The 72,089-nt window shown below is 45.7% G+C and overlaps 1 protein-coding gene across 2 annotated transcripts; it reads right to left on the reverse strand.

Annotated features, from left to right (window-relative positions):
• Window positions 1-11,343: 11,343 nt before the first annotated feature.
• LOC311224126 (kelch domain-containing protein 1) lies at window positions 11,344-47,469 on the reverse strand. 2 transcript variants are annotated; one of them, XM_084308974.1, is made up of 14 exons: window positions 47,344-47,469; window positions 46,070-46,185; window positions 34,626-34,696; window positions 30,915-31,032; window positions 21,568-21,674; window positions 20,986-21,064; window positions 18,311-18,394; window positions 17,996-18,076; window positions 17,410-17,468; window positions 16,903-17,012; window positions 16,523-16,595; window positions 16,134-16,218; window positions 14,039-14,091; window positions 11,344-11,740 (listed from the first exon to the last, which is right to left on the reverse strand). In XM_084308974.1, the coding sequence occupies exons 2-14, from the start codon at window positions 46,175-46,177 to the stop codon at window positions 11,596-11,598; spliced, it is 1,173 nt and encodes a 390-aa protein (XP_084165100.1). In that variant the 5' UTR covers window positions 46,178-46,185; window positions 47,344-47,469; the 3' UTR covers window positions 11,344-11,595. The 2 variants fall into 2 exon arrangements, with proteins under 2 accessions (XP_084165100.1, XP_084165101.1); XM_084308975.1 differs by lacking the exon at window positions 16,523-16,595.
• Window positions 47,470-72,089: the final 24,620 nt, after the last annotated feature.

The following is a 72,089-nucleotide window of genomic DNA, read 5'->3' on the forward strand; positions in this document are numbered from 1 at the left end:
CGGCTCCGACAGTGGCTACCCGGTGGACGACATCCTCGCCACCGCCACTGTTCCAGCTCCCTGTTCCGACGCGCACACCAAGGTGTGGCGCGCACTCTGTTCCTCGGCTCCGACAGTGGCTACCCGGTGGACGACATCCTCGCCACCGCCACTGTTCCAGCTCCCTGTTCCGACGCGCACACCAAGGTGTGGCGCGCACTCTGTTCCTCGGCTCCGACAGTGGCTACCCGGTGGACGACATCCTCGCCACCGCCACTGTTCCAGCTCCCTGTTCCGACGCGCACACCAAGGTGTGGCGCGCACTCTGTTCCTCGGCTCCGACAGCGGCTACCCGGTGGACGATGCCCTCGTCACCGCCACTGTTCCAGCACTCTGTTCCTCGGCTCCGACAGCGGCTACCCGGTGGACGATGCCCTCGTCACCGCCACTGTTCCAGCACTCTCTTCCTCGGCTCGGACAGCCAGCCGCCCCGGTGGCGATGCCTTCGTTCCCGTTGCTGTCCCTGTACCATTACGCATGCGCCTGGGTGAGTTTTGATTGTGATGTCACTCACCCAGCGTAGTGCCCTTGCCCCCGTTCCCGCTGCTGTCCCTGTTACCTTTACGCATACGCCTGGGTGAGTTTTGATTGTGCTGTCACTCACTCAGCGTAGTGCCCTTGCCCCCTTTCCCGTTGCTGTCCCCTTACCATTACGCATACGCCGGGGTGAGTTTTGATTGTGATGTCACTCACCCAGCGTAGTGCCCTTGCCCCCGTTCCCGCTGCTGCCCCTGTACCTTTACGCATACGCCTGGGTGAGTTTTGATTGTGATGTCACTCACTCAGCGTAATGCCCCTTGCCCTCGTCCCGCTGCTGTTCCCCAGCGTATTGCCTCTGTTTTTGGTTCTCACTTTGAATAGTATTTTTGGACTTTACATCTCCCCCTGTGTGTTTGTCACACGAAGATATTATTACTTTGTTCACTTTGTTATTTGGACTGTTCTGCACCTGCTCTGCTTTTTCCCTTTTGTGCATTAACTATCTCCTCTGTCCTGCAGAGCGGCCCAGATGATTTCCACCAGTCCTCCCAGTTCCTCCCTGTTTCCCAGCCCGCCTCCGCGGGCCTCAGTCCCCTCTGTTCCCAAGTTCTCCCCTTCTAGTTCCACCTAGTTCCTGTTCCCTAGTTCTCCCCTTTTCTAGTTCCACCTAGTTCCTGTTCCCTAGTTCTCCCCTTCTAGTTCCACCTAGTTCCTGGTCCCAAGTTCTCCCCTTCTAGTTCCACCTAGTTCCTGTTCCCTAGTTCTCCCCTTCTAGTTCCACCTAGTTCCTGGTCCCAAGTTCTCCCCTTCTAGTTCCACCTAGTTCCTGTTCCCTAGTTCTCCCCTTTTCTAGTTCCACCTAGTTCCTAGTCCCTAGTCCTCTATCCCTAGCTCTCCTAGTCCCTAGTCCTCTCTCCCTAGTTCTCCTTGTCCCTGGTTTACCTAGTCTCTAGTTCCTCTGTCCCAAGGCGTTCCCTTAACCTTCCCTTAGGCGTTCCCTTACTTTCCCTTAGTGTTCCCTTTTCCTGCCCGCCTCTTAAAGGCACCTTTCCTTCCCCTCATATTATATTCCTGTATTTGTGATTCTCCCTTAAAGGGACAGTGCCCTTTTCCCTGTATTTCCCTGTTGTTCAATAAATATCTGTTTCTTGGCAAACCATCATACCTGTCTTGTGTTGTGCGATTGGGGTCGGTTACAAACCACAACACAAAGTGCTCCTGCCCGTCTTCCTCAAGGACGCCACAGCGTTAGCGATCTGTTGTTGTGCATGTTTTTCCATTGGGTTTATCTTATCGGGGGGGAAACCCTTGCGAGCACGGTGAGAACATGCAAACTCCACACAGAAAGGCCTGGGAGATACCCCACCTGGGTACCTGGCATCATGGAAACCTGGTCCCGCAAGCGGGAATCGAACCCTGGACCTTCTTGCTGTGAGGCGACAGTGTTAACCACTACACCACCACACACACCTCAAAACCGTACCCAAGGAAAATTGGCTCAATTGCAAGAAAAATAATACAGTTATGATATTGAATGAATGAAAAGTTTATTTTTGAACAAGTTATTCTCCATATTTCTCCAAACAACTCACAGTATCTTGTTCCGTCAAACCAAACAATCATAACAACATATAAAAAAAACATTAAAAAAAACATAAAGAAAATTAAAAAAAATAAATTATAAACTAAAGGTCAAGAGCAATGTGTTTGTTAGCAGACATGTCCAAAAAAGGAGTAGAGGGAAGCTAAGCTTATTGATCCCTACCCCCTTACATTTACATTTGTTCTTCCATTAATTTTACTAGATAACATAATTTAGTATATTACAGGTTTGAATACAGATGTATTGCAGAAAGGTGAAGAATTGTGATGATTCGCCTGTGATTATAATACAAATTAATGATGACAACAGCGACAACACTCCTGATGGTAAACAGCAAACAACACTCTTTGCATGGCAGAGGTAAGGTGCATGACCCCTCTTTTCCTGAAGTTGTAACTAGGGCGAGCTGGGAACAGGTTGCTAGGCGACCTGGCGCTGGGAGTCATAATATAGCATTCCTAAGATAAGGATGGAGGAGCAGGGGAGGGGAGGGGGGTGATTCATCTCCAGTCGAACGAGAGAGAGAGTGAATTAGGAGAAGCTGATCAATTGGACTTTCATTTAAACGGACTTTTATCAAATGGACTTTAAATCACTGGACCTTATTACAAACTGCTGAGTATGTCAAGGAAGACCACATCATTCCTGTGAAACTACCCTGTTTGGTTGAATAAATGTTCTCCTTGATAACTGTCAACTGAGTCGTGTGAGAAGGTGTTCATTCTGCCCGGGGATCATCAGATGTTTCCGTGAGCACACCAGAGGGATCATTAAAAAAGTACACAACGCAGGACACTATCATATAGCCATCACTCACTGGGATTATCGGAACATCTATCAAAGGGCAGTGGAAATGCTGGAAGCACGTGGTGCATGCAGCTCCGGCAAAGATTTCCCATTTTGAATTGTGATATGCATCTAGAAAAATAAAGGGCCTAATTGGTCAAATTGAACGTTCTTATATGATTCCACAGACATAACTTTGACCACAAGACCACCTGACATACCCACATATGTAGTGTCTTATGTAGTCTTATGCATAATTGCACATAGTTCATGTATAATATTGTAAAATAGCTTAGACATAGCCTACTTGCATAGAATAGTCATGTATAATATTGCTGGCTGCACAATACTGCTGTACAATACTGCTGTAGGCCTATAATACTGCTGGTCATATCCAGTATACACATATTTACATTAAACATAATATTCACCATTCCTTAATTACCATCATACCCACATCACATAGACTGTAGTGTATAGCATATAGCAAAAGTATACACTGTAAAAAATTTATGTTTTTTCACGGGAAATTCACTATTATTTTACAGATTACTTTTGTTTTTCTACTTTAAGTGTAATTGCCATAAAAATACAGTAAATGACCTTTTATCAAAATATTAACCATTAAATAAAGGTTGTAATCTGTAAATGTATTTGATTTTACTGTAATTTGACAGTAAGTATTTGGAAACCATTGATGCCAGACATTTACTGTTTTCTTGCAACTTTTTTTCTTACAGTGTACAGTTACCTGGCCCATGGGGACATATAACGTGTGTTGTCGGGCCTTACAAATAAATTTGATTTTGATTTGATTATCAATAAGGTAGGATATCTGGAACACACAAACACACTCTTTTTTAAATCACATGCCATGAAACTCTGGGACCTGGCTGAATTTAAGACTGCACAAATCATGTTTAAAGCACGAAACAATTCACTCCCGGGTAACATCCAAAAATTCTGTGAGAGGGGTTACAATTTAGAGGAGAGTCTAACTTCAAGAAACAGGCTGTTCATTCAACAATGTATGTATATTTCAGTTTGTGGAGTGAATATGAGTTGCATAAGATAATAGAGTGTGAAGGGGGTAGGAATACATACGTTTACACTTCATCCTACTCCTGCTTGTTTGTTTTTTAATCTGTTTATTACTTGTTTTTTATTATTATTTATTTTCAATTTATGTTCAAAATAAACATTCATTCAAGATATTGTGTGAGCAAAAGTATAGTTAATTTACTCATACAGTATGTACATCCTCTGGCCTCGCGGATCTCACAGCGCAGCCCGCACAGTGCAATACTCCAATTCAGCCATTGGGTGGGTGGCGCTGCTGAGTGGCCCTCACAGCGCGGCCGTCAGAGCACGGCCCTGAGACCGCCGCTGGCTCTGCGGCTGCATGCTTCTCGTTGTATCTCCTCCGTGAGATAAAGACTGGTAAAGCACTACGGCCGAAAGTGTGTATGGGGTAGAATTTCCAATGTATGTACTTCCCCTGGAAGCTGCCTCCGAACGGACCAAACTTTCCCCGGATCCCGTCGGCAAACAAGCTAGAACGTCCCGGTCATGTAGTAAATTATTCCGGCAAAGCCGTTGCAGTGGCTTAAACAAGGAAATATTGTGCACTTCACACGTTTCTATAATTGTTTTGTCGAAACCGGAAAGCCTGTAGCCGGTACTTTCTGTACTTCCGTTTTCACACTATAGGAGTCATAGCTTTACCAGCCTAGTCACTGGTTAATGTTTGGTCTTTCTTTGTCTGGACGTGAATGAGGTGGGCCAAAGGTCTCAGGAGAACATGTAGGAGAACTAGGGAGTATTTTTACAAAGCAGGATTATCAAATTATCCAGATACTGCAACTAAAAACGTTTTGCTTTAGATTTGAATCTGTCTGACGATGGACCCAGTGGCGTCGCGTGGGTAAAATAACAGGGGAAGCCAAAAAAAAGTATTAAAACAAATTATTAAATATTTTTATTAATATATATTTTTTTTTTTAAGTCAAGCAGTCACCATGTACACTACAGTATGGCTCGGCGGCCAGGCCAGTCAAACTTTCTTAACAGATTGCAGAATGGGTACAATACAGTACGGCTCAATACACACAATTGTATAAGGGGATGCAGACCAGAGAAAGACGTTTGTCTTGTTTACATCAGGGTCCCCCATTTTCAATTCATAGTGACATTTATGACATACAAGACATCATGACATCAAATATACAGTACTGTTACCCATAGATCCTGACAGAGTATATACATATGATGGGGAGGAGACTGTACATTAGGAGGGGGTGGGTGGGTGGGAGAGAAATATACATACGGCCGGGAGAGAATATGACTGTCTATTAGACAAACGTGACAAGACAAACGTATTTCTCTGGTCTGCATCCCCTTAACAATTGTGTGTATTGAGCCGTACTGTATTGTACCCATTCTGCAATCTGTTAAATAAAGTTTTCATTCATTCATTCATTCATTCATTCACGTGTCTGTTGCGCGGCGCACCCAGCCATCAGAGCGCTCCTACTGTAAAATGCGGAAGCAGCCATTTCAGCATCAGTTTTCCTCGTTTATAAAAATGATTTAAAATGTTTATTAGCAACGCTGAGCTTTCAAACCCTGCCGCATCTGTGTGTGAAACCCTAATGGAACGCTGGGTACCTTTGACATTTATATCCGATATATTTTGGACCCACCGCTAGCTTTTAAGCAGTGCTTGATGGTGCACATTAACCTGGCTACTACGGAGGAATAAGTGACTGCGTATTCCAGCCCCTGGCTTGCATTGCAGTCATGAAAGGGTATACAAGCTTGCCTGATAACCAGGCTTGCAGTGCTCGTATCACTCGGTATCACGCTGTGATACCTCACTCACTGAGGCTGAAGTACGCGCAATCGCGCACGGAAATGTTCGCGCGTGTACGCGCAGTCACTCACACAAAAATCCGCTGTTCCCATTCGTTGTAACTAAGTGCCGGCTCGGCGCGGCCACCGTTTTTACATAACAAAAGCACAGGTAGAGTAGGCTGACCAAACGTCCTCTTTTGCCCGGACATGTCCTCTTTTCACGCCCTGTCCGGGGCGTCCGGGGGGGGTTTATTAATTCATCGAAATGTCCGGGGTTTCACTGTTTTTCAGTTTCAGTTTCAGTTTCACGGCCCTTTGCGAGCATCTGAAGGCTCGGGGCTGCATTTTTCGCCGAACATATAAATTACCGAATAAAGCGCTATTCGTTGCCGTTCGAATGCCATCTGGATCGCCAAAATCCGTGCCTCGGTTCTCGAGTTACATGCCGATATGTCAGGCATGCGACTTTTTACATGGCATTATCCAACCGGACTCCCGGAGAAGCATGCAGCTGCAGAGCCGCAGAGCCAGCGGCGCTCTCTGGGCCGCGCGCTGACGGCCGCGCTGTGAGGCAATAGTATCCAGCTGCAGGACGAGAGCACCAACACACGCTCTCAGGACCGCAACACTTTAAGGCATAGATATATATAGAACACTAGATAGCTTGCCCGCGCTGCCGGCCAATGGAGAGCGACGTCACTGAACCGCCGCCATCTTGCTCCAGTTAGCCTTGAGTGAGAGTGAGTGAGCTGCACAGACAAAAATACTCATAACTCGCTGAAATATTGACGGATTTACAAACGGTTTGGTTTATTACAAGCATTATTAACGTGACTATGATTCAAGCGGTTTGTAAAAAAAAAAAAAAATTGTTAAAAAAATTTTTTTTATAAGTATGCAGCAAAAAAAAATAAAAAAAAATATCTGTGCCAAAAAAAACTGTGCATATGCGTGGAGCGTTTGACCTACTGTCAATTTGCCACTGCACCACTGCTGATAACGTTAGTTAGTCAGTCAGGCTGCTCAGTGCTTACCTGGTCAATAATGTGGTCCTCCTCTTGCCAGATAGATTTGTTAAATCATAATATCCACAGTGGTGTGCTCTGCTGGTCCTCAGTAAATGTCCCGCCGGCGAAAATAAGTTGCTATTAAAGTGCTAAATGTTAGATACACTAATAGAGGATTCGAACGTGCCCGCTCTGTTAATAACATTTTCAATCAATTCCGCGAGGGGATGATGTTCAGACATGTTTGTAGTAGACTACTAGACTGAGTGACGCCAGACAGTTTTATACTACTAATGGGATGTCACGTTAGGTAGTCAGGTGGAAACGTGAACTTCTGAGTGCCCCGCCTCCAGGGGGGAAAATATGCTGAGTGTTTTCCTCCCAGCTCCGTTTTAAACTTTTAGGGTGTGGCAGTCAGCTCGAATCTGATTGGCTAGGATCGGATTTGGACTCTATAATGCTGGAAGCCTGGAGAAAGAGACCTACCCACTGCCTCTCTCCTATACTAGCTGCAGTGAGCAGTGAGTCTGACAGTGTGTTAGAGGGAGTGAGAAGGAGAAGAGGGAGACATTAAAAAAAATATATATATATATAACACAGATGCACAGATGAAAAAGAATGTAAACTATATTTTTTTTTTTTTTTTTTTTCATATTTCATATTTGATATGAATTTATAGGGGGGCATGGCTTCCGTTGGCTTCCATAAGGATTCGCCACTGGATGGACCAGGAGTGGGACCTGGGGCTGGGGTCTCCTCAGTAGCGAGACCCGTCACAGAGCCCCGAACAGGAGGCTCCACGGCGCCGCCGCCGAACCCCGAACCGGAGGCTTCCCCACGGCAGGACCTGGGACAGGACCCGGTGCAGGACCCCCGACTGGGGTCCCTCCAGCAGTAGGGTCCGGCGTCGCTCTCCGGGCAGGCGACACTCCGGTGACGTGGCCCCGCAGATAGTCCCATAGAGAGGGATCGTCTTCCGGAACCTCCCAGGGAGGAGGAGACCCTGGCCAGGGCGGCGAGGGGGACCTGCGGTCCCGGGAACCCCGTCTCCCCCTGGGGCTGTGGCGCCGGGATCCGCGCCCCTTCCCGGACGTTCCCCTGCGGACCAGGCGGCTTCCCTCCCAAGGGTCCGGGAAAGGAGCGGCAGCTGCGATGGCACCCATCTCAGCAGCCCCCAGTGTCATCTGCGCCGCTGGGCCGGCCACTCCGTCCCACGGTGCCAGACCCCGAGCGGCCGCCCGGTCGGCATCCATGACAGAGAGGCACAGAGGCACTTCACTTAGCAAAAGCGAAAGGCCTCTCTGTCCTGATTCTCCTAGATCTATCTGCAGCCTTCGACACAGTCAACCACCAGATCCTCCTCGCGGCCCTCGCAGGAATGGGAGTGACTGGCTCTGCGCTGACATGGCTGTCATCATACCTCAATGACCGCTCCTACCAAGTGTCATGGAGAGGGACCCTGTCGGCCACCCGCCCCTTGCGGACGGGTGTCCCCCAGGGCTCGGTTTTAGGACCCCTTCTCTTCTCCCTCTACACTAAATCACTGGGTAACATTATCACGTCTCATGGCTTCTCCTACCATTGTTATGTCGACGATACTCAACTCTTCCTCTCCTTCCCTCCCTCAGATATCCACGTCTCTGATCGGATCTCGACCAACCACCTCAAACTGAACCTAAGCAAAACAGAATTGCTCCACCTGCCGGCCAAATCCTCCCCCCTGACCGACCTTTCCATCACAGTCGAGAATGCAGCTGTGACCGCGTCCCCGACCGCCAAGAACCTTTGGAGTTGTCCTCGACGACCAGTTAAACTTCTCTGCTCACATCGCAGCGACAACCAGAACCTGCCGATTCCTCCTGAGCAACGTCAGAAGGATCCGCCCCTTCCTGACAAAAGAAGCCACCCAACTCCTCGTCCAATCAACAGTCATCTCCCACCTCGACTACTGCAACGCACTGCTCGCTGGCCTCCCGGCCACTGCCACTAAGCCTCTTCAACTCATTCAGAACGCAACGGCCCGCCTGATCTCAAACCTACCGAAGTCGGCCCATGTCACCCCACTTCTTAGGGACCTGCACTGGCTCCCCATTGCTGCACGAATCCGCTTCAAGGCCCTCGACCTAGCATACCGTGCGGCAAAGGGAACCGCTCCCGCCTACCTCCGGTCAATGGTCTCTAACTACACACCCTCAAGACCCCTACGCTCTGCATCTTCTGGCCGCCTCAGACCTACTCCTATCCAAGCTCCGGGAGGGTGATTCTCAGTCCTTGCCCCACAATGGTGGAATGAACTACCCACCCCAGTTAGGACAGCCGAAACACGTCCAATCTTTCGCCGTCGACTAAAGACGCACTTCTTCAACCATTATCTGAATAAAAAATAAAAAAAATCGAACCCAAACTAACCGTACTGTCATGCACTTGTCCTAATAAACTAACCTACACTGTAGCACTCAACACTTTGATGAACATTGTTGCTCAGCTGATAGAGTTGTGCCCTTCCTGATGGCTTGTCGTACAGAACTTGTAAGTCGCTTTGGATAAAAGCGTCAGCTAAATGACTAAATGTAAATGTAAATGACCGTAGCGCCCAAAATGCAGAGCGCAAAGCTCGCCCCGTCTCCGTCCTTCACTGCTGGGTTCCGAAATGGCTGAATCATTCTGTTACGACGGTGCCGCTTTGATGGCATGATGAGATGTGGAACCCAGTTTGCAGTATATAATGGAGAGATACTTAACAGGATAGATAGGAGACGGAAGGCGTTGGTTGCTTCTTTCGATATAACGTGCACTTTATTGACACACGGACAACAATGATATAAACACAACACTAAGAGAGTCCTCACGACGGTGAGCAACAAACAAAAGGTAATGATCCAGCAACGGACAGCTGGATCGACAACACATATATACAAGGACTAATTAGAGACAAGAGGATGATTAGTGAGATGACACACAGCTGGGTAATGACTACACATGAAACGTAACAGGGGAAATATACAGAAACATGACAACACCAAACAGCACATAGATACAGACACAAGGAGACAAAACTAAATTAGACAATGGGGCACAGTAAGGACAACAGATGAACACACAACAGGTTGGTGATGACAGACAGGACATTAATAAATAAAAGACAACAAAGATGAATGCACTGAACTAGTCCCCCTAGTGGTTGAGAGACGTAGTTCAGGCGTGGGAATTGTCCACGGACAGATGAGGGATGTGGGAATTGTCCATGGACAGATGAGGGTTGTGACACAGGACCGGGGGAACCCTTACAGATATTAGGTTTAGGAATGTGATTTATTCAACAGATTTAACATTATCCTGGGTTGTCATTTAAACAGCTGGGCAAATATGAACTAGGTACATTTCCATATACCTAGTTCATATTTAACAACATGAAGTTATCTTGCACAAGAACATAAGCAACTCAAGTGTTACCAGGAAGAATCTTCTCACAAACAAACAGGAGTTCATTGACTGAATGTCTTCTTGGGGTTTCTATCCCTGCAGTGGTACGGTGTCCCTTTCACCCTCTGAGTCCTGCTACTATGTCACACAGAACAAATCCAGTGACCCATGACTCTTGTCTGTTAATGAGTAAAAGGAAATAACCTTTTTTAGTGTGACATTTCTCTGGATTCTCAAAACACAACAGAGGTTTCAGCAGGTCAGGTCCATCGTTTTAAAACAAATAATATAATAGTACTCTATCCCGCCACCCGTATTGTGCTCATGCCATGTGCAGTTTATTTTTTATTTTTAACATCTCCAGTCTGCAAAGGTATGGGCTGGGATTGTGTATTTAAAGTTAATTTCCAGACCACAGTTCCTGTACTTCCATCAAACGTCATTAGATGGAACCCACGTGGCAGGAGGGTTTGAGGGGCTCCGCTCAGCATGGCCCCTTCTTTGACACTGACTTTTCCACTGATGGAGACAAGGTTTAGCTGAGCATACACAGTATATGAGGGCTTACTGCCACCGAGTGATGGGTTACAAGAACTACATGCGCGCACACACACAAATCTAATTCTAACTAATTATTTCTATCAGCATATTACTTGTTTTCTGTGGAATTATGACACTTTATAACTTTTTTTGTATTTCAAATAAAAACGAGTTAAAGGCCTATTGCTTAACTTGTGTTCTATAGATTTTTTTCAAATGTAACAAGAACATGTTATATATAATATTATTTTGTCTTTGTTGTTCTTTGAGTGTACAAAATGAATGTGTCTGTGTGCATATGTCTGTGTGTGTATATAGATGTGCATGTTCAGTGTATCAAACATATTTATTTATGGCAGCCCACCATAATATCAGAGAATCTCACCACAAATAGCTTCCACAAACACAAAATAACATGAACAGTGCTTGCACACAGAGTGCTTGATAACATGAACAGTGCTTGCACACAGAGTGCTTGATGACATGAACAGTGCTTGCACACAGAGTGCTTGACACTACAGCACTTACCTGCCCCCGGCCCTATAAGCTATTACTGAAGACAGCCTGTAGATTGGTCTAATTATGGGCATTAGACAACACTTTGTTTTAATGTGTCTTTTATTCAACATAGTAACTTTAAGAGCGTTTCCCCCACAACAGGCGGAGTAGAGACACAGTATAAAATGAAATAAGAATTAAAATAATAAAATATTAGCATAATATATATATATAACATTTACACAATATAATAATTCAAAATAAAAATTCTCTCTTGAATTAAAATATTCAAGGTGCACAATACTTACTTATGATTATGTGTTGCATCATAATACATTGTGTTCTACTTCTCAGTATTGCATTGAACTAATGCAAATGTGTCTTTTCAGAAAGCCTATAGAAAGACATCCTCTTCTCTACGGCCTGCAGTAGTCTTGAAGGTAGAAGAGGAAGCTGCTTCTGTAGCGTCTCGCAGGTCTTCACATTTGCAGCAATGTAATCCTCGCAAATCCTGACAGAAAATAATCAGTGGCAGTGGTATTTGAATAAGGGGATTCCATGGTGACTAACTAAACATTACACCACTTTCACAGTAAACAAACCCACTATGATGGCTACTATCACACTGTTTCTGAATTTCATTACAAGCTTTAGGAAATGGACACACAATATGCTCACTGTTATCAACTGTGTGTCTGTTAAATATGTTACCTGGATGATTTCTTTAAGAAGAAAATAGCTCCATTTATGAATAATGACAACATTCTCAAATGCTATAGTAGTAACGTTGGGTTACTTAGTGTAGTCATTCATATACATTTCCCTGGTTTCTGGCAGCCCACCACAATCACTCCACAATGTGGACCCTAACCCTTTCCATAGCTCAACTCTGGTGTGAGGGTGACATGTCAGGTTGTTTAGTTATAATATGTGTGGGGGTGACATGTCAGGTTGTTTAGTTATAGTATGTGTGAGGGTGACATGTCAGGTTGTTTAGTTATAGTATGTGTGGGGGTGACATGTCAGGTTGTTTAGTTACAGTAGAATGGGCTATGGCCTGGCCTGTCACCCCCACACATACTGTAACTAAACAACCTGACCCGTCACCCCCACACATACTGTAACTAAACAACCTGACCCGTCACCCCCACACATACTGTAACTAAACAACCTGACCCGTCACCCCCACACATACTGTAACTAAACAACCTGACCCGTCACCCCCACACATACTGTAACTAAACAACCTGACCTGTCACCCCCACACATACTATAACTAAACAACCTGACCTGTCACCCCCACACATACTATAACTAAACAACCTGACCTGTCACCCCCACACATACTGTAACTAAACAACCTGACCTGTCACCCCCACACATACTGTAACTAAACAACCTGACCTGTCACCCTCACACATACTGTAACTAAACAACCTGACCTGTCACCCCCACACATACTGTAACTAAACAATCTGATCTGTCACCTCCACACAATCATACTGTAACTAGACAACCTGTGGGCCACAGTGTATTTCTATTGCAACTGCTACTGTGTGCATTGCAGATTTTTTTTTTTTTTTTAATCTACTTTTTCTCCTCCTTTTTCTGTGATTTTTCTCCCCATCCCAATTTACCTCTCGTGCCAATTCTCCCTCCCCTGTCCTGATCGTTGCACGCATATGCCCCCCACTGGACGGTTGTAGGGAGGATAGAAGCCTTGCATCACATGTCCCCTCCGATACATGTGGAGGCAGCCTGTCACATCTTTTCACTAGAGCCATATGAAATCCGCGATCACGGAATCGCGGACGGAATCGCGGAATTGAGCAATAAAAATGGAATCAACTGTAAATAAAAAAATAAATAAATTATATATTTTTTTTCTTTTCTTTTTTGTATGTTGTGGGACTTGTACAGCACTTTGTTCAACTTTGTCAGTGCTGTAAAGTTTAAACCTTTTTAAATCTTAGACAAACAAAACACTTTGCTTTCATGAAATATTGTAAGCCGTCATTTGAGGCTTTATAAAAGCAGCACAATGAACACAAATCTGTCAGTGCAGAGTCCGACCTCATCTTAAATAACAAACAGCATTGCTTGTTGTAATTAACAAAGAGAGGCAGAGTTGATTTAGCAAAAAAATATATATATATCATTTATATTTTTATATTTTTTAATAATCAAATTTTATTTTCATATTCGAATCCCATGCCCATCGAACGAAGCTTCGAAGTATTTAAGACAGCCCTATTAAATGGACTGTTATATCTTATTAAATTGTGGACATTTATTCATTCCCACTTATTAGACACTATTTCTGATGGTAAAATGAGCGTACAAAGCAAAATACAGAATTCTGAAATATTAAAATGGAAAAAACGGAATTTGGAAAAAAATATAATGGAATTTGGGAAATTTTTTTACGGATTTCATATGGCTCTACTTTTCACCTGCCAGCGTGGACTCTCATTTGGCGAGGAGTAACGTGTAGGAGGCTCACACTGCCCTCGCCATTTTCCTGACTTTGCTGTGCAGGCACCCCAACCGACCTGTAGGAGTCGACCAGACCAGACTACCACCCTTCGACTGCCCACCCGCTAACTCTACCAATTGTGTTAGTATGACGGCTGGCCCGAGCCGGAGGCAACGCCAACAGCCGGATTCGAACCCGGTGTCTCATGCGTTGGTGACGAGCGCAATGTCCGCTGCGTCACCCAGCCGCCCTCATTGCAGATTATCTTCTGTAAAAGGTGTAAAGTTTTAAAATGTAAATTTTTCCACAGTGAATGATGAGAAAACATGTCACCTGGACAGAGGATAAGGCTGCATCTGGAAAATAAGTGCATCGTTGCAATGACCCTGAAGAGAAAGGTGAATAAAATGTTCATTATTCAATGTACTATAATTCTTCACAAGCCCATGTGACATTTATTTTAGCTATTAAGATCCTACATAGTCTTTGCACAACCAGCCAACCTCTGCTCTTCATCTTAATATATTTTAAGTCAGTGTGGATTTAAAATGTATAATAAATAAAAATAGGAATACTTTATTTACTTTGCAATATGTGATGTTTTAACTTTTATAGCTGGTCTATGAAATTAAAACAAGGGTATGTTCTTTTTGTATTATCACTTCTGCGGTGTCTCTCTGTAATACCTCACCGTAATACTGTATACTGTATACTTGTATATCTTGTATGCAGGGCTTGACGTTGACACCTGCCCACCTGCCCAGGGCTAGTGAAAATGCTGAGTGGCTAGTGACTTTGGAAAACCACTAGCCACAGTGGCTATATTGAGCCAAAAAGTTAACGTCAAGCCCTGCATAGGTGTGTCAATGATAATGTTCACGGCGTTTGGAGCAATAATATAATTGCTAGGTTCAACACAACTCTTCCACATCTACACCCTCCATCTTGTCCCAGTCAGCCGTTGCCCCAACTGGAGCTCCTTTTGCGGCTGAGTCACTGGTCGCAGCCAGTAGTAAACAATGGAGTCAACAGTCAGAAGCACAGTTGTACAGTTGCCGTGTAGCAGTATGATTACAATGATACTGTCCCCAGCAGGGGTTAGTGAAGAAGAAATGACCTATATTTATAACTTTTTGGGTGGGGGCGCGAGTGCAGGGATTTTTGGCTAGTGAAAATGCTGAGTGGCTAGTGACTTTGGAAAACCACTAGCCACAGTGGCTAGTGAGCCAAAAAGTTAACGTCAAGCCCTGCTTGTATGTCATAAATGTCTGGATGTAACAGTACTGTATATCTGTATGTCGTCTATGTCATAAATGTTATCATGAATTGAAAATGGGAGACCCTGATGTAAACAAGACGAAAGTCTTTCTCTGGTCTGCATCCCCTTAACACTTTGGGCGCCAGCCGCTTTAGCCATCTTTGTACTCAGTGTGCCACCGTTGTAAAGGATAGGGATTTTCACTGTGCGTCGCGGTGTTTGCAAGGCTATATCTATATTCTAGCTATGGAGACAATACTATGGCTCATTTGACATTAACTATCCATCGTTTCACAACATGTGAAAAATAATACATTTTTTCATGTATACGTTCGCATGTTATATCGTGGTGAATTTTGTATAGTTTCAGAGTGATCCTGGCTAATTCCTGGTAACTGTGTTATGGAGCAATACGTGAATTTTGCTAAAAGCGTTTGCGTTGCTCGCCTGGACACGCTACTATTTCCAATTCAAAGGTATATAATAGGTATTATGTTTCATTATGAATGCATGAAAGGGGGGGGGGTCGTTTTTTGAGGCTTTGATCGTCAGCAACGGCATACGTTTTGGAGTATGTTACATTATGATCATTGCGATCGATGTGAAATCATTGTTGGATCAAAGTAGGATTGATGTCATATAGTCCTTACCTTTACTAGGAGGTATCCCAAAAAGAATATTCCAATTGTCTGATCGCGATTTCCAGTATTGATGTCCATCTGGTCCCGGACATAATTTGGCACAACTTATGAATAGAGTGTGCTAGATGCGTTTCAAGTTGCTTGGGTGAAGCGTTAGACTTGCCTGGACCAAAATTCTCTGCCCGGAGGAAATGAGATGTGACACACAGTGTGAAATAAGGTTTCAAAGGGTGGGCGATACTGCCACCTAGCAGGATGCATCCGGTATTGCACTCTCGGAATCTCACAATGATTTCCTATGGTAACACCAAGGTCCGTGAACCTGTAATGAATAAAAAAATCTAATAAAAGAAAAAAGGATCTAAAAACGAGTTTACTCGTCTTTGGCGCTCAACGCATGGCGGCCACAAACGAGTTAACTCGTCTTTGGCGCCCAATGTGTTAACAAGTGTGTATTGAGCCGTACTGTATTGTACCCATTCTGCAATCTGTTAATAAAATGTTCAATCAATCAATCAATCAAACCTACACTGTCCACAAGGAGGATGTCGTCGCAACTTCCTCCAAACACGACGACATCAGAGTCTCTGCCTCGACACGCCGAGTGCCACAACCTTGAGCACAAGAGAAGAAGACGCAGGCTTCAGGAAACAGGACACACGGTATGATATTGTGCTCTTCACGCGATATCAACTGTGTGTCTATTGAGTGGTCATGTTATCTGAATTATCTTTTCAAAGGAAATTATTGATTTATGAATGAGAACAATAACACCCTCTGATGTTATTTGACTAACTTGTGGGTTAGCTTACGTTGAGAGCGTGCAAATACATGTTGACACTTCATGGATAATAAACATCCTCAAACTCTGGGTTAACTTATAGTAAAAGTGTTTTTAAGTAATGTTTACTTCACTACCTTGGTTTGTTCTTATAAGGATGCTCAACCTCTCTCCAAGTCTTTTTTTCAACATCAAACAACCAACCATCACCTTGGAAAAAAAGAGAAAAGAAAACAATTACCTTTAAAAAATATATTTTTTAATTATTATTATTATTATTATTATTATTATTATTATTATTATTATTATTATTATTATTATTATTATTATTATTATTATTATTATTATTATTATTATTATTATTATTATTATTATTATTATTATTATTATTATTATTATTATTATTATTATTATTATTATTATTATTATTATTATTATATACTGTATTTTTTATTATTAAACTAAACATAAGGTTGGACACAAAATACACATCCATTTGAATAGGCACATGTCTTACTCATTGGATTGCCGTCTACGCTCAGTCCACCGAACAGGAACAAGGCACTATCTGATGCTGCTGTTATAGTGTGCCAGGACCTTCCCACTGGAACAGGGGAGACGGGAACTCTGGAGAAGACATGTAGTACAGTGGAAAACATCAGAGACATTCCTGCGCAAAATACTTCTTATTTACAATCAACTTATAATGCAATTAATTAAATATAACTTATAATTAATTTTAATGTTAATATGGTTACAATAAAAGTATAACTTGGGCTGTCCTGTACTAATGTACTGCATATATATCAATCATGGCAGATTCTATGATTAGATTCTATGATTAGATTAGATTCACTATGCAGTAGGTGCTCTCTCTCTCATTGCTTTTACAGTATGTCTCTATTTATGACATCCAAAGCTAATGAAACATTTGAGGATGGACCCTCTTAAAAAAAACGTTCTCATTTTACAATGTTTTAAATTTGATTGTTATTTTTGTTATTTTAGTTTATTGTTAACATACATTTCCGACCATGTCCACGACTCAAGGTCTAGACAGTGAACGTCACTCGTTCTGGCTTCCTACAAGAAGAAAAATAAAAACAAGTCATGTCTTTTTTTTTGTGTGTGATTTTTTCCATTTCCCGGTTTCAATCTAGAATGATAGGACTAAGGAAACTATAAAATAAGGAAGGGTCAGAATACCAGCACTGCTTGGTGTCAGACTTTGGTGCCAGTTCTATTGAAGCCTGTATTCAAATTCTAAATATACAAGCTATCTGAGGAAATATATATCAACCAATATATCAAACGTTAGCTAGTTAACAATGCAACAAATTGCCAATGATTCTGACATCCAAGGTAATAACCTGTTTAAATGACAGGTCACAAACGAGGAGATGGCTGATCCCATTCAACTCAATGTCGGCCAAACCGAAAGTTTCCACACTTGGCACCAATGTGATGACCCTTCCTTATTTTATAGTTTCCTTGGATAGGACGAGGATGCCTCAACGTTCTCACAGAAGAAGTTCAGCATTGCTACTTCCGACAGCTTCTAGTCTCCCAGTGGTGAAGGAGAAGATTAGAGATTGATATAAAGCTGTTACCATGATTCTGCCTCCACAAACATATCCTTTATGACCCAGCGTGGCGCTGGCATGGGCTGCGCGGGGAGCCGGGGCATGACCCTGACCAAGAGAGAAAATAACTTCATAAAACATGGTCCCATGCCAGGCTGAGGATGACAAGTCATATCTGTGTTAGTTCCATCTCTGCATCCGTTTTTTAAACAAAAACCTACGATGGCACTCGATGTACTTCTCATGAAACGTTCTTCAGGTTATCTATTACCGTTGACAATGTAATGCCAAATATGTGTCTTTGCGCTGTATGGGGAAACCATGAGTCTTTGTCTGACTTACGCCCGTTTTTGGTTCAGTCCAACTGGCGTCTGTTGTGTCAAATATATGGACCTCATTGTTCCATCCCCAGAAGATGTCCTCTACCTGCAGAGAACATGATGTTTTAAAGAGTACTGGGGTCACGAGGATGTGTCACACTGTGGTTACTAGGGGTGTAACGGTACACAGAAGCCACGGTTCGGTACGTACCTCGGTATTGGAGTCACGGTTCGGTACGAGTTCGGTACAACAGAAAAAAAATATTTATAATAATTATTATTAACACTATGATCGCCGTGAACGAGTTTTCACGTCATTCCGAGCCATGCTCATTCTGCCGAAGACGCCGTAACTCGTCTTTGATGTCAATATTTCAAAAATCTGTCATCGAAATCATATTTCCTTTCCGGAGCCCTGAGACACAGTGCAAAGCTCCACTCAACTCTCTAGCGGTTCAAGAGCGCCATCTGGTGGTCGATCGGCAGATCGCCAGCCGGAAATTAACCTTTGAACCGGTAGTGCTCATCCATATGTGGTCCGACCACTCGCTATAGCTCCCGCGACTCCATCTTGAAACACTGGATAATAGATCGCTCGCCCTAACTCAATAAACAACGTTATTTGGACGTATATACTATTATACAACCTGGAAATGGATCGGGCATTTCTACATCCCATAATAGAATAAAATCTGTTCCACGCTCATCTGCCAGCGGCGCGAGGAAGCCACGGTAAGATTCAGCGTTATTTTCTAACGTCTTCTATACTAACTGATCTGATGAACATTATGACCCACTCTGGATGAATCATCTAACGCTGCCCACGGAATTATAAACGATCCCCGCCCATCCGGTCATCATCAGATGATGCGTAGAAACTTCTAGAACCACGTCCAGTTGAAACTTTTTATCTCGCACAGATTCCTACCAAACTGTATTTGATCATCAATATAATGCATTTGGGGCTATAAATCACGTTCTGAAGAAAGCTGCAGAAAACGATAAAAACATACTTATACTTTAGACCATATTTTAGTATGAATATGTGAATGAAAAAGTTTAACGTTGCTACACCCTGAACAATACATATAGGACATTGAATGGGCCATAATAATGGCAATTTAGCAATAGGATTTAAAAAGTTATAGCCCTGCAAAGAAGGGGAACTTCTCCATAGACAAATAGAGCTGGCGAGGGATGGTAAATTATGAATTTAACCCATGGCGATTAAAGTGTTAACATACTTTTTTTTTTTTTTTTTTTTTAAATGTATATATTATATTTATGATAATTATTATTATTAAATAGAATCATTTTCTATAGGCTTGCCGTGGTAGTCAGTGATAATGGTGTCATTCTGTGTTCAGGCATCCACTTGCCTACTGCCCCTTTAACAACTTATCCTTGCTAAGTTTCGGTTTCACTTCTAAAGAGAATTTAACGAGACTGAATACTAGAGAACAGATGACATATTACAACAATGGCAGATGATTATTTGGATTTAAACACAGTGGAGCTCAGATGATCTGTCCGGAAAAGTATGTTTATTTTTCTTATTTGATGATGAGCTGTGCCTGTGAGTCCGGCGGGGGAGAATGTTGATGTGTTTGTTGGCGCGCGCGTTTCTTTCCATTGATTTCATTTGGTTAACGTTATTGGGCGTACAAGAAAACGAAAGAAAACTGTAAAACTGTAATAATGATCCTGCAGCTGTTCCAATGTATGTGCCTTTCTCCGTGCACTTTCGCCGCTCTGAAGTCTGACTCGGTGTGCCCGGCCATGCGCGCTGTTCTCGCACGGACCTCGCGAGTGCCTGCATGCATGACTTGTGTGTGTGCGCTGTGGGGCGTATTCGCCGTATGGCTGCGCATACCACACCGTGACGGCCGTACCGTAAATTCGCGGGATGAATACATGTACCGTTACACCCCTAGTGGTTACACATGAGCCTAAATCAGACGCTACAGACTAAGAAAGAAAGCCTAAACAATTCTATGGACTGATATATGACTCCTTGCAAATAATTAAGTCAGTAAAAAAGTTTTTAAATATGGCTTTGCTGGTTTGCTGGTTCCATACCCATTCACAAGAAAACCACCAATTTGCCGGCATAACAAACAGAAAGATAGATATATACATGGTACATTACAATACCATACCATACCATCCATCCATCCATCCATCCATCCGCACACTCACCCGCACCCGCACACTGTGGCAGATATCACCCCCCCTCTCATGGATATGTGAAGGACGGGAGATATTACTGCCACGTAAGGAGTGAAAACAATTAGGTAGCTGATTAGTACTGATAGAACACACCTGTGCATCATTAGTTCACCCACATCTCACATGCACACACCCCAGACACACACACTACAAATACACTAGGTTAGTGAGAAGTGAGTTGAGTGGAGGTGAGGTTGGAGTTGTTGCATCGAGAGAGGGACACACACACACACACACACACACACACACACACACACACACACACACACACACACACACACACACACACACACACACACACACACACACACACACACACACACACACACACACACACACACACACACACACACACACACACACACACACACACACACACACACACACACACACACACACACACACACACACACACACACACACACACACACACACACACACACACATGGATAGATAGATCGGAATTACCCGTGATGCCTCGTCCAGAATGAAGTTGCTGTTGAAATCTGTCAGTAGTTTGCAACCATATCCTCCGAAGTAGATGATCCTGCACAATGATCCAGAGAGATTATCCCCACTAGCAAGATCTCAGTACTACAATGTTTGGCTCCACAAGGGTTCTAGTGGACACTGGTACAAATGACCATTTACACAGAATGGACAAGAGGAGGAACCTCAGAAGGACAAATGAGAGATTCCAACCCAGCCGTGCAGTAGGTATTGAGGTCAGCCCCTATTGACTTGACTAGACCTGCCATTTCAATACAATTTATGTCAATAGGTTGTGTACATCCAAAAACAACTTTCCACAACCATTAATAGCACACTTTAAAAGGTCTTCCCCCAAAGGTCACTGTGTAATTTGAACTTTCCACACCTTGCTCATCAGTAACAGTACTACTGTAGAATCTGACCATAATGTACAATACTGTAGCTCACTGAACTAACCCTGCAGTACTACATCCTCTCTGGAAAGTATACGCTGTACTATAATTCCCTTTGGATGAAGTAAAGTAGTCAAATGTCATGTTAATAGTCTCTCTCACTCACCTGTCCTTGTATGTCCAGTAGGACAACTTGTCTCGAGGGGATGGAGGAGAGCTGGCCTTGACGTTCCTCCAAGTGTATTTACCATCCAGCAGGCTGACACGATAAAGCTGTTTGAAGTCAAACACTGATCATTTAATGAGGGCCAAACGAATTCCATTTACACACTAAGGAAAACCTTTCACCTTGCATCCGATTTTTTCACTAAACATCTGTATTTTTGTGTAACTGTATTAGCATTGTTATTACTAATTGATAATCAAACCTGCAACAATCAATTTAGTTGTAGTCAATTATTTGTATTTGTTACATGTGCTGAAGGGTCTGCAGTTAAGTAGAAATCGACCTAAGATTTCCCCCTCTAAGTTCATTAGACCTGTTTGATATGTGGGAGCTCAGTTATTATTTTCCACATACTGTTTACTTACACCGTCTGCCTGCTGATGGCATCTCATGTTGTGTGACAGTGCTGCCATCTACTGGGCCGAGGTGGAAGTGTTTAGTTATCATGCGTCACTTCCTGTGTCGTTGAACTTGTACAGACTTGTTCAGAGAAATAGAAATGCATCCAACGTGAAGGTCACGGACATTTTTACCAGGGATGTAAAGTTGCTTATTTCGCGGACATTATTCCACCAGAGAGTGTGAGTTTGAGTAGTTAGCTAATTAGATGTTTAGTAAACGTCAGTGATTAGCAGACTACAGCTAACTATCGTATTTCCAGTTATCGTTAGCAGTTAGCAGAAGCTAGCTAGCTCGGCGCTAATAGCTAACGTTGCACATGTGTGGCTAGCTGCTCTGCACTGGACATATCGGGCGATATAGCACAGACTGGAGGACATTTAGCTAGGGTCTGTGCCGAAGGGACTCTGTACAGAGGCACACAACCAGTAATCTGCTATCTCAGCAGCCGCTAGCACTAGCCTATTGTACAGAGGCGGACAGCGTGTCTTCAGTCTGGCTGTCTGCATGCTCACTACTGAGCGGAGGGAGACACTCGGATACCCAACAGCGGGGCATCTGGTCTGCAGGAGCAGACTGGTAGCGCCAATCGGACCGGGCAGCGTCTTCCCGCCTTCATCACCACGCAGCGGTCGACTACTCCTCGCCACAGAACCCCTCCGGATTCTCACCACCAGGATTACTAACTCTCTCTCCACCTCTCTCGTCCGGCAGAGGGAATTGTTCCTCTGCAGCAACGGTAACCGCGGCAACGTTGGCCAGAACACTTTAGTATAACAATTTGGGCGCCCATCTAAATTTAGCTATAGTATTTTAATTAGGAATTGTATAAAGTACTAAGAATATTGTATAAAGTACTAAGAATATTTGTATGTATGTTTTTTCCCTTTGTTTATATAAAATGGCATTATGATTAATCAGTTTCCTCGCTCTTTCTAGTCTAGGTGACTCCATTTAATTTAGTTTACTCAGTTGTGTAATTTGGTATCATTAGTTCGGCAGTTAAGGCATCCGACCAACCCCCTAAGGTCAAGTCAAGTCAAGTCAAGAGTTTTATTTGTCATGGCATACGAGTATACAATGAAATGCGGGTGGTCTTGCCCGCAACGATGTGCATAATACAATAGTAATAACATATAATAGAATCCAATAGAATGACATTGTGCAATAAACAAGTAAACAGAGTAGGGCATATCGGTATATGTACATAAGTTATTTACAGAGCATGGTAGGACATGCTAGGTCCTGTGGTAGTGCAATACACTGTTAGCTACGGATGAGGCACTGGGTCTTTATGTACATGCTATATTATACAATCTCAAGTTATACTATACTATTCTTAAGGTGAAATTTATATACAGTCCTTTAAGCTCCAGCACAATTTGGTCCTTCGAGCCGGATCTAACCAGATAGGATGTCCCGAAAGAGCGAGGCAGGTTCAATAGGTAGAACCCCCCCCCCCCCCTACCGGAAGGGAAGTCACGTGCTCCTAGAGAGCGTAGGAGACCCTCCCGACTAGATGACTGTGTCTTGGGTACACCCAGTAGCCCTAGTTCGGAGAGCAATCAGCATGTGCTAAACACATCAGCTGACCGGACAGTAGGGGACCTTACAACCCAGACGGCAGGCACACCCCAGCCAGTAGAGGGTGCTGCTGCCACACCGCAGTTAGATCAGACTATGAGAGCAGAGTCAGACCCAACTGACACCCCCCAGCTGCCTGAAGAGAAGAAGAGACAAGAGGTGGCAGTCCCGTGTAGTAACGACATAACTACTTTCCCGCCACTGAATACCGCCAACCAAGATGAGTCTGAGGAAAAGGAGGAGAGTGACGATCAAGAAGAGGAGCGTGACTCAGCTGAAACCGACTCGCAACCTGGCAAGGATATCATTCCCCCAGACAGCGTGGAGCCACGCGGCGGGCAGGACTTCAATCACTTCCAACCGGGAGAGTTCTTCCTAGACACTCACAGAAATGGTAGGCCCCCCAGCAGATCACGGAGCAGAGGGAGCATTACAGGCTCAGAACTCATGTTCCAATGCATGCAAGAACAACGCCAAGATGCACTCGCAAGAGAGGAGTGGCTCCACCAAGATGCGCTCGACAGAGAGAGAAGAGCCGCGGAAGCACTGGAGCGGGAGCGCGATAGAGCGGCAGCCCAGGCCTTGGAGTACACCCGGCTCGCTACCGCCCAACTGCAATCGGCCTCTGCCTCCTGGCAAATATCAAGAGCATCCACTAGGAATAACTCACCCCAGGGCCTCCAGCCTGAAAGGGAGGAGCACCCGGCTAGGTATCCCCGACCCCGAAGAGGGGACAAGGCCGACTCCGAAGACCTGGAAGGGCGACTGGCTCGTCTGCCGAAGGAATATATGGCACCAGGAGAGGTGCCACCCCCATCTCGACGTGAGCTGCTACCCGCCACACCCAGAGCAACCTCCAGATCCCATCAACATTGGCCGGAAACTACGCCGGCCCCTAGGTACGACCCGCTCCCACAGCGCCCACCAGGGAGCACCATCCCATTCTTCAAAGATGATTCTAGAAGCCAGTACCATGACATGAGGATGTGTTTGGAGTTCCCCCTGGGCGCCGCTAACCACAGCGAGCAACAGAAGTTCCTCGAGCTGTCTATGCACTGTAGGCTGCCTGCGGCCAAGTTCATATGCACTGCCAACGCATACTCCCCCACCCCCTATACTTCGTCTATCCAGGCCCTGGACGAGAGCTGGGGACGCCCGTGGGACCACATATTGGATGAGATCCACAAGCTGGGAGAAATGGCAGACATAAAGGACGACCAGGCCCTGGACATATACTCCTTGAAGGTACGGGCTCTGGTGAGCCTGCTGAAGTTTCAAGGAGCCGCCGGCCGCACAGAGCTCTATGCAGGCTCCAACGTAGAACGCTTTGTCAGGAAGCTTCCAAAGGAAAGGGAAGAGAGGTTCCGACGGGAACACGTGCATCTCCACCCCAAACAGCCACTGTCTACCCTGATGGAGCTCTGAAGTCGGAGATGAGGCACATCCGCCTCCCCAAGCGGGAAGAGCTGAGAGGCAGTGGACGCAGTGGACGAGACAAGTCCGACCGAACGGGGCGGCCCGTTAGGGTGCTGACAAACACATCAAAGGAGCACCAAGGGCCCCCGAAAGGCAAACAAGGCTTCTCCTCCCAGAAGAAAGGAGAGAAGAAAACTCCGCCGCCATGCCAGTGCTGCACCGAGGTCCACTGGCTAGACAACTGTCCCGTGTTCAAGGAGAAGACTACAGAAGAAAAGAAACAGTGGATAATCGAGAATAAGCGGTGCTGGAAGTGCGCCTGTGAGCACCGAGCAAAGGACTGCACCCTCAAGGGACCCTGCAGACAGAGTGGGTACGGGAAGATCCACCTCACGTCCCTCCACAACCTCAACAATAGAGAAGACAAGACTAAGCCTGACGTTGCGGAAGCCCGTGATGAGCCCACTAGAGAGATACGCAACTACTACGTGGGCCCCGTGAGGGGCAGCACTCCCCGCGTGCTGTTGAAGATTGTGCCGGTGGTCCTGCGGAACCGCGACAAGACTCTGGAGACCTATGTGGTTATTGACGATGGCTCGGAGCGCACGCTGCTGATGCGTGAGGCTGCCATCGCCCTTGGACTCCGGGGTGACGCAGAGGAGCTGGATCTCCTCGTCATCCAACCAGGGCGCACCACTATTCGTGGAGAGAGTGTAGCTCTCACCATCACACCGGCCGGACGGCCGAAGGAAGTCTTCAAGGTGAGCTGCGTGTTCACCGCTGCCGGGTTGTGCCTCTCCAGTTACGGCTACCCCATGGAGTCCCTCATGAAGAGGTACCCACATCTCTGTAACCTGGGGATAAACGCTGCAATGGAGGTGAAGCCCACCATCCTGCTCGGCTCCGATAACGTGCACCTCACTTTACCCAAGCACATCATCCAGGGTCCACTCGGATGTCCCGTCGCCTTGGAGACTCCGCTGGGTTGGACCCTGCAGGGCCCCATCAGTCTGAGAAATCTGAACGCCTGTCAGACCCACTGCCTCTTCATTGGAGCGGGGCACGAAGACAAGGAGCTGCTGGAGAATGTTCAGAGGTTGTGGCAGCTGGACGTTGCTCCATACAAGAACGAGCAGATACACACTCGCTCCAAGGAAGATAAGGCTGCGATGGATCTTCTCCAAGCCAAGACAAAACGTGTCTGCGTGTGCGGTGTCCTCAGATACGCCACACCGCTCTTGAGAAGAGAGCCCATGCCGACCTTCAAGGTTCTCCCAGGAGTAGCGAAGCCGTGCCTGCTTAGCACTGAAAGAAGACTCAGCAGAGACCCTGAGACGGCTGCCGCCTACGCCACAGAGATGAGCAAGCTCATAGAGTCTGAACTCGTCAGGAGGCTGAAGCCCGAGGAGGCGGAAAGGAGTACCGAGTCATGGTACTTTCCCCACCATAACGTTAAGCACAACGGAAAGAACAGAGTGGTGTTTAATTGCAGCTTTCAAGTGCGCCAGCAGAACCTCAACCGCTATCTCCTGCCCGGTCCGACTCTGACCCCTCCTCTCCTCGGAGTCATGGTGCGCTTCCGACGACAGAAGACCGCCATCAGTGGCAACATTAAACGCATGTTCCACCAGGTGTGTTTGCTCGACGAAGATAAGCCACTCAATGAGGTTCTTGTGGAGAGAAAACCCAGACGACCCGGAACCGTCCATCTATCAGTGGGAGGTGCTGCCCTTCGGGACGACCTGCAGCCCGTGTTGCGCCACCTACGCCTTGCAGCGTCATGTCGACGACGGCGCCGCACCCCTCGGAGTCTCCAATGCTGTCCACCACAGTTTTTATGTGGACAACTGCCTCCACAGCGTGGAGACCGCGGAAGAGGCCTACAAGCTGGTGCATGATATACCCACCTTCCTGGCCACTGCTGGCTTTGATGTCCGCCAGTGGGCCACCAACGACCCTGAGGTCGTCCGAGACCTCCCAGACAAAGCGAAGGCTGACAGCAGCGAGACCTGGCTCTCCCAGTCAAGTGAGGACGCCCAGGAAATGACTCTGGGTCTCCTCTGGCGCTTTATGTCTGACACCCTGTGTTACCGGCAAAAGAAGATCGAAACTCTCCATTATGTAACCAGGAGGTCGATCTACAGTACTCTGGCGAGTCAATATGACCCGTTGGGTTACATCAACCCCTACACGACTCGTGCCAAGGCTCTGGTCAGCGAGCTGTGGACTGAGGCGAAGGGATGGGATGACCCCCTACCAGAGACACTCGGGGCGAAGTGGAAGGAGTGGGAAGAAGAGCTCCCCACCCTCCAACAGATCAAGTTCCCCAGGAGCTACTTTCCCTCGAGCGTCTCCCTTCATGTATTCTGTGACGCGTCTGAGAAGGCATATGGTGCAGTAGCGTACCTGCGCGCGGTAGAGCTCGACGACACAGTCCACGTTTCCTTCATTCTTGCATGCTCAAGAGTTGCACCCAAGAAGCAGCAATCCATTCCCCGGCTGGAGCTCTGCGCGGCTCTAAGTGGAGCCCAGTTGGGACAGATGCTGAAGGAAGAGCTGCGCCTGCCCCTTTACGCAGTGTCGATGTGGTCCAACTCCACAACAGTCATCCAGTGGATCCAGTCGACTTCGTGCATATATAAAGTCTTCGTGGGAACAAGGGTGACAGAGATCCAAGAGCTCGTGGGGACCAGCTGCTGGCGATACGTTTCGACAGAGGTCAACCCGGTGGACGTGATCACCAGAGGTGCGACCCTCGAGGAATTGGCACGTCCCAACCTCTACCACAGAGGACCCGACTACCTACGCAAGCCAGAAGAAGAGTGGCCTTCTCCTCCGAACTTGGAGAACGCAGAGGTGGAGGTGGAACTTAAGAAGTCCATCTTCTGCGGCCTCACCGGACTCCAAGACCCTTCAACCACCGACGGTCCGAAGGTTGAGGATTGCCAGACCCTAGAAGAGCTCCAAGTACATACCTTCCACCACCGGAACCCCGGTCCCGGAGACCCGACCCCCCTCAGCGCCGACGCCTACGCCGCAGCTGAGATCATGTTGCTGCAGAGGGTGCAGCGGGAGGTCTTCCAGATCGAGATGGCGTGCTTGGGACGGAAGATGGAGCTACCAAGAGACAGCAATCATACTGGCCCCCAAACTGGACGAGAAAGACCTCATACACATCGGAGGCCGCCTACGACGGGCTCAGGGCCTCACAGAGGACAGCAAACACCCCATCCTACTCCCCTCGAAGCATCCGGTGACTAACTTGGTGATTTGTCACTATGACACCAACTTGTATCACCCTGGAGCGGAGCGGCTCTTTGCGGAGCTCAGGAGAAGGTTCTGGATACTTCGCGGCCGGGAGGCTGTGCGGCGATACCAACGGTCATACAGCCTGCCAGAAGCTCAGAGCCCAACCCATCATGCCACGAATGGCTGACCTCCCATCCTGCCGCCTCCGCCTCCAAGAAGCGCCCTTCCACAACACGGGCATGGACTGCTTCGGGCCCTTCACCATCAAGGCAGAGATCGGGAGAGCAACTGCTAAGAGATGGGGAATCATCTTCAAGTGCCTCACCACGAGAGCCGTCCATCAAGAGGTGCTGGCTGAAATGACAACAGAGAGGGACAGCTTCCTCCAGTCATTCCGTCGATTTACTGGAAGGAGAGGGCGACCCCATACCCTCTGGTCTGATCACGGGACGAACTTCCGGGGAGGAGAAGCTGAACTCATCAAGAGTTAACACCAGATGAGTGAGGAGTTGAGGGACGAGCTGGCCTCCCAACAGGTCACCTTCTCCTACAACCCTCCAAATGCACCCCACTTCGGTGGAACGTGGGAGAGAGAGGTCAAGTCAGTAAAGGCTGCTCTCGGCGCCGCGCTCGGAGGACAGGTTCCCATGGCAGAGGTCTTCAACACCGTGCTGGTGGAGATTGAAGCCATTCTGAATTCCAAGCCACTGGGGTACGTCAGTAGCGACGCGGCCGATCTCGACCCCATAACACCCAACAGCCTTCTGATGGGGCGGCGAGACGCGGCCCTTCCCTTTGCAGCCTACGCCTCCACCGAGATCACCGTCAGAAGACAATGGAGGTATAGTCAGGCTTTAGCCGACCAATTCTGGAAGAGGTTCACCACCGAGTATCTCCCATCGCTGCAAGGCCGCCACAAGTGGCTCACTGAAAGAGGCAACCTAGAACCAGGAACCCCAGTCATGATCGTGGATCAGGCACTCCCCCAAGCCCTCTGGCTCACTGGAGGGGTGAAGAGTGTGGTAAAAGGGCAAGACGGAAGAGTCCGCTCGGCTGTCGTGGATGTCGGAGGAAGAACTTACCACAGACCAGTGGCTCGACTGATCCGACTACCCCCGTACTCTGACCAGCCTGAGTGACTACTAGACATTCAGCAGACCTCAGTTACTGATTAGCGCCACAAATCAGGGGGCGGATGTGCTGAAGGGTCTGCAGTTAAGTAGAAATCGACCTAAGATTTCCCCCTCTAAGTTCATTAGACCTGTTTGATATGTGGGAGCTCAGTTATTATTTTCCACATACTGTTTACTTACACCGTCTGCCTGCTGATGGCATCTCATGTTGTGTGACAGTGCTGCCATCTACTGGGCCGAGGTGGAAGTGTTTAGTTATCGTGCGTCACTTCCTGTGTCGTTGAACTTGTACAGACTTGTTCAGAGAAAGAGAAATGCATCCAACGTGAAGGTCACAGACATTTTGACCAGGGATGTAAAGTTGCTTATTTCGCGGACATTATTCCACCAGAGAGTGTGAGATTGAGTAGTTAGCTAATTAGATGTTTAGTAAACGTCAGTGATTAGCGGACTACAGCTAACTATCGTATTTCCAGTTATCGTTAGCAGTTAGCAGAAGCTAGCTAGCTCTGCGCTAATAGCTAACGTAGCCCGTTGCACATGCGTGGCTAGCTGCTCTGCACTGGACATATCGGGCGATATAGCACAGACCGGAGGACATTTAGCTAGGGTCTGTGCCGAAGGGACTCTGTACAGAGGCACACAACCAGTCATTTGCTAGCTCAGCAGCCGCTAGCACTAGCCTGTTGTACAGAGGCGGACAGCGTGTCTTCAGTCTGGCTGTCTGCGTGCTCACTACTGAGCGGAGGGAGACACTCGGATACCCAACAGCGGGGCATTTCTGGTCTGCAGGAGCAGACTGGTAGCGCCAATCGGACCGGGCAGCGTCTTCCCGCCTTCATCACCACGCAGCGGTCAACTACTCCTCACCACAGAACCCCTCCGGATTCTTACCACCAGGATTACTAACTCTCTCTCCACCTCTCTCGTCCGGCAGAGGGAATTGTTCCTCTGCTGCAACGGTAACCGCGGCAACGTTGGCCAGAACACAATATAATAATAGTATAACAATTTGGGCGCCCATCTAAATTTAGCTATAGTATTTTAATTAGGAATTGTATAAAGTACTAAGAATATTTGTATGTTTTTTCCCTTTGTTTATATAAAATGGCATTATGATTCATCAGTTTCCTCGCTATTTCTAGTCTAGGTGACTCCATTTAATTTAGTTTACTCAGTTGTGTAATTTGGTATCATTAGTTCGGCAGTTAAGGCATCCGACCAACCCCCTAAGGTGAAATTTATATACAGTCCTTTAAGCTCCAGAACTTTACTTTGTGATGATAGCAACTTGCAGATGATATGGAATTTGAATTTAAAGTGTGGTCCCTTTCGGTGGGGGTGGGTGTTGGGAATGTGTGCATTTATATGTATACATACTGTATGTATGTATGTACTATATGTATATATTATATTTACATATGTGCTTTTTTGTTTGTTTATTTCTGTTCAATAAAAATACTATCATTATCGTAACACTGATTATATGGCAACATAGTGACTTACCTGATTGCTCTGTCCGTTGTCATTACAACCTCCAAATATGTACAGGTTCCCATTTAGAGAGCAGCCGCAGGTTCCAGACATGGAGGGCGGGACTTCTCCTGACATGCTGAACATTTCCCTTCAGAAAGAAATGTGGATAAATCAACTGTGTGAGAAAACCAAGCATCAATAATTTTGACTCACTCATTCCATTGGCCATATTCACGCGGGGTGGGCACAGGGTGGGCACAGGGTGGAAAGGATTCCCAACATGAGCATGACATGAGAGCAAAATGTCCACCGTGTGAATATCAGGGTTCCCACAGACATTGCAAAATGAAATTCAAGGACTTTCAAGTACTTTTTCAAGCACTTTTTTAAACACATTGTCTGCCAGGCATTGTGCCCATCTTTGTGCCCTCTCTGCCACCGCTGTAAGCCTATGGAGTGGCTCACCTTCTTTGCAGGGCTATAACTTTTTAAATTGTATTGCTATATTGACATTACTATGGCCCATTTAACATCGATTATCTATCGTTCAGGATGTGGGAACGTTATACTTTTTCATTCATACATTCATACAAAAATACCATCTAGAATATAAGTATGTTTTTATCGTTTTCTGCAGTAATTCCTAGAGCGTGATTTATAGGCCTAAACGCATATATAGATTATCGATTGGCGTGTCTTCCCCCTTATATAAAAAAAATTAAACTGTATGTGATCGGTATAGTTATGCTTCATCATGCATGAAGGAAAGGGGGGGGGGGGTCGTTTATAATTCCTTGATCGTCACTAACTGCTTTATGTAGTATGGGTTGATTTATTGATCAGATGGTTTGTAAATAAAGAAATGTACAATCGGCTTGAAAATAACGTTAGTTGCCTCTTACCGTTCGCCGACGAGACTGGAGGAAAAAGATCCCACTTATTTGACGTCGATCTCTTAGATCCATTTCTGGTTTGTATGGCACAATAAACGCCCAAATCATATCGATTATTGAGTTATGGCAGCGATCCATATGCACGCCAGTGTATGTCTGGAGTCCCGCAACGATATGTGACTGCCGGACGGATTTCCCAGATGCACCGATTGCCACTTCCGGTTTGACTTAAATGTAACTCGCCCGATCATCCACCAGGCGGCGGTATTGAGGCGTTGCAATATTGTGCAGGGTCCCACTGGATCACCAGAGGCTGGGTGGCTGAATTATGAATGCCATGGCGAAAAAATGAAATATGATCTCAATAACGCTGTACAGCGAGGTCTGGCGGTCAACGCATGGCGGGCAATAACGCTTTAAAGCGTTTCCGGCGGTGGATGTGTTAAAAGGGCATTTACAGTTTTTCTCAATTGCTTTGGTGCATTTCTCTGATCAGAATTAAAGTTCTCATAACTGTTAGTGCATTTCTCAAAACAATTAGTACAAACTGCAAAACCTAGGTGATAACCTGCAGAAGCGTGTCACTTGCTCAAAATGGATAATTCATTCCTCAAAAGCAAGTATTCATGTCAATGAAAGTGTCACTGTCATCAAAATGAAAAGTCCTGACACCATTGTTTATGAACAAGATAGTCAAATGGCTTTGCCATGTTTTCGTTATGACAGTTCACTCTGTAAGTGTCAGATCTTGGTGACACTTTCTGAAAATGCTCAAGACAGCACTATACACTATTTGCACAGCCATTTGAAATCTACAGTTACACATTGCTGTATTTAGTGAGGTAAATGAGTACAAGACACGTATGTTTCACATTTTTACTGCATTATGCTCTTTGCAATTTTAATTTGTTCACAGCATTGTGCAAAAGAAAAATACAAACTAATTTACAACAAACATAAGAAACACCCTTTGGCCTTTGGGTAGAGCTGTGCACAACTGTAAACAATATTGCAGTACATATTGGAACTGAATTGGAACATACAACATACACAGTACTGTAAATCATTCATTCACATCCAGACGTTCCTGTCTGTCTGGCTATTGGATTCAGGAATGGGGAGTAGGGAGGGAGATATTCCACCAGCATCCTTTCATGTGCTGCAAACCACTGTGTGACCAGAATTGCGTGGTGAAAACGCACATGATCCCATACAACAACGTACTTGGTCAGATGGTCGCCATTTAGACCCCTCTCATTCTCAGGGACTATGTCCCTGTAAAGAGTGTCTAAAAAAGTCAGCAGATGTTGTGTGACCAATGCGGGGCATATGGGTGAGGACGCCGTTTTCTGAGATGGCTGCACACATTGTAATATTCCCTCCTCGTTGGCCTGGGACATCAGTGGTTGCTCTCTGTCCAATGCGATTCCTTCCACACCTTCTACCTTTTGCCAGATTGAAACCCGCCTCATCAACATATTTGAATATGTGCAGCGATTCCCTGGCATCCAGCTCCATTCAGGGGAAAAATTATAAAGAAATGTATAAAATTAGCTTGACAGATTTTGACAACTAGTTCAACATATTTGTATGTAATGACTCAAGCAATGAAATGAGGACTATTAGTTTTATAGGGAATGACTATTCAGCAGTCATAAGTATAGTTCATTTTGACTGACATGACCTAAGCAAATGATAATGTTATAAAACAGCAGAGAATTGTATGAAAGCAATTGATGCATGTCCAAAAGCATTTGCAATTTGTTCGGAGGAATGAGAAACTGCTACTATGATGTGCACAAATTACAAAATGTTGTGGAGGTTGAACTAACAGTTATGAGAACTTTAATTCTGATCAGAGAAATGCACCAAAGCAATTGAGAAAAACTGTAAAAGGATACAATTCACTTTTAAATGCAGGTTTTTTCTTTTTGGAAAAAAAATCGGATCCAATATTTATGGCTTAAAACCAATTTCCGACACTTTAGATAAAACATTTTTATTTCTTGATTCAGAACTATTTTATCATGGATGAACAAAACTTTCTATGCGAATGGTTGATTTGAATTTCAATTACTTTTTAAGCACCTTGTTAACAAAATTGTCTGTTTTCAAGGAATTCCAGGCCTTGACTTTCCCCCCCTAAAATCAAGCACCTTGTTCAAGCACCTTGTGCAAACCCTGGAATATGGTCAATGGCACACAAGTAGGGCATGGGCTTCATAACAAACACACAACAGATGTCTGTGATCAAATGAGGACACAAGGAATTGAGTATGACACATTAAGGAAGGAAAACAATTTTGACACTGGCTGATTAAATAATGAAGAGTCATTATTATGAATGTCAATCTTGGCTGTGGAATGTAGTTATTCATCAAGGTCAATGTATAGTCTTTATTATCCTCGAGGGGCAATTCATGGTACAGCCAGCAGTAACCATTTCTATCAGACACAAAAACACAACGAGATCACATTGACCTATTTAAAATAACAATGGCAGCAGGGGCAAATGAGCATCAGGAAATAGATATGTGTAAAATAAATACAGGTACCTGTTTTTAATTGAGGTCAATATACAATGATTCTGTTGTGAGTGAGTGAGTGAGTGAGTGAGTGAGTGAGTGAGTGAGTGAGTGAGTGAGTGAGTGAGTGAGTGAGTGAGTGAGTGAGTGAGTGAGTGAGTGAGTGGGTGAGTGAGTGAGTGAGTGAGTGAGTGAGTGAGTGAGTGAGTGAGTGAGTGAGTGAGTGAGTGAGTGAGTGAGTGAGTGAGTGAGTGAGTGAGTGAGTGAGTGAGTGAGTGACAGACATAATGGAGAATTTAAATTATTCTCAATTATTCTCTTACCATACACCTCTTTCTAAGTCATATGTCCAGATCTCATTGTTGGGCAGGAAAACCTCAGTATCAGCGATTGACTGTAGAGAACAATTAAAACTGTGTCAGTCTCAACAGGTTCAGGCTATAAGTCCATATAGTGGTGCTAGAGGAAAGGTCACAGGCTCACCAAAATCAAGGGGCCACGAATATAGGGGGTCATGAATATGCACAGTAGGTTTTGTGACTGTACGACTAATAGGTCAGAAGATACACTCATTTGAAAATGTAAGGTTTTCCCTGATGGTGACACTAGAGGGAAGGTCATGGGTCACCAAAATACACTGGGTTCTATCTTTCAGTGTCATTGCAAATGTTATTGCTGTCATCTTGGCCAGGGCCCTGTTCCTTGTACGTGGCTAACTGAGTTAGCCGGATCATTTTCAGGATAACTTGACATAAGTCAGGCTTTTCGGTTCCACAAAGCAAGTTTGGCTAAATCACTATGGCAACAGATACAAAAATGTGAACTTGCTCCAGTGCAGGTTTAGTTGAGTTAGCTGGATAAACTGGCCACTCCCTCGCAAAAAATGCCAACTCCCTTCCTCAGAGATCCCATTCTGAATAATTTTTTGTGCTTAGTTTTTCTAGAGGGGGCTTTTCAAATGTAAAATAATAGACCTAAAATGCTGATAATAAATCATATTCAGCCTATGGATTTACTTTGTCCTAAATAATGCATGTCATATGGCGCACGCGACACACACTGTGGTTATTTTAATAACGGAGAATTGCAAATGTGAATCCTGCAGGATATTTTGAATGAATGAAACTTGGATCCGAGGTTATTGTGTGTAATAAACACGGAATGTCCAGTCTAGTATCTTTGTTGAGGTAATACTTTATATAACGTTGTTGAGCATACACACCAGCGAGCCACATGCAGTCAGTACGTAAGTCGGTCTAACGTCGTTGTAGTAGAATCCTATCAATGTCTAAGGTTATTGTACAGTGCAATGAGATCGCTAACTGGAAGGAGGAAGGAAGGATCATAAGTGATAGAATTTGGTCTCCTCATCTGACTTCCAATATAGCCAGCAAGGAATAAACGTGCATTCCAGACAAGAGAGTTCGAATTCAAACTCCTGGATTTATTTGTCTCGGCGGCCAGGAGTGAATAAAAAGGTTGCTTTTCACATACAAGGATTATCAGAATACATTAATCATGTCTGTTTTGTACAACGGATAAACAAGGTTTGCATCTCAAAACCCCAACATGTACATACAACAGTCATTGTTAACATAAATGAAAATAGAGAATTTACTGTAGGCCCCTTTTCATATAAGTAAGCCTGGTTTCTAAGATAAGTTACATTCTATTCTAACCAACATAATGGGTCCATCCAGCTTAATGGCGCTTTTCCACTGCATGGTACCTACTCTACTCTACTCTACTCTACTCTACTCTACTCTACTCTACTCGCTTTAGGTACCTGGTACTTCGTTCCTTTTCCACTGCAGGTACTAAAATAAAGTACTCAGTTTTTGTCTCCGTGTGGGGAGGCGGGGCTGCTGGTGTACAGCTGAGAGCTCCATAGCTCTGTGACTGTGAGAGCTCCAGCATAGCTATGTCAGTGAGCTAGGCGCAAGCCAGAGTAAAACACAGTTTTCAATCAATCAATCAATCAATAACAACATTAACGAGACTCTCGTTGTGTCTATTCTGCTAACGCTAACGTTACCTCTCATTGTGTCTATTCTACAAGCGTTAACATTAGCTAGGCTGTCTATGCTAACGTTAACGTTAGCATTAGGCTAACAAGCTGTAACGTTACCAGTCGCGTCTATTTGCTAACGTTAGCATTAGGTAATAACCGGTTTAAAATGGATGGTGATTACCTCACGTTGTGTCTATTCTACTAGCATTAACGTTACTCATACAAACAATCAATAGCGAGTTATATTGATCACGCTATGTACGATAGCCATGCTAAAACGCTAGCACAACATTAGCACCTAATCTAACAACAAGCTTAAGCCTTAACAAGTCAGCGATCTTTTTGCGAGACTAAACTCTCCGCTCGGTGGCAAATTGTGTTGATGTCGGTTTTGTTTAATAAATAAATGAGGCAGAATACACAGTGACTGTATCCTTTGTTTATTGCACTTGTGCCTGCTGCAAACATACTGAAATCCTATGCGAGACATTAAAGATGGCGGCTTTCTGTTTTCGTTCAGACTCCCTCAGACTCTCCAAGGAGTGACGCGTCTCTCTTCTGACCAATCAGTGGTCTGCAGTGTTTCACGTGACTTTTCTAGTACCAGTTCTACCCGCTTGGCTCGCGCTTGGAACCATACCTGAGCAGGGACTAAAAAAGTACCCGAAAAAGTACCTGGTACCAGGTACTTTGGAAAATACCGAGTAGAGTAGAGTAGAGTAGAGTAGAGTAGAGTAGGTACCATGCAGTGGAAAAGCGCCATTACATGAACATCAGCCGACAGCATTTCTCTGGGTGGGGAGCGGGGGAGCCACAGACCTGGGGAGGGTCTGGGCTCCTGAATCACACTATGTTTTGCTCTTAAGTACTATATTTTTAATAGCACATGTTACTAATACGTTTGGTCCAATCCGATTGGTTCTTCTGGAAGGGCGGTCCGCCCCTCCCCCTGGTTTCCTCTGTGGGGGCTGGCTGCCCCCACCTTCTCGATCTCCTGTGTGGGTCTTGACTCAGTAAACAGAGGGGGCCGCCGATGGCCCCCCCCCGTCGGTGTGGTTCCTTTGATGAGTACAGAGGAGGGCGCTTTTGATGGCCCCCCTCCTTGGCTGCTCAAATCTCCTCTGAATGAATATATCACTTTAACATTCCTTCTATATGGTTATAGATGTCTAATATCACCCAAGTACAGTCATTGCTTTCTAGACTGATACCAGACATCATATGAGACCACACCAACCTTTATTCACCAGACTGACACTCTGTAATATAACTGTGATACATATACCAGGATTCTTAATTCTAAATATCTATATAGATGTTTTTATTGGGTTCTTTATCCAATCAAAGCCAATCAAGTATCATGCTTTTTCATTTAGCTTTGAACCATGTCTTTATTGATTAATGATCTTTTAGCTCTGTCTTATACTTATCAGAGCCAGCTATCTGGTCTCTACTGTCAGTGCAGACATCTGCTACCATTTGGGTGTGACTTTTCAGTTTCTTTGTTCTAGTGGGGGTTGAAATAACTCCCTGCTGTTATCTGATGCAACTGTCTCTAGAATCGTTCCTCATTTCGCCCTGCAGCCCACTCTGCTGCTAAACAGTATACAAGGCATAATGTTATGGTTTCCTAATTATTCACACATTTTAATTATGGAATTCAAGGTCAATATCACCACATCGTAAAACCCAGTGTTACCACACTGACGTACGGCAGGTTACCGTAATGACTAATACTCTGACATCTCCCCCTTTTAATTTTACTTCATTTGTTAACGTAAACAAATACACTTTCTGTATTAACAAGGCTATATCTAGCAATCAATAAGAACATCCTGTAAAGTGGAAACAGTGCTATTCTTCTATAACATCAATAAACAATATTCAACATTCACTAACACCCGGTCCCGCGAACACATCACTCCTGTCCTCCACTCCCTCCACTGGCTCCCGATCAAACACTGCATAAACTTTAAAACACTACTCCTCACCTTCAAAGCCCTCCACAGCCTGGCCCCCCCCCTACCTGACTGATCTCCTTCTTCCCTACCGCCCCACCCGTTCCCTCCGGTCCTCCTCCACTGCCTCCCTCACTGTCCCGACATCCAAGCTTAAAAACTTTGGAGATCGGGCCTTCTCTCGTACTGCACCCCGACTCTGGAACTCCCTCCCCCAGTCCATCAGAGACTCCCCTACACTCTCCACCTTCAAAGCTCGCCTCAAAACCCACCTGTTCTCCCTTGCCTTCAACCCCCCCCACCCATAACCCCCCCCCCCCCCCCCCTCCAACCTGATTGATGTCTGTCTCCAGTCTTTTTGTGCCATCATGCTGTCTTCCCTGTTCCCCCCATGGTCTCATGTTCCTTTTGTTTTTGTTTCTTTGTTGTTTCTTTGTTTTTGTTTCTTTGCTTTTGTTTCTTTGTTTTTACTTTTGCTCCCGACTATTGTCAGCGACTTCGGATTATTGAGAAGCGCTATATAAATTAAATTAATTATTATTATTATTATTATTAGAGTAGCAAATGATTATTAAATCGCAACATTCCGGAACTCTTTTGACATTTGTTATGTGGTTTACATTCTGGAACTCTTTTAATAATAATAATAATAATAATAATAATAATAATAATAATAATCATAATAATAATAATACATCTATTTTATATAGCGCTTTTCCAGGTGCTCAAAGACGCTTCACATGGGCAGGAGAGACAAACTATGGCAAAACAAAAAAACAGAACAAAACAGAACAAAAATAATACATGACAAAATAAAATAAAACCGACAGAATTAGAGGTCAAAAGCAAGATTGAAAAGGTGGGTTTTGAGGGCTGATTTAAAAGATGTCAGGGTGTTTGCATCACGGATATGGCTGGGGAGGGCATTCCAGAGGGAGGGGGCAGCAGCAGCAAAGGCCCTGTCGCCCCAGGTCCGGAGCTTGGTCGTGGGAGGTGTTAGGAGGTTGGCATCTGCAGACCTAAGGCGACGGGTGGGCGTGTGACGGTGGAGGAGGTCGGACAGGTAGGGAGGGGCAAGGTTGTTGAGGGCTTTAAATGTGATGAGTAGTATTTTAAAATGTATCCTGTATTTGATTGGAAGCCAGTGGAGGTCGTGGAGGACAGGGGTGATGTGATCAGAGCGACGGGTGGAGGTGAGCATGCGGGCAGCAGAGTTTTGGACATATTGGAGTTTATTGAGAATAGTGTTTGGTGAGCCGTAGAGGATGCTGTTGCAGTAATCTAGTCTTGATGATATGAATGCATGAACCAGTGTTTCAGCAGCGGAGAGTGATAGGGAGGGGCGAAGACGAGCAATGTTCCGGAGGTGATAGAAGGCAGATTTGGTTATGTGGTTCACATGGGGGAGGAAAGAAAGGGTGGAGTCCAGGATGATGCCAAGGTTACGGACGTGAGTGGAGGGGGTGACAATGGTACCATCAATATTTAGGGTGAAATCCTGGGTGTGGCTGGTGAGGGATTTTGGACCGATAATGATGATTTCTGATTTATTGCAGTTTAATTTGAGAAAGTTATTTTGCATCCATGTTTTGATGTCTGTGAGGCAGGTGCTGAGGGTGGAGAGAGTGGCTGGAGTGATAGTCTTGGTGGAGAGGTAGAGCTGAGTGTCGTCTGCATAACAGTGAAAACGCAGGCCATGTTGGCGGAGAATCAGACCAAGTGGAAGGATGTAGAGGATGAAGAGCAGGGGACCAAGTACTGAGCCTTGGGGGACACCATGAGTGATGGGGGCAGTGGGGGATTTGCAGTTGTTGATAGAGATGAATTGGTGCCTGTGTGAGAGGTATGATTGGAGCAAGGTGAGGGGGATTCCGGAGATGCCAACGGAGGACTGGAGACGAGTGATGAGGATGGGGTGACTGATGGTGTCAAAAGCAGCGCTGAGGTCTAGGTTATGGTTATGTGGTTAACGTTACCATCTGGAACTCTTTTCCCTCATTTCCCCCCCCTGAAAGGCCATGAGTGTGACATCATGTCAACTCACAAGTCCAGTCTGACAACTGGCCTAAGGATCCGTCCAGACCTGGACTGTGACAGTCCTTCAGTACCAGCAGGCACGTCGACACTGGTGTTACCTGGCTCTTGACCGGTGTCCTTGGGAACAGGTGAGACTGGTGCTGTGCTCCCAACTGGCCCTGGGGAGGGTACCCCCTGGAGGTGGCGCCGGGTGCGCCGGAATGACGCTCCCTGCTGCGTCTCAATGATGTAAGAGCGTGGCGTGACACTCTCGCTGGTCACTACTGCAGGGGCTGTCCAGGATTTCTGGTGGTCCAGCTTGGTGAGGACATTACCACCAGGCTGTAGTGGAGGTAGGGGTCTCGCCTGTGACGTCTGTTGTAGTAGAAGGCTTGCTTCTTCTTTTCAGCCTCGTCCTTCTGCTTGATCTGTCGCTTGTCTGGTCATGAGGGCTGCAAGTTCCTCTCGAGTGTAGGCAGTGTCGTTCTCATTTTCCGACCCATCAGAAGTTCAGCTGGGCTGGCCCCTGTGGTGCTACACTGCTACATGGTGTCGACCTGTAGCACATGAGTGCGATGAGAGGGTCCTTCTGTTTCAGGATTCGCTTTGCGGTCTGCACCGCCCTCTCCGCGTGACCATTGCCTTGTGGGTTGTGTGGGCTTGAGGTGATATGTTTGAAGTCAAGCTCACAGGCTAGGTCTCGAAACTCAGCGCTCGAGAATTGTGGCCCGTTGTCGCTTACGACCACGTCCGAGACGCCATAACGGGCACACGTTGTTTTCAGCTTCAGAGAGACTTGAGAACTGGTTGTCGTTGTCATGTGCAGTATCTCTATATATCTAGAGTAGTAGTCTGAGATTATCAAGTAGCTCTGTTTGTTATGCTCACATAAATCTAGAGCTATACGCTCCCATGGTCTGTCAGGGAGCGGAGTAGAGATCAACGGCTCCCTTTGTTGCGCTCTTCTCAGCTCACAGCAGGACTGACACGACGAGACCTTGTGTTTCAGTTGCGAGGAAATGCCCGGCCACCAGACAGAGGCGCTTGCCCTCTCCCGACACTTTGAGAGCCCTTGATGCCCGTCATGGATTCTCTCGAGGATTTCTGTCCTCAGTGTCTCTGGTATCAATATGCGACTTCCTCTGATGACCATTCCGTCATACTCTGAAAGTTCACTTTCCGCAGACGGAAGTACATACTTATGATGCTTGGTACTGTATTCACGTGTTCAGGCCATCCTGACCTGATGTACCTGATCACTGTCTGCAGCTTTTCATCAGCTGCTGTAGCTCTTCGGATGCTGTCCATCCTCTGTGGAGTAGCTGGCACGTTGTTGATGACAGCTGCGATGTAGCACTCCACATCGGAGTGTGTGTCTTTCTGGTTCTCTGTGTGTCTCAGGGGGCTCCTTGACAGTGTGTCCGCCACTACAAGGGTCTTCCCAGGCGCATACTCTGCCACTGGCTTAAAGCGCATGAGCCGCATGAGAAGTCTCTGGCACCTTAGTGGGACGTTGTCCAAATCCTTGCTGTTCATTAGTGGGACCAGGGGCTTGTGGTCCGTCACTAGCTTGAAACTCTCAAGGCCGTAGAGGTATTTCTTGAACCTCTCACAGGCCCAGACACTCGCCAAACACTCTTTTTCAATTTGCGCGTACCTAGTTTCCACATCAGTCAGCCTCCTGGAGCAGTACGCGACTGGCTTCCAGTCTTCTACGTGGAGCTGCAGCAGCACCGCACCGACCCCGTAGCTGCTTGCGTCAGCCGAGACTGCAGTGGGTCTGTTGACGTCGTAGAAGGTTAACACCGGCGATGTCATCAGGAGCTCTTTCAACTTCTCAAAAGCTGTTTGTTGTGCTGGGCCCCAGGTCCAGACTGTTTTGGATCGGAGCAACTCGTACAGTGGCTGGCCCACTGTGGACAGGTTTGGCACGTATTTCCCCAGATAGTTCACCATGCCGAGGACTCGTTTGAGCTCGTGCACATTCTCGGGCGCGGCAAGCTCCCGGATGGCCAGCACTTTTGCTGGATCTGGCCGCACGCCCGAGGCATCGACCACCTACCCCAGGAAATGGATCTGCTTCTGCCTGAGCACGCACTTGTCCATGTTGAGCTTGAGCCCAGCAGACTCGACTCTCTCTAGGACCTTCTGGAGGCAGAGGTCATGTTCTTCCACATCTTTCCTGTACACTATGATGTCGTCCATATAGACGGCGACGCCTTGCAGGCCTTGGAGTGTCTCTGTCATCTTCCTTTGGAATATCTCCGGCGCGCTTGTTATTCCAAACGGTAGGCGCCGGAAACAGTACCTGCCGAATGGAGTGATGAAGGTGGTCAGCCGGGTGCTGTCGCTGTGCAGAGGTATCTGGAAGAACCCTGAGGTTGCATCGAGGCTGGAGAACATTGTTGCTCCACTCAGCTTGGCTGTGATCTCTTCCGCTGTAGGTAGGATGAATCTCTCTCTCTTGACCTCTTGATTTAGCTTCTTAAGATCAACACATACACGCGCCTTTCCATTCTTTTTGAGCACAGGCACCATGGGGCCACACCAGTCCGTTGGCTCGGTTACCACCTCTATGATGCCGTTCTCCTTCATGCGGCGAAGCTCCTCCCTGACCTTGGGCATGAGTGGTATTGGGACTCTGCGTGCTGTGTGCACCGCGTATGGAGTGGCGTCGTCCTTGAGCCTAATCCTTACCGGCTCTGTCTTTAGTGTGCCATGGTCTCCAAAGGCACCGTGGACCTCCTCGATCCGTTTCACAAGGCCCATCTCTGCTGCTGTGGACCGGCTGAGTAAGTTATTGACAGACTTCCCTCTGATGACAAACAAAGGGAATGAGTATGATTTGTCCTTGTATGCAGTGCTGACTTGAAATTGTCCTTGACAATCTAATTTACCCCCTGGGCTGCTCAGTGATACGCTGGTCTGGCTTAGTTCCCTCTCTGGGATAAGCACATTAAAAGTCTCCTCGCACATAACACTAGCATCTGCCCCAGTATCAATCTTGAACTGCACTGGTGTTGCACCAATGAGGAGCTGCACTGTCCACTGCTCATTACCAGTGTTTGCATTCACTGATCCCAAGAAGTATTCACTCTGTTCATCTGTCTCTGTCACTTCACTCACCGCTTTGGATTTGCACTGACTATGCCAGTGCCCAGTCCTGTTGCATTTATTGCAAGTTGAATTTCGTGCGGGGCACCACTCTGGATCCTTGTGCGCCATTTTCCCACAACGGCTGCACTTCCCTCCGTGTTCCGCGCCTTTTCCTCCTCCCTTGGCATAGCTCCTCCCTTGCCATCTGGGGTTCTTTCTCCACGCTCCCCGTACCTCTTGTATGGCTGCGGCGGCTCCCGTAGTCTCCCCCTGTGCACTGATTTGCATGTTAACCGTCTATGACTGGCGTACAGACTGTATAGTTTGCGCTAAGGTGAGGTCTGACATCATTTGCAACTTATGAGACTGTTCTTTATCCTGAATCCCCACTACGATCCGGTCTCGGATGTTTTCATCCCTACACCGACCGAAATCACAGTGTTCTGATAGATCGTAGAGCGCTCTGATAAATGTCTCTGCCAGCTCTCCCGCCCGCTGCACTCTCTGATGAAACACGGCACGCTCATGAATCACGTTTCGTCTAGGGAAAAAATAGCCATCAAACTTCCCCAACACTATCCTGTAGTTGTTCTCGTCATCATCATCATCAAACGTGAACGATTTGAAAATATTTTCAACTTCACTCCCCATTGCGTATATCAAAGCAGAAACCTGTACATCACCAGGCTTCTTGGTGAGCTCCGTAGCCGTTCGATACCTCTCAAACCGCCTCCTCCAGTCTGTCCACTCCGTTGGTTTATCGAAAGAAAAACTTTCTGGTGGGTTAAACTTCGCCATGATTCACTCTCTTAGTAGACGAAAATACCCCGCTTCTGACACCATGTAATAAACATGGAATGTCCAGTCTAGTATCTTTGTTGAGGTAATACTTTATATAACGTTGTTGAGCATACACACCAGCGAGCCACATGCAGTCAGTACGTAAGATGGTCTAACGTCGTAAAACCCAGTGTTACCACACTGACGTACGGCAGGTTACCGTAATGACTCTAATACTCTGACATTGTGGAAGGCCTACCGTGCGTTTGGCTCTGATCCGTTTCATATTCTCTGCTGCGGATGCATTTAGTTAACTGGAGTGAATGAATTTGAGAAAATTAATCAATCTGTTCAAGCGCTGTTATCTGATGATGAAAAAGAGGGTGATGAACATGACTGGTATAAACCAAAGGTTAATCAATTCAATGCATTTATGGACGATGTCCGAAACAGATTAAAACCTGATTAATAGTGAAACTGTTAATAGCCTGCCTCCAATGCTTATTAGTGCGTCCGAACGTTTGCATGTTTCAACCATGCACCTCCTATAATAGTGGGGTTCGCTGCTCTCTGACACCGTTATTTCGGGGGTTGTGGCTTGAAAACTTTGGGAACCCCTGATCTACACATACATGTATTTATATAGTACATGATACCTAATATCCTCATAAGTATCTATTAATTCGTGTCAATTAGATACTCTTTGGGCTTGTTTTATCTACTTATTCTGAAAGAGTTGAAATAATTATTTTCGCTAGCAAGATCTCATTCGATTATTCATTCCATTAAGCCTACTGCCAGCAGGCATTTTTAAAGAAATATAATCTGATTGATTGGGGTAATGAGAGACTTAAAATTAGCCTATATATATGCATTTAACTTGTCTGCAATATCTTCCCGTTAGAAAATCATGGTTTTCGGGGATCAACACCTCCCCCTTTTCAGGTAAAACGGCCACGTGCAATTATCCTGATCACTGAAGTCTGGTTAGAATTAACGAGATTGTTTGAGACCGAATCAGCAGAACTCCGCACCGCCCCAACTCTGGACTCATTTAAAAAACTGCTCAAAACCCACCTCTTCAACTTCATCAGCAGAACTCCGCACCGCCCCAACTCTGGACTCATTTAAAAAACTGCTCAAAACCCACCTCTTCAACTTGGCCTTTAACCCCTAACTTTCTCACTTTATATGTATATGTTGTGTCTGTCCACTATGTTTGTTAATTTGTCATCCCCCCCCCTATGTAAAGCGACCTTGGGTCCTCTGAAAGGCGCTATATAAAACGAAGTTATTATTATTCGAGAAACCGAGATAGCCTGACATCAATCATCGGGTTAATTTAAGCGGGCTAATAGGACTTTGATCGACTTAGTTTAACCAGGTACGGTCTCTCTTGCAAAAGAGATCTTGTATCTCAATGGGACTTCCTGGTTAAATAAAGAATTATAATAATTAATGAGTGCACAGCAAAGTTCATGGTAATTTGGCCATTACCTATCGAGATATGATGAGAACAGATACACACACACACACACACACAAATACAGGGGCAAAAATATAACCTTTGGCACCTTTGAAATTGATCTTCCAATTTTTTTTTATGACTTGTAAATTCCTCTTTGCGCTTTGTTTACATTTTTTGTTTTTGTCTGGTTGGAGTTCAGTAGGTATAGAGAAGGGGTTGCTACTGCTGGCCACACCTCAGGCTCTGGCAAGAAAGGTCTGGAGAAATTCACAATATAACCAAAACAGAAAATGTAAACCAATACCAACCGTGGCTCTTTTGCCTATAGAGGTCGCTGTTTGACAGCATTACATATTCTACCTTTAAGACATACACTTTATAAGGATGTTAAACATTTAGCTCAGCTCATTTTTCATTTAATTTCTCTTGACTGCTTACCAGGTAGCCTCCCCACACAAATAGCAGGTTGTCCTCCACCACAGCTGTGTGGCCACTCCGCTCCCCGGCGACCAGCTCAGAACGGTGCCTCTCTAGTGCAGAATCCATGCGTATTACTATAAAAAGGGAGATACGAAACACGACCAAGACTACATTAGAACATCTAGGCGACTAGAACTCAAATATAGGTTGGAACTTGGCCAGGGATGTTAGATATTCTGTCCTTCTGTCTAGTGATGTGTGTGGAATGCTCTGAGGCCAAAAAAAAAAGCTTTTGTCACACCCTGTGTTATTAGACCAAATAGAATAGTTGTTAGAACTGGTTAGTGCGACTGACTCATCCATAGTTTACACACTATTAAGGCATTGGCGACAGTTGACAGCCCAAGTGCACCACTGTTGTATTTTAGGTTTTAAGTCGTTTTGGCTTACAGTGAGCGCTTCACATTTACAGTGATTTACAGCGATTGTGACCAACTTTGATTGAAAACTTTATTAACAGATTGCAGAATGGGTACAATACAGTACTGCTCAATACAAAACAACTGCTAAGAGGATGCAGACCAGAAAAAGACTTTCGTCTTGTATACATCGGGGTCCCCCATTTTCAATTCATCAGGACATTTATGATATGAGATATGGTATGTCATAAATGTATAGATGTAGCAGTACTGTCTATCTGTATTCATCACTTACGATGAATTGAAATTACGATGAATTGAAAATGGGGGACCCTGATGTAAACAAGACGAAAGTCTTTCTCTGGTCTGCATCCCCTTAACAATTGTATGTATTGAGCTGTACTGTACTGTACCCATTCTGCAATCTGTTAATAAAGTTTTCAATCAATCAATCAATCAATCAATCAATGTCATATATGTCCTGATGAATTGAAAATGGGGGACCCTGATGTAAACAAGACGAAAGTCTTTCTCTGGTCTGCATCCCCTTAACAATTGTGTGTATTGAGCTGTACTGTATTGTACCCATTCTGCAATCTGTTAATAAAGTGTTCAATCAATCAATCAATGACATACAGTACAAGACATAGGCTATAATATACAGGACTGTGTAGTAAAAAAAGAGATCATTAAAAATATATATATTTAGTAATAAATGGCTCTGATTGAGACAGATAAAACATCTAATTAAATAAAAACACCAAAGGAAGCATACATTTACAGTGATTGTACAATCTACTCTACAGTGATTGTGACAGATACAAAACACTATTTAACAGACCATACAGTACATTGACATAAAAACATACTCACAGGCTAAAACGTTAGTATATCTGATGTTACAAAATGGTCCTCTACTGCTCACTTCGCTTGATATTAGAAATCGTCAACCTAGCTGTGTTGTGACTCCCCGTTCGGTCATGACTGTGTCAACGTTGTTGTTGTTGTCACTCAGAGAGACCAAAGCCGAGAGACGGAGTAGGGGGTATCTGCAGAGCCGCAGAGCCAGGCGTGGACGGGTTGGAGGCGGGGCTTCGTGGTCTGGACAAGTATTAGTGGTCTGGACAAGTATTGCGGATGAGGGGGGGGGGGGCTCTCTCGCTATGTGTTGCATGCGTGTGGACTGGAGAATAGCAGAATCCACATTCCCACAGAAACCTGACTGACATGCTGTGCTTATTTTTACATACCTATATTATAGGTCTTGAAGCCACGCATACAGGAGATTCTATTATTGGACTCCAAATACATAGAGCATACCTCTGGCTTTGGCGATGAAGACTACAGAACTGTTTTTAGGTACACAGATGAGAGCTACTGTTTGTTGTGTTCATATGGCATTTAGATGTGATGGTTCACCGATGAGAGATGCTGTCCTTGGGGGGAGGGAGTGCAGAGACTCAAACGCATCAGCGACCCAACTAACTGCGTGTCTGTCTGCATCAATAAAGACTTCTCAAAGTCCAGTTATTATACTGATATCGAATAATTAATTCTGCTCCCTCCCTCCCTCCCTCAGGCGTGTTGCACAGGGCATAGATCCTAGACCCTGGACTGAGACCACGGCCTATGATTTGCAGGTGAAAAGCTAATACAGTCATTACTATTATCCCCATGATTTCTGCCATCATTGTTATGTTGTAAGATAACATATGTATAAAGCCCCCATTTTCTTTTCTTCATGGGCATTAATAACCTATTTCATTTCTAGCACATGTTCATTCCAAGACAAACAAATGGAATTGACTGTGGGATTTTTATGCTTATGGTAAGATTGTTTCATATTGGTATACATTGGTTTTACCCTTGAATATATATATATTACGTCTATTGAAGACGCAGAACATTACATATAACTGCTGCTGGATGCACCACGTTTTAGTGGAGTTAGGAAATTAAAAGCGATCTTCCCCCTCCCCTTTTTTCAGTACATCCTTTGCATTGTCGCCAACACCCGGTTCCAGTTCACAGAGGTCTGTATTTCCAACCAAAGTAAAGGGCCTATGTAACACATATGGCACAACTTGCAAGCAGAGATACTTGTGATTGCAATTATACTTAAAAATACCACTTCATATCATTCTCATGACATCATGCCATTGCCTACCAATATAGCTCAATTGTACAACTCGTTGGCCATTAATGATAATCCCATGTTATTGTTTGTCATGTCTGTGATTTAGTTGGACATGAACTCAATTCGTGAGTGGTGGTGTACTCTACTAATGGAGCGCTTCCAAACTGAGGGGTACGTTACAGTATCTTGGAGTATAATTAGTCAACATGTGTTGAAGCAATAATAACTTATAATTGTTTTTCATAATTTGAAAGGCACGGCAAGAGGTTTGCCCACAGGACCAGGGAGTCGAGGTGTCTGCTCCAAGGACTGCTACAACCAGCTGTTTACAGGGTGCCTCGGACTTCAAGGATTACTAGTATCCCACAACACCTCCAGGTTGCCATGGACCGCAGTGCTGAACAAAAAAAGCGGGTGGACTTCATCATCACAGCACATCGGACTAAAGAACACCTAAAGGTACAGTATGTTGGCACCTGTTGCCAAATCTGTGTTTACCAAGCCCATCTGACTGTCTACAATGATTTTATCCTGGACGATTCTCTCTCCTTGCTTTTCTGTACTCTCAGGCCGTCGTAAGTGGCAGAGAACAGTCAAACTGGTTGCAGAAGTACATCCAGAGGTCACCAAGCAAGAAGCGGTCATGGTCAACGTGTGCCCCATGTCTTGTTTTGAATTTATTGTCACATGTGTTGTCCTGGTCATATCGCTATTAATAATAATAATAATGAATAATGACTTGGATTTATATAGCGCTCTTCATGACACCCAGAGCGCTTCACAGAGTCCATTATTCGTTCATACACAGTCATACCGGTGGTGGTAAGCTACAATTGCAGCCAGAGCTGCCCTGAGGCAGACTCACGGAAGCGTGGCGAATAATCAACGCCTACGGCCCCTCCGACCACCACCAACATTCATTCACATGTATACACATTCATACGAGGCAAGTAGGTTAAGTGTCTTGCCCAAGGACACAACGGCAGTGGGATGGACATAGGCTTGAGCGGGATTCGAACCACCAACCCTTCGATCATTGGACGACCCGCTCTACCCCTGAGCCACGCCGCCCCATTATTAGACCTAACTATGTATAGTGGTACAGTGTAGTATTACCAGAATATTGCATTGTCAAACTTTTTTACATTTTCTATATGTTATGCTTTTTCATATTAGTGAGTGGGAGGCATTCGATGACAAAATCGACCGTGAAAGGAAGAAGCAGCGCTGAACTCGGCCGCAAGGGTCCTCACGCACACCAAACCCTGGCAGCACATCACCCCCACCCTGCAAAAACTCCACTGGCTCCCCATCAACTACCGAATCCCCTACAAGAGCCTCCTCCTCCGCAATCATTAGAGTTTTTTTTTTATTATCTTTTCCCCCCTCCTTTTTCCGATTTTTCTCCCATCCCACTGTTAGTCGTTATGCCAATTCCCAACCCCCTTTCTGGTTGTTGTTGCGCGCGCACCCCCCCCCCCCCCCCCCCCACTGTTGGTCCGAGAGGCCGGAGACTGTCTCATGCTTTCCTCCGACGCATGTGCAGCCAGCCGGCAGCCAGCCTGGCAGCGCAGATTCTCACTGGGAGAGTAACGTGTGGAAGGTCGCACTACCTCTCTCATTGTACTGTACTTGTCTAATAGATGAACCCTTCAAAAGCAACGGGTACGTACAGGGTCGATATGACCCTGATGTAAACGAGACACTAATCTCTCTACCCCGCGCTCGGTTGCTAACTTGCTATCAATGTTTTTTGACAGTCTGCCATGAACATGGGAAATAATTGCGACAGCTCTGCTGTAAACACTGGGAATAACCTTGGTTGCTATGCCCACACAAAACCGCAAAACTTCACCCTGGACTCCGGTTTTCAAAGACCGGGGTTGCAGTGTAGCAAATCCCCGGTTGTGTGTGGCCGAACAGTGCAACTGCGCACATACAATCATGGTTATATTAAATTCAGCGCTCGTGTGGACTGGGCCTAACTTGCCTGCCATTACGTTGCGTTCTGAAAAGCGAAACTGACCCTGAAAACGAAACGAAAATGGCCCTGTGTGTAACTGCAGCCGTCTCTGTGCTAACAGTCACGTTTTCAGTACGAGAAGACAAGACAAAACTTCTTTCTCTGGTCTGCATCACCTTAACAATTGTGTGTATTGCGCCGTACTGTATTGTACCCATTCTGCAATCTTGTTGAAATAAAGTTTTCATTCACACTCAAAATCTGTGTTCATTTTTTATTTTGCATACTAATGTTCTGTGTCTTGAGTCGTACTTGTATTGAAAAACTGATTTTATATGTCTGAGGAGAAGACCGGTACTCATCATCTTCGTCTCCACAAAAAGAAAAATGACATGTGAAGTATGTTGTGTGCCAGGTTCAAACAGTGCTGTATATGTACAGTTTATTCCTACTCCTATCCAAGCTCCGGGAGGGTCATCAAAGAGAAGTCGGGTCATCAAAGAGAAGTCGCCTATTCTTAGTCCTTGCCCCACAATGGTGGAATGAACTACCCACCCCAGTTAGGACAGCCGAAACCCGTCCAATCTTTCGCCGTCGACTAAAGACTCACTACTTCAACCATTATCTAAATAAAAAAAATCTAACACTAACTAACCTTACTGTCATGCACTTGTCCTAATAAACTAACCTACACTGTAGCTGTAGCACTCAACACTTTATGAACATTGTTACTCAGCTGATAGAGTTGTGCCCTTCCTGATGGCTTGTCGTACAGAACTTGTAAGTCGCTTTGGATAAAAGCGTCGGCTAATCATAAATGTCTAGATGTAACATTACTGTCTATGTACCTATTAGTGTTGTCAAAAATATCGAAGTATCGATACATATCGATACTGAATATTTAAAACGGCTTCAATACTCATTTCCCGAAGTACCGATACTTTCTGCAGTATCGGTACCAGCTGGCTTGCTCCCGCAAGTTGTTGACAGACAGACGCGCTGCCACTGCTTGCCCTTCCGCCTCCTCCTCCTCCTCGCTCAGAGCAACAGACACAAGCTGCTGCAGCCTCCTCGTTGGAAACGGGGTAGTTGTGTCGAGTTCATGCGTGTACTGGTGTAGTGGGCTCGGCTTGACGTTACTCCGTTTCCATGAAGTAATAGGTGGCCAGCTAGCTAGCATTAAGCTAACGGAGGAACGACAGCTAACATTAGCTAATAATAGCGTTGTTTACAAACTGAAGACAGGGCTGCGCTGCCCGGCTGTGAGGGGGAGGAGGAAGAGAGAGAGAGAGAGAGAGAGAGAGAGAGAGAGAGAGAGAGAGATTTCTCCGGAGCTATGCTATGCTATGTAACGTTAATAAATGCTCCGAGCATAGCTCCGGAGAAATCTCTCTCTCTCTCTCTCTCTCTCTCTCTCTCTCTCTCTCTTCCTCCTCCCCCTCACAGCCGGGCAGGCAGCCCTGTCTTCAGTTTGTAAACAACGCTATTATTAGCTAACGTTAGCTGTCGTTCCTCCGTTAGCTTAATGCTAGCTAGCTGGCCACCTATTACTTCATGGAAACGGAGTAACGTCAAGCCGAGCCCACTACACCAGTACACGCATTAACTCGACACAACTACCCCGTTGCCAACGTTCGGTCGAGCGGAGCCGGAGCCCATCCTACACCAGTACACGCGTAACGTTAATAAATGCTCCGAGCATAGCTCCGGAGAAATCTCTCTCTCTCTCTCTCTCTCTCTCTCTCTCTCTCTCTCTCTCTCTCTCTCTCTCTCTCTCTCTTCATAACTAGGAAGGTGCGCTCAGTAGACCTAAAATCTCCAGCAGCCACTCTCTCTTTCTCTCTCTGATCTAAAGATAAACAAAGGGTTTTAAAAGTGTATTTATCTTCTCGTATAGTACCAGAGAGAAGCTGAGGAGAATCAACCAGCAACAAAAGCAAAATTTGTTAAAAAAAAAAAAAAAATTATAATAAAAAAAAAATTATTATAATTTTTTTTTGGGTATTGAAAGTATCGAAAGTATCGATACTTTTCAAGGTATCGTATCGAAGTCGAAATTCCAGTATCGTGACAACACTAGTACCTATGTAAACGAGACGAAAGTTAAGTTTACTCTATTATTTCGCCGTCGACTAAAGACTCACTTCTTCAACCATTATCTGAATAAAAAAAAAAAAAAAAAAATCTAACCCTTACTGTCATGCACTTGTCCTAATAAACTAACCTACACTGTAGCACTCAACACTTTATGAACATTGCTACTGAGACGAAAGTTAAGTTTACTCTATTATTACTAGATCTGGTATGTCATAAATGTCTAGATGTAACATGTCTATGTACAAGTTTACTCTATTATTACTAGATCTGGTATGTCATGAATGAATGAATGAATGAATGAATGAATGAAAACTTTATTTAACAGATTGCAGAATGGGTACAATACAGTACGGCTCAATACATACAATTGTTAAGGGGATGCAGACCTGAGAAAGACGTTTGTCTTGTTTCCATCAGGGTCCCCCATTTTCAATTCATATAGACATATATGACATACATGACATACAGATAGTCAGTACTGCTACATCTATACATTTATGACATACCAGATTTGCAAATACAGTACTGTTTGTGATACAGAAGGAGTCAAGAAAAGGGAGTATATACATTTGACGTAGAAACTGTACATTGGAGGAGGTTGGGTGGGGGGGGGTTGGGTACATTGGGATATTGACAACCATACTGGGTAATTTACATTGGAGGTGGTTGGGGGGGGGGGGGGGGGGGGCGGGGGGCACACTGTATAAACAAGTAACACTGTACATTGAGGGAGGGGGGGGAGGAGACACTGTACAAACAAACACAATTGTACATTGAACTATTGACAAAACCATACTAGGTAAATGACTGTACATTGGAGGGGGTTGGGTTAGGATATTTACAGGGGCCAGTGTTGAATTGCAGTCTCCCGTAGGTGTCCCTTGAGAGAGGTTTTGAAAGTGGGTAGTGATCCACATTCCTTTACAGCTTTGGGTAGGGCGTTCCACATTGATGTGGCATAATTGCGAAACGTGTTTAGTCCCTTATTTGAGCCGAATCTGGGTTTAACATGATTTGTGGAGCTCCCTCTGGTGTTGTGATCGTGGTATTCACTGACCTTTGGGAAGTATTTTGACATGTACATGGGTACCTTGGTCGTGTAGTGTATCTTGTAGACCAGGCCCATTGCAAGTTGTTGTACTCTGTCGTCTACTCTAAGCCATCCTAGGTTGTCAAAGTGGGCAGGGGTGAGGTGGGTTCTAGGAGTAAGGTCAAGCAGTAGTCTGACCAGTTTGTTTTGAGATGTTTGTAATTTTGTTTTTAGCGCCTTTGAGGTGCTTTGGTACCATGAGGTGCAAGCATAGTCGTAGTACCCCTGAATGAGTGCTCCTGCCAGAGTCTTCAGGGTGTTCTTGTTTACCAGAGAGGAGATCCGGTACAAGAATCGAGTTCGTTGGTTGACTTTTTTTTATTACATTGGATGCCATTTTGTCACAGGAGAGATTAGCCTCTAGGATGGAACCCAGGTAGGTAATTTCATCTTTCCTTGTGACAATATTGTCACCCACTGTAACTGAGAAGCCGTCGGTCTTGCTGAGTTTGTTATTTGAACCGAAGAGAATGGACTCTGTTTTGCCCATGTGTAATGATAGTTTGTTATCAGCGAGCCATATGCAGATTCTGCCTAGTTCCGAGCTGAGGGTTTTTTCAACCTGTAACTTGTTCTTGTCAGAGACCAGCAGGGCTGAGTCGTCCGCAAACAGGAACAAGTTGCAGTCACAAGCTGACGACATGTCATTTGCATAAATTAGGAACAGTAGCGGTCCTAGTATGCTTCCTTGTGGAACACCACAGCTCACTGTGAGGGGGGGGGATAGATGTAACATTACTGTCTATGTACCTATGTAAACGAGACGAAAGTTAAGTTGAAAATGGGGGAAGGTAAGTTGAAAATGGGGGATCTATGTAAACGAGACGAAAGTGAAGTTGAAAATGGTGCGCAGTAGTGCAAATACTTGTCCGGACCAGACCACTAATACTTGTCCAGACCACGAAGCCCCGCCTCCAACCCGTCCACGCCTGGCTCTGCGGCTCTGCAGATACCCCCTATTGGAGTGACGTGCTTCTAGCAGGAAGGGATGAAATAAATACGGAAGTTAATAGCGCGAAATCTTGACCGTGTGGATGCAACTTGTAACGGTGTCTGGCTGTGTGAACGTCAACTTGTCGGTTGAAAAGATTAGCACCAGGATAGTTTACCAGATGTTGTCGCTTTTGGGATTCTGTACATACAATGAAGTCAATGAAGGATTTGTCTGGGTCTGGGTGACCATGTTGCAGATACATTCGACAAGTTATCAGTGTTACAACAGCCGTGCATGATGGTGGTACACTGGCAACTATGGCATGTTGTCATGGCGATTATTCTCCATAACAAGTAATTGCAATTAACTATTAAAATGGTCTAATTCGGCTTAAATTAAAAAATTTCCCAGAGCAGTGAAGTCACGCGTGTCTGCGACAGATCCACGTCGTTGCTGCACTGCAGTAATGTCGTCGAGGCAGCGAGGAAACAAACTTAAAGGGTTTTTGCACAAACTGGGCAGAAGAGACGTTTTGACAGATTTGCAACATATATATTTTTAATTTGAGATGGGAAATGACAAAAAAAAGGGTGGAAACCCAAACCTCAGCATGTCCTGTGATCGTTCCAGATTTGCCTGTTTCTTTAAGACTAAACGTGAGCAGCGTGTGACGTGATGAAGTTGAACCTGTTTATAATGTAGAACGCCCTACCCAAAGCTGTAAAGGAATGTGAATCACTACCCACTTTCAAAAGCACTCTCAAAGAACACCTACGGGCGACTGCTATTCGAAACTGGCCCATGTAAATGTCCTAACCCAACCCCCTCCAATGTACAGTAAATTACCAAGTATGGTTGTCTATTCAAATGTACAGTTTTGCTTGTACAGTTCTACAGTGTTCCCCCACCCACCGAACCACCTCCAATGTACAGCCCCCCCCCACCTACCCAACCTCCCCCAATGTACAGTTTTTACGTCAAATGTATACTATTTTCTAGACTCTTTTTGTATCACAAACAGTACTGTATTTGCAAATCTGGTATGTCATAAATGTATAGATGTAGCAGTACTGTCTATCTGTATGTCATGTATGTCATATATGTCCTGATGAATTGAAAATGGGGGACCCTGATGTAAACAAGACGAAAGTCTTTCTGGTCTGCATCCCCTTAACAATTGTGTGTATTGAGCTGTACTGTATTGTACCCATTCTGCAATCTGTTAATAAAGTTTTCAATCAATCAATCAATCCATTCTCTGAGTGCCGGTGGGCCCTGGTCCTGCAGCCCCCACCGTCTCCCTCCCGGGGGCGTGTATGCTTTTACCAACGCATTTGTGTTTCCACGTTCCCGCGGGGGCGTGTATGCTTTTACCAACGCATTTTTGTTTCCGCGTTCCCGTTTTGCGCTCTGATTGGCTCTTGTTTGTAGTCAACATTGTCGAAACGGATTTTTTTTAATTTTTTTAATCGGTTCATTTCCGATTTATACCATTTTGAAAAACGCTAGTTTTTTTAAAGTTCCAGAAAAAAATGCACGAACAGCTGTTTCCGCGTGCTACACGCGTACAGTACAGTATGCGTACAGTACAGCTCAATACATACAATTGTTAAGGGGATGCAGACCAGAGAAAGACTTTCGTCTTGTTTACATCAGGGTCCCCCATTTTCAATTCATCATAATAAGCGTGACTCGCTATGAGTGACGCACAAACAGCTGTTTCCGCGTGCTACACGCGTACAGTACAGCTCAATACATACAATTGTTAAGGGGATGCAGACCAGAGAAAGACTTTCGTCTTGTTTACATCAGGGTCCCCCATTTTCAATTCATCATAATAAGTGTGACTTTATATGTGCGCTAAAGTTCGCGTTTAAAGTGCTTAGAAATGCCGGTAAATGCCCGGTAAATGCCGGTTCATTCATGCTTTGAGGCACGCTTCCTGACAGGATTTTATAATATTGTATTTTATAATATTGTAGCTTGACAACGCTCTCAGCTGAGAGTCAAGAAACGACGCTCTCAGCAGTCATCTTATGCAGCCTCACTTTTCACATCAAAACAAAAGTAGAACTGTAATGCGTAGCGAGGGGGGCGTGCTAGCGTAGGTCAGCGGCCAATCAGCGCAAAACGGGAACGCGGAAACACAAATGAGTTGGTAAAAGCATACACGCGTCCCGGGGGGTCCGGTGGGCCCCTCCTCCTAACCGCCCCAGTGTTCTACTCGGGCGACCGGCGGGGGCACGGCCGGCCGGCCGGGGCACGGCCCGAGGGCCCGGCCACAACAAGGACGATTTAAACATTCTGATCACATGCAGACGGGTCGCTCTCTCCACTCGGTTCCAATGGAGACGTTTTGTTTTCCTGCGATTTCTACTCAAAGAAAATGATTAATCTAATCGTTAAAAACTAAAGTTGTAGTATCTTACCTCGTGCATTTGATATTTCATTGTTTTCCACAACGTAACATGTGGATGTCAGAACATGACAGCCTTTATCAGTCCATCCAGTTTCATATTATTGCTGCTCAATTCATATTGGATATGAATATAACCAGGGGTGCGTTATTAAAATCATCGGGGGTTGCACGCGGCGCGTGCGCGCGCTCCCGCGAATGCGCATTTAATGTCCCCTCGCTTGAGCGCAGACTGGAGACAGTGCCTGATTGCCTCTACGAATGGAATGTAACACATGTCTTCACAACAGGTTGGGTGTGAATGTATCTGAGAGCGTATTTAACACACCTGACGACCGGCGCTATTGATATGCAAATAGCGAGTACTTATCATGGAGTGGCACGGAGTGCAACCCCGTCCCATGAAGAACGCATGCCTGAATATAACTGATCTATATGTTGGCTTCTGTTTTCCTCCCAGAATTTTGACAAACTGAACATCAGGACGGCTCACTACACTCCACTGGCCAACGGCTCTAACCCGCTGAAGAGATCCATCCAGGACTATGTCAGGTAGGACTGAAATCACTGAACAGAACCATCCAGATCATCTGAACTTGTGTGTCTGAACTGAGCCACATGATGAGTTAATTAGATCACATTAGCATAACGTGCGAAGATGACCTCTCATCTATCACCCAAGTCTGATGGCTCAGTCGCTGACGTCGAGGAGATTAGCTGGACGTTTTCAAATTTCTCTTTTTTTTAAGTAACGTTTTTCTTCTGTACTCCTCTCTGCCCTTCTATTTCACTCTACTCTTCTACACTCCACCGTTCCCCTCTGCCCTTCTATTTCACTCTACTCTTCTACACTCCACCGGTTCCCCTCTGCCCTTCTATTTCACTCTACTCTTCTACACTCCACCGTTCCCCTCTGCCTCTCGCTCAGGTGTGGCTTCATCAACCTGGACAAGCCGGCCAACCCGTCATCTCACGAGGTGGTGGCCTGGATCAGACGCATCCTGCGCGTGGAGAAGACGGGTCACAGCGGCACTCTGGACCCCAAGGTATGACTTGTACCAAACTTTTCAGGCCGCGACCCCCAAATAACGGTGTCAGAGAGCCGCGACCCCCACTATTATAGGAGGTACATTGTATTAAAAAAAAAATTATAAATGGAAATGTATGGTTGAAACATGCAAACGTTCAAACGCACACACTAATAAGCATTGGAGACTTTTAACCAGGGCCGGACTGGGGAAATCATTCAGGCCAGGAAATATAGTGCAAAATATAGCCCCAGTCAGGCCACTTTTTAAGCAGGGGGTCCCCCACCAGGAAACGTTTTGTTACAAAGACTTCATTTCTTGCATTCTGGTGCATGAATTTTTTAATTTGTACCCTTTAAATGCCAGTGTTTGTGATGGTATCACACATTATTGTTAAACAGGCTAGCATATGTATGATTAGCAACAACACTGATTTTGATGGATTTTCTGTTTTTTTGTAATGTCAGATTGAAAATAATACAATCTTTTATTCAACTTCAGCCCTGATCATAACACCACATATTCATTTTATAATTCTAACTGTGTGTATTGAGCCGTACTGCATTGTACCCATTCTGCAATCTGTTATTAATAAAGTTTCCAAGCAATCAATCAAACAAACACTTCTTTGTATGTTTTTGTCATTGTGGGCATGCCCTGGCCACTAGAGGGGGCCCTTCACTATATTTCTGTCATTTGTCAGAGAGACAAGGGTAGAGAAGAGGGGAACGAGCTCAAGTCCATGGCAGACAGGGGGAGATGGAGGAGAGAGGCAGTCCATGACACCCAGACAGGGGGAGGATGGAGGAGAGAGGCAGTCCATGGCAGACAGGGGAGATGGAGGAGAGAGGCAGTCCATGACACTCAGACAGGGGGGAGATGGAGAGAGGCAGTCCATGACAGACAGGGGGGAGATGGAGGAGAGAGGCAGTCCACTGGCAGGAAATGTATAATTTTTCCTTTCAGACTGAAATAAAGGGCCAAGCCAGGGCAGTAAACACAAGATAGTCCAGTGAGAGAAGGAGCGCTGCATGGTGAATCATTAACCCTGGCTGGTGCTGGTCGTCACAGTATGAAGCCACCTGGCAGGTTGTCATGTTACCAGGACTAACCCAGATGAAATGTGTGCTTGCTATAGGGATGAACCATTTCAAAAGGAATATCTATTTGTGATTATTTCGACTGACATTGCCATTGATATTAGAGTGTAGTGTTTGGCAATTAATCAAGTTAAAATGTTTCCTTTAAAAAAAAAAGTTTATATGTTCTCCCCGTGTTTGTGTGGGTTTCCTCTGGGTTCCTCTGGGTACTCCAGTGGCAGTGGTGATTTCATAAGGGGCTGCACTGTGTTTTAATGACGTGCACGCGTATAAATGTTCCCTCGCGTGTGCACAGAACAGCTCCGACCAGCATTATGATTAGAATGCTTATTATGTGCATAAATAGTAGGAAACATGTTTGTATAGGAAATTACTAGTTTTAGTTTAGTTTTTGTAAATATTGCCTTGAAATAGAGAAGCTGAAAAAGGTAGCAGGATGTAGCCTTCAATATATAAAGAAATTATATTGTCAACAGATATGGTTTAATTGAATTAACTTACATTGTTAATTTAGTTTGTATTTACTTCTCTAGTTTAAGTTAATTAAATTAAAGAAATTGTTTTACACAAACACAAAATAATCAGTAATCAGTAATAATCAGTAAACTTGTGTTTACTTGAACTTGTTTATTTTGAGAAGGGAAAAAAAATTACACATCACATTTAAATTGGGGGGGGGGAGATTTGGACATTTACCAGGGCCAGTTTCTAATTGCAGCCACCCGTAGGTGCTCTTTGAGAGCGGTTTTGAAGGTGGGTAGGGATTCACATTATTTTACGGCTGTAGGTAGGGCATTCCACATTATTGTGGCATAATTGTGAAACGTGTTTAGTCCCTTGTTTGAGCCGAATCTGGGTTGAACATGATTTGTGGAACTCCCTCTGGTGTTATGGTCATGGAATTCACTGACCTTTGGGAAGTATTTCGACATGTTGACGTTTCTTACCTAAACGCTCTCTACCTATCTGTGAGTGTGTGTGTGTTTCTCTGTGTGTGTTTCTCTGTGAGTGTGTGTGTGTGTTTCTCTGTGTGTGTGTGTGTGTGTTTCTCTGTGTGTGTTTCTCCGTGTGTGTTTCTCTCTCTGTGTTTCTCTGAGTGTGTGTTTCTCTGTGAATGTGTGAGTGTTTCTCTGAGTGTGTGTGTTTCTCTGTGAGTGTGTGCGTGTTTCTCTGTGTGTTTCTCTGTGAGTGTGACGTGTGTGTTTCTCTGTGAGTGTGTGTGTTTCTCTGTGTGTTTCTCTGTGAGTGTGACGTGTGTGTTTCTCTGTGAAAAAAAAGAAAAAAAAGTCTAACCATAACTAACCTTACTGTCATGCACCTGTCCTAATAAACTAACCTACACTGTAACACGCAACACTTTGATGAACATTGTTACTCAGCTGATAGATTTGTACCCATCCTGATGACTTGTCGTACAGAACTTGTAAGTTGCTTTGGATAAAAGCGTCAGCTAAAGCTAAATGACTAAATGTAAATGTAAATGTCTGTGAGTGTGTGTTTCTCTGTGTGTTTCTCTGTGAGTGTGACGTGTGTGTTTCTCTCGGGAACGGAGGCAGTCAGTGACTTACTCTTCGTGAAGCGTTCCTTATTATTACTGTTTTTATGAAATATTAGTATGAAATAATATTTACTGATTCTCTCATGTTATTTGGCCTTATGCTACTTACTACCCTCTAGTGGCGAGATGTGGTAACTGCAGCGTCTCTGCTCTGGCTTCAGTGTTAAATATCTATTCGACACTACCCTCTAGAGGCGAGCTGTGGTAACTGCAGACTCTCTGCTCTGGCTTCAGTGTTGATTACAGTATCTATTCGACACTGCTTTTTTTTTTTTTTGACACCAGTGATTTATAAATGTAATCTTTAGGTAAACTGACTTGTGTTTATGCTTAAAACTATAGGACCAGTTAATTATAAATGTAATCTTTACATAGACTGACTTGTTTCTGTGAGGTTCGCCTCTTCCCTGGACCTTTAATTCCTGTTCCCTGGACCTTTGATTCCCTGTCTCCTCACCTCTGCAGCCCACACCCTTGGACTACCTGTCATTATGTGTTTGATTGGTCCGTGCCGAACACACACTTCTAGTCAAGTATCAATTACTATCTCGCACCTGATGTGTGTTCTAATTAGCGCCCCAGTGGGCTTTAAATAGCTCGATCTCCCCCCCAGTCCTCGTCGGGTCGTTCTGCAAACTCCTACGGGAGATTCTCTATCTGTAAGCTCCTACGGGAGATTCCCTATCTGTCTGTATGCTGTTTCATCTCCGGCGTGAGACGAGGTGCAAGCCTTCGCCACCTGTCGCCGTTTGCCTGGAGTGGGACACAGTACTGCGCTCTCTAATTCTCTACGGGAGGTATTCCAGTGTTCCACTCCAGACCCCGCGCCAGATGCGCTCTCCGAACCGGCGCGTTCTCCAAGCAGACGCGCACCACTCCAGACCCCGCGCCAGATGCGCTCTCCGAACCGGCGCGTTCTCCAAGCAGACGCGCACCACTCCAGACCCCGCGCCAGATGCGCTCTCCGAACCGGCGTGTTCTCCAAGCAGACGCGCACCACTCCAGACCCCACGCCAGATGCGCTCTCCGAACCGGCGCGTTCTCCAAGCAGACGCGCACCACTCCAGACCCCGCGCCAGATGCGCTCTCCGAACCGGCGCGTTCTCCAAGCAGACGCGCACCACTCCAGACCCCGCGCCAGATGCGCTCTCCGAACCGGCGCGTTCTCCAAGCAGACGCACACCACTCCAGACCCCGCGCCAGATACGCTCTCCGAACCGGCGCGTTCTCCAAGCAGACGCGCACCACTCCAGACTCCGCGCTGATGCGCTCCTACAGCAGACGCACTCCTTCTGCAGACGCGCTCCACTCCAGACGCGCATCGCTCTCTAATTCTCTACGGGAGGATGTGTCTCTCCGAGCCGGCGCGCTCTCCTCCAGACGTCTAGCCTGCGCGCTCCTACTCCATCCCTGTAAGCAGCTCTGGCCCTAGTCTCCCCTGTTGGCTTCTTTGTTAGCTCCCCTGTTAGCTTCCCTGTTAGCTCCCCTGTTAGCCTGTTAGTCTCCCCTGTTAGCCTGTTAGTCTCCCCTGTAAGCTCCCCTGTTAGCCTTGTTAGTTCCCCTGTTGACTCCCCTGTTAGCTTCCCTGTTAGCTCCCCTGTTAGCCTGTTGACTCCCCTGTAGCTTCCTTGTTAGCCTCGTTAGCTCCCCTGCAGCTTGCTAGGCCTCTACTACCAGCATGGCCCCAGTCTGCTAGCTTAGCCCCGGCTGCTAGCACAGCCTCTATGTTAATGCAGCCCTTGCAGCTAGCATAGGCCCTGTAGCTAGCCATGCCCAGGCAGCTAACCCGGTCCCTCTGCATGGCCTCCACTTTTTGTGTAGTTTTCCCCACTGCTAGGACTGCCCCTTCAGCTAGCAAGGTCAGTTTTCTCCCACTGCTAGGACTGCCCCTTCAGCTAGCAAGGTCAGTTTTCCCCACTGCTAGGACTGCCCCTTCAGCTAGCAAGGTCAGTTTTCTCCCACTGCTAGGACTGCCCCTTCAGCTAGCAAGGTCAGTTTTCCCCACTGCTAGGACTGCCCCTTCAGCTAGCAAGGTCAGTTTCCCCACTGCTAGGACTGCCCCTTCAGCTAGCAAGGTCAGTTTTCTCCCACTGCTAGGACTGCCCCTTCAGCTAGCAAGGTCAGTTTTCCCCACTGCTAGGACTGCCCCTTCAGCTAGCAAGGTCAGTTCCCCACAGCTAGGACTGTCCTTCCAGCTAGCTTGTTCTCTCATGCTGGTCCAGCCCTGTCTGCCAGCCTAGCTCCGGCAGCTTGCGCAGCCTCTATGTTAATGTAGCAGTACAACTAGCATAGGCCCTGTAGCTATCAGTGCCCTGGCAGCTACCCTTTCCCTCTGCTAGCCCCTTCCCTGTTCCCCTCTCCAGTGCCCCTGTTCCAGCCCTGTCTGCTAGCCTAGCTCCGGCAGCTAGCGCAGCCTCTATGTTAATGTAGCAGTACAGCTAGCATAGGCCCTGTAGCTATCAGTGCCCTGGCAGCTACCCTTTCCCTCTGCTAGCCCCTTCCCTGTTCCCCTCTCCAGTGCCCCTGTTCCAGCCCTGTCTGCTAGCCTAGCTCCGGCAGCTAGCGCAGCCTCTATGTTAATGTAGCAGTACAGCTAGCATAGGCCCTGTAGCTATCAGTGCCCTGGCAGCTACCCTTTCCCTCTGCTAGCCCCTTCCCTGTTCCCCTCTCCAGTGCCCCTGTCCCTCGCCCTGTCCAAGGCCTTAACCCTGTTTTCTCTGTCCCTGTCTCCAGCCCGCCCCCGCGGGCCTCTGTTCCCGGTTCCCCTCTCCAGTGCCCCTGTCCCTCGCCCTGTCCAAGGCCTTAACCCTGTTTTCTCTGTCCCTGTCTCCAGCCCGCCCCCGCGGGCCTCTGTTCCTGTCCCCCTCTCCTGTGCCCCTGTTCCTGCCCTGTCCCTTGCCCTGGCCCTGTCCTTTAGCCTTTCCCTTAGCCTTCCCCTTAGCCAGCTCGCCTCTTAAAGGCACATTGCCCTTTTTCCCTAGTTCTTGTTTTCCTGTATTTTGTGTTCTCCCTTAAAGGGACAGTGCCGCTTTTCTGTTGTATTCAATAAATGCCCAGTTCTTGGCTTACTCTCATACCTGTCTTGTGTTGTGCGATTGGGGTCGGTTACAAACCATAACAGTTTCCGTTTAAAACTATAGGACCAGTGGATTATAAATGTAATCTTTAGGTAGACTGACTTGTGTTTATGCTTGAAACTATAGGACCAGTGAATTATAAATGTAATCTTTACATAGACTGACTTGTTTCTGTTTAAAACTATAGGACCAGTGGATTATAAATGTAATCTTTATGTAGACTGAATTGTTTCTGTTTAAAACGGTAGGACCAGTGAATTAGAAATGTATTATTTACATAGACTGACTTGTGTTTTCATTTAAAACTATAGGACTGGGCACCCTAGTGGCGAACCATGTAACGCACTGCGTCTCCCGGACCCGGCGTCCTTTACCGAATGTTTCCCCCCCGCTCTGTCTCCCGCTCCTCCTCTGTCTCTCTCTCTCTACCGGACTGCCTGGTAGTTCAAATAAATAAAAATCTACCAAAAACATAATTAAAAAATAAAAATAAAAACTCTAGGACCAGTGGAGACAGCGGCTGGGGGCCTGAGCTCCTGCCTAGAACTCAGCTGGACTCATGTGATGCTGTTTCAAACGAATGCTTTTTCTATTACCTACATCCAAACAAGGTACCTAATTAGGAAGGTTCCTAGTTAGGTAGCAAGGTGAAAAGAAAGACGAGATTAGTTTGGTCCCCAATAAGGCAGAAAGACGTACTGAAAGCCATATCCTTTTGAGTGAATGTTGTGAGAACGCAGTGCTCGACATTGTCAGAAGAAAGTATGGAAAGAGAGAGGATTATTAAAGAAACTGACAGCAGTTGCAACAGCAGGCTAAATCTGGTCATTTCATTTAGAAATAAACCTAATCAAGTCTTGTGCAGCTCAATGAGTAAGAGCAGACGATGACCATGTTTTGGATTCCCAGCCTTAACACTTTGTATGCCACTCACGGCTTTTCTCGGGTTTCCCCCCCGACCGTTGAATGCCAGGTCACAAGTATTCTCGGAATGTATTTTTTATTAGCGATCTGAAATCATATTGCATCACGCGAGCCTACCGTTGGAGATCCAGGGACCGCCGCCGCTCAGATCTGAAAAAAGCGCCCCCTATCGTCTCCCAGGTGGTAAATCACCCTTTTGGAATGGACTCAATGAAAGTGAATGGGAGAACGGATTTCTGACTCATTTTACTTTTCACTGATGCAGCCGGGGTTACCAGAGTTCATCCTGGAGCCTCTGAGCCGCGCGGATCGCCTGTTCCTTAATGTCAAGCAAGCAGTGCAAGAATGCGGAAGCATTCTACCGTAGTGGCGTGCGGTAATGCGCCTTTCATTTTCCGCCGCCCAGCACGCAGGTGCGTGCACCGGCGGCGGCGTGCTCGCGTAGGTGCGTGCGTGCGCCGGCGTGCTCGCGCGAGGTGCCCGCGCATGCGCATGAGATCCCGCCTTGGTTCGACACGAGCGGAGCTCAATATATATAAGTCACCGCCCCTTATTCAGTATCCAGAAATAGCTCAATTGGCAAGACTGCATGGCTGTGGATCCTATGGCTCGTCGCTGGCGAGTTCGAATCCCATCAAATATTTTTTTTAACATGATTTTTTTTTTAACGTGTATTCTTTCGCCGGTTAAGGTTAGGCATGGTTAAGGTTAAGGTTAAGGTTAGGCATTGTTTCGGAGTTGGTTAAGGTTAGAACGGTTAAGTTTACGCGCTGTTAAGGAGCTGGTTAAGGTTAGAGTTTGTCAAAGAGAATGGCAATATTCTTTCTATGGTTAAGGTTAGGCATGGTTAAGGTTAAGGTTAGGCATTGTTTCGGAGTTGGTTAAGGTTAGAACGGTTAAGTTTAGGCGCTGTTAAGGAGCTGGTTAAGGTTAGAGTTTGTCAAAGAGAATGGCAATAGACAGCCTATTTCCGCGCGACAGCTCCCAAAGCGGGCCTGAAAAGAAAGGCGCTTTACCGTAGTGGCGTGCGGTGACGAATGCTTCCGCATTCTTGCACTGCTTGCTTGACATAAAGCTACACGCGCGCGGATCATGAGTTCCTACTGTATCACGTTGGATCTATACACTTATCGATTTTTTCGAATGGTGATCAGGAATTGGAATATACCATTTGGATACCATCTGATGTCAGGTAAGGAATCTATGTTATCAGTGTTAGGATAATCAGACTCGTTTTCACAGAGATAATAAGCTTTTTTGTGATATGTGCTCTAGCTGTTTTCACTGTAAAAGCCATGAGGAAATGAGAGCAGCTATTATCAGCGCGCGGCTCGAACGTGCGTGTGTGCACATATACTATCGATCATCTAGCGTTTATTTGAAAACGATTCATAAATAGGCCGACAAATATCAACATTCTGGAATATTCCAGTAAAAGGCGATTATCATAGAATGTGTTGTTTTTCACCTGAAAACGGGTGCTTTTCAAAATGCTATCAAACGGAAATGAAGCGATAAAAAACCAATCTGCCTTGACAACATTGACTGGAAAATGATTCTTTGATAAGCGACGGGCAGATTAGACACATAGCCATAATTTAAAACATAGATTAGGCAGGCGGTTAGGTGGCGTAGCGGAGATTGCGTTCGTCACCAACACAATGATGTCATTGACAATGGCGGCGACGCCCGGGAGTCCCTCGTAGGCCTCATCCACTCGTCTCTGAAACTCATCTTGTGCAGATATGATTCCGAATGGGAGTCTATTGAACCTATATCTGCCATAGATGGTGTTGAACGTGGTGAGAACGGATGACTCATGGCTGAGTTTTATATTCCAGTACCCAGACCTGGCGTCTAGCACACTGAAATACTGTGCACCCGCTAATTTTGGGGTAATGTCATCTAGAACAGGGAGCGGGTAGTAGGGTCTCACGATGGCTTTGTTCAGGGGGCGGGGATCTAGACAAATCCTAAGCTTTTTCCTTTTGGGTTTTTCTACAACCACCAGTGCATTGACCCAGTCTGTTGGCTCAGTGACCTTCTGGATTATGTCCATTTTCTCCATTTCATCCAGCTCACTTTTGAGCCGACTACGTAGGGCGTATGGTATGCGGCGAGGTGGGCACACCACTGGTGTTACGTCAGGTCTGAGGTGAAATGGTACACTCACCAGGAAACAGTCCAATGCCTTCAAACACATCTGCATATTCATCCATGATGTTCATGTGTGGTTTGGGCTGTGCATTGACTGTATGGATTATTTTGACCAAATTCAGGTCTATACATGCTCTCATGCCCAACACAGGTGGAGCATTGCCATCAATTATATCAAAGTCAAGCATGACTGTCTTCTCTTTATCTGCATGTTAGCCTGCAGGCCCCTTTTACAGTAAGCACATGCCCACCATAGCCTGAGAGTTTGCTGGCCTGCGGGCTTAATACTACATTTCCAAATAGCTCATGGAATGTGTTGGCAGGTATCACATTAGCCTGAGCACCTGTGTCAATTTTAAATTTGAGCTTGTGCCTCTGTTTTCCAATTTGTAATTCTGCAAAGGCTTGTTCTTTGTCTGTGTTTGCATGCTGTTTTGTTATAGTGTCAATGTACAGTTCATCATCATCACTTTGCTGCTCACCAGTGTCAGATATAGCATGCATCCTCTTTGCCTGTGGCTTGATCTGACGTCGCTGTGGTGCTGACCGGCTGCACATCCTGGCAAAGTGGTTGAATTTGTTGCAGTTGTTACATTGACGTCCCTTAGCTGGACATTCCTGAGCACGGCTGTGCTCTCTCCCACATGCTCCACATTCCTCCTGCATGACGTCAGCCTTGCTCACTGTTTTGCGACCATAACGTGCTTGGTCCGGTTTGAATAGTCTCCTGCTGCTAACTGCGTGGACAAACTGATTAGCTCCACTCACAGTCGCACATCCCATTGTTTTTAGTTGTTGCTGGGAAACAGGCCCGGACTGGCCATCGGGAGCGCCGGGAGTTTTCCCGGTGGCCTGGCATGCACAGATACATTTTTTTTTTTTTTTTTATATTTATATATATATTTTTTTGCCAGGCCATTGTTTCTAGTTGTGGCGCGGCGCGATAGTTATATAACCTAGGTGGGTGGGGAACAACCAGGATTTCACTGTCTGCGACAGAGTTGGAGAACTATCTGACTCTCTCCCTCGGATCACACACACACAATGGAGCCGTGCTGCCGCTTGTGATTGGTGGAGGTGGGACCAGGCGATACAACTGATTGACAGTGGAGGCGGCGAATGGAATGGCAGATGGCACTCTGCAGAATACTGTAACAGCCAGGCAGTGAGCCAGGTAGTTTTGTAATAATGAAAGGTCTGTTATTTAATGTTTGTGTAAGGGCTATTTTAACTGTTGATGGGTAGTGCATCAGTAAAGTGAATATGGTATTGTGCTCTTGCTCTGTTTGAATAGGTGGAGAGAGTGGTTAACTGTATTATAATAGTAAATAGACAAATATGTTGTGCTCTTGCTTTTTTCTTTTTGAAGGTGGAGAGAGTAGCATTGCTAGTGCCACAACAGTTTTATTTGAGGTCCAGAACAGTACATTGTACTAAGCAATTGTTGGCTCATTAGTTTGTGATTCACATGCACTAAAATTCACCAGAATGCAGGAAATTAAGTCTTTGTAACAAAAAAAATCCTGGTGGGGGACCCCCAGACCCCCCGCTTAAAAAGTGGCCTGACTGGGGCTATATTTCGCGCTATATCTCCCGGTATGAATTATTTCCCCAGTCCGGCCCTGCTTGGAAACGTCATGTGATCTTGCGATGTCAATCGTCTTCTCCAGCGTTAAATCTGGACCGTAGCAGAGTAGCTTCTCCCTCACTCTTGCTGAGTTAGTGGCAACCACGATTCTGTCTCGGACCATTTCGTCACTTTTGTCGTAATTACAGTCCTTCACTAGCAGCTTAAGCTCTGTTACAAACTGATCAAAGTTCTCACTATCGCCTTGTATCCGTTCGTGGAACGTATAACGTGCAAAAATGGGGTTAGCTTTGGGTATAACATAGGCTTCAAAACCTGCATAGTACGTATTCAGTACCTTCCTTTCGTCTACCGTCAGAGTCCACGTATTGAAGACATCTCTGCCCTTCTCTCCTATCCACAGGAGTAGGTAGCTGCATTTCGCCTCCTCTGTTCTTGCAGACACAGGTCCCGAAAACATTAACTCCACATGCTGGCGAAACTTCCTCCATGCATCGGGTAGATTGGACGAGTCCCAGTCCATTCTCGGCATTGGAACGCCCGAACTGTCCATTCCAAACATTTCCAAAATAAGCTTAAAATTCTGACACCATGTAATGTTTCTATTCTGCCGGTCACTCCTAGTGCCTAGCAGAAATAACTGAATGTCCACACAATGACATTCTAGCTGAAGGTTTGTTTACTTCCACTTGGGTTGCATACATACATGAACTGACATGTACCGTATCTGACGTTGTAGTATATTTCTACAGAATCCTACAATAATCTAAGGTTATTGTACAGTACAATGAGATTTCTATCTGGAAGGAGGAGAAAGGGTCATACGTGATAGAATTGTTGGTCTCCTCATCTGACTTAAGCAGCTGAAGAATAAACGTGTACGCCAGACAACCAGAACTGTAGTTCAACTCAACTGATTTATTTGAGCCAGGGCCAAGAGTGAATAAAAGGTTGCCTTTCACATACAAGGATTATCAGAAAACATTAACATGGCTGCTGTGTACAGGAATCAACAAGGTTTGCATCTCAAACCCCAACAGGTACATAAAACAGTCACTCGTTAACATAATTTGAACATACATTGACAATACTGTAAGCCCTTTTTGTATATAAGTAAGCCTGGTTTCTAAGCTAAGTTACATTCTATTCTAACCAAACATCGTGGTTCCATCCGGCTTACTTACATAAAAACAGCTCAGTCGTATCTCTGGTGGGGAGGGGTGGAGCCGCAGACCCCTGGGGTTGGTTTGGTCTGGGCTCCCGAACTACCAATATGTTCGCCCTTATATACTATCATTTCTGGCCAATAATAGCACATTTTACTAATATAGTTGGTCCAATCCGGCGTCTTCTGTGGGGGGTTGGTTCTTGTCCCCGGGTGGGTTGGTGTCATCTTCCCTCAGTGAACAGAAGGGGGGGTCTTGATGCCCCCCCCCCTCCTTGGTGTGGCCTTTTGCTGAGTACAGAGGGGTATTGCTAGTGGCCCCCGTCATGGTCTTCCTGTTGGGGACAGAAGGGGGGTCTTGATGACCCCCCCCTCCTTGGTGTGGCCAAATCTCCTCTAAATGAATCTATATGGCTACAGATGTCTAATATCGTCCAAGTACAGTCAGTGCTTTCTCAGACTGATAAAAGACATCCTATGAAACCCCACAACCTTTATTCACCAGACTGACACGCTGTCTATCTGTGATAGATATACCAGGCTTCCATAACAAGAGTGTAATACCCCTTGTTCCTCTGCTATTTAAAGTGGGCCTGTTTACTGTGGGGTGTGACTTCCCCTGTGGCCTTTTATGACCGGCAACTGTCGTTCTCTCCACTCCAGTCTAGAAGGGGGGGTTTGTTTGGACTGCACCTTTGGCTAAGCCCTGTTTTTACATTATGGATTCATTTATTTTATTCACACATATTAGTTATGGAATTCAAGGTCAATATTTACCACATTTCCCCACTTTGACAATTCACATTGTCATATACTGTATATTGACTTGATTTTCTATACATACTAACCATACAATATAATAATAAAAATCATTTTTTCAAATTTCTCAATTTTTTCTTTTTTCTCATATTTCTTTTTCCATTATTCTTTGGTACATATCATCAATGAGTTTTTTCTTCTTAAGGCTCATTAGCCAGAGGCCCACCTTTTAAACAACAACTTTTGGGTTTGTTGAAAACAATAAAACAATTCAATCTAATCATTATACCTTAAAGTGGAGATGAAGCAGTGCGATAAATACATATTCATAGCATCACATTAGTATTTAGATAAGCCACAGAAAAAATCACGTTATAAAAATAAGCAGTTTCTAAGAAAAAACTATTTGTTATGTGCATTTTTGAAGCATTTATCATTATGGGCGCGGCCATTTTGTTGCTGACGTCATGGGGCTTGTTTGGTGTATACACTGCTGGTTAGCTGCCTATAGTGAATGGGTCAGTCAGTAAATAAAATGTTGCCTACAAAACAACGGGACCGCGGTGGTTTTGTTTGTATTGCTCCTGGCTGTTCAAACAAATTTTACCATGTGAGAGAGAGGAAAGTTGGTTAATTTCCACAAACTACCAGTGAAAAAAACAGTGTTGTTGGCATGTTGGCTCAGGCTGGCTGCACTCAGGCGGCGTGATCAGCCTGTTGGACAGGGAATGAAGATCCCCAGAGAACACTTCATTGCCTCGGATTATGTTGTTGGGGGTGGAAGGTTTGTCCAGAAGACCACTAATCAGCTGAAGCCTGATGCGGTTCCCTCGGTCTTCGACAGACAGACCGGCGTTAGCTCTCGGGAGCGATGGCTAGCTAGTTAGCACCAGCCGGGGACCGGCGTTAGCTCTCGGGAGCGATGGCTAGCTAGTTAGCACCAGCCGGGGACCGGCGTTAGCAACCGGGAGCGTCGCGGAGCATTCAGCCTGCTGGCTACCTAGATCCACTTCAACCAGCGTCGCGGAGCATTCAGCCTGCTGGCTACACAGCTTGTCGGTGTGCTAATAGCCTCGGCAAGCTAACGGTAGCTGGCTACACAGCTTGTCAGTGTGCTAATAGCCTCGGCAAGCTAACGGTAGCTGGCTACACAGCTTGTTGGTGTGCTAATAGCCTCGGCAAGCTAACGGTAGCTGGCTACACAGCTTGTCGGTGTGCTGGAGCCTCGGCAAGCTAACGGTAGCTGGCTACACAGCTTGTCGGTGTGCTGGAGCCTCGGCAAGCTAACGGTAGCTGGCTACACAGCTTGTCGGTGTGCTGGAGCCTCGGCAAGCTAACGGTAGCTGGCTCCAGGCTATTAGCACATCGACAAGCTGCTGGAGCTCCCGACGCTCGGCTGGTTGAAGTGGATCTAGGTAGCCAGCAGGCTGAATGTTCCGCGACGCTGGTTGAAGTGGATCTAGGTAGCCAGCAGGCTGAATGCTCCGCGACGCTCCCGGTTGCTAACGCCGGTCCCCGGCTGGTGCTAACCAGCTAGCCATCGCTCCCGAGAGCTAACGCCGGTCCCCGGCTGGTGCTAACTAGCTAGCCATCGCTCCCGAGAGCTAACGCCGGTCTGTCTGTCGA

Source organism: Notolepis coatsorum (assembly GCF_963971535.1).
Source record: "Notolepis coatsorum genome assembly, chromosome: 2".
In the NCBI taxonomy this organism is placed as follows: Eukaryota; Metazoa; Chordata; class Actinopteri; order Aulopiformes; family Paralepididae; genus Notolepis; species Notolepis coatsorum.

Excerpts from the sequence above, each read along its gene's own strand:
- LOC311224126 (XM_084308974.1), bottom strand. The coding sequence starts at position 46,177 with ATGGATTCTGCACTAGAGAGGCACCGTTCTGAGCTGGTCGCCGGGGAG. Across the intron at positions 16,219-16,522 it reads CCTTATAAGAACAAACCAAG|GTTGTGGCACTCGGCGTGTC; the intron begins GTAGTGAAGTAA and ends CTTGTGCTCAAG. Across the intron at positions 11,741-14,038 it reads CAGCCTTATCCTCTGTCCAG|GATTTGCGAGGATTACATTG; the intron begins GTGACATGTTTT and ends ATTTTCTGTCAG.